This window comes from Parus major, chromosome 2 (genome assembly GCF_001522545.3).
Source record: "Parus major isolate Abel chromosome 2, Parus_major1.1, whole genome shotgun sequence".
NCBI classification, from domain to species: Eukaryota; Metazoa; Chordata; class Aves; order Passeriformes; family Paridae; genus Parus; species Parus major.
The window spans coordinates 91,477,170-91,538,117 of record NC_031769.1 but is presented as its reverse complement, the minus strand read 5'-3'; the positions used below and the strand labels follow the sequence as shown (position 1 = coordinate 91,538,117).

Below are 60,948 nucleotides of genomic sequence, written 5' to 3'. Positions count from 1 at the left end.
CATTTAGAGGTTTTCTCCCAAATTTGCCCTAAACCAGGACAAACATAAACACTATAAAATATAAAAATCAAGTATGAGAATATAAATGAACATTTTAAATACCAGAGACTCCCAACTATACAAATATAAAATCCTTTTTACTCCTTGTCATGGCCATAGGGTGGCACTGGCTATTGCTGAGCATAGATGTGTGTCCTAGGAGTAGTACAGCCCAGTATTTCAAGTTCAGCAGAGCATTTTCAGAGACCAGGAATGTGGTTCATTCAGACTGGTCCAAGGTTTGTTCACTCCTGCAAGCAAGTAAAACAGCAGCTTTTTCCTGACAGGCCTCTGATAGTACCAACTCCATCTCTCCACCCTCCTCAGCCACTTGTAGGAGAGAGACTCAGAAGAGATTTTCTTCTGCACCTTCTCTGAGTTCCTTCTCCTGTTCTGCTGCCTGCCTTGCTGCCAGCAAAGGACAATGGCAGGCAGCTGTGTAAAATGAATGTGGTCTCACACTCTGCGGTTTCCTGTTCTGGGTGGTGATCAGTTGCCCTCATGCCTCCTCTCAGAGAGCCCATCAGCAGTCAGTGACACTCCCTCACCTGTGTTTCAGCCCTGCCAGTGAAACAACCACAAGAGTGTGTTGGTGAAGGGATGTTGCCTTTCCTCACCTGCTGCTGCTACTTGCATAAGAAGAAAAAACCCAACCCTTGCATATATTTTTTTCACCTTTTCTTACCATGGAGCAAAGCCTGCAGAGCTGGACAAAAGATAATTAAATCCTGCTGAGCCAGCAGACTTGGCACAAAACCAAGAAAAACCTTGAAATATTGAAAGGCATTGTGAAAAATTGGGAAGCATTAACCTTAGATGATTTTTGTGATGATGAGAAGATGAAAGATGGAAACACGTAACTGAATTATTGTTTGTAGATATGCAGCACTTCTGAAGTTAAATCAAAGTACCATGCTCACTGTAGTTAAAGCAGTTAATATTTGCCAGATTAACTTGAGGCATTTCGATGTAATGTGAAGATAACAGTGGCACAGTATGCTTACACAGATAAAATGAGACATACTCACGTCCAATGCTTTTCACAGAAATACACCATCAGCACAGTTCCTCTTTAACCTGCAAAAACCTTATTTTACTAATACCTTCTACGGATTATGTTGTAACAGTGCAGGAAGTGATTCATTTCAGACATACAAATGTAGTTATGCTTCAAAGTGCTTTATCACTTTTCTGTTTCAACTTTACTTACAGCAAGTGGGTAAAACTTCAGCAGCATTCAGCTGTGTGAACTAGCCCCATGGGCTATGCCCACTGTGGCAGCAGAACTATTTGTCAGCAGAATTTCTTCTCACAGCCTACTCTTATCAGAAGACAGATGCGATTACTAAGCTAAAATGGTATGTGAAAACATATGGTGTTTTGGAGCTGCTTGGTTACTGTGGAGGATAAATAGCTCCTGACCCTAACCAGGATCTTTTCATGAAAAAAGAGCGGTGTCCCTATGCCTTATAAAGGCATGGGCAGGCTTATTCCAGCGCTCAAGAAGGGGCGGTAGCGGGTTCGTGCTGCTGAGTTTGTTTCCAGCAGTGGTTGCAGGCGAATGAAGAAGTTGAGCTGAAACTGCGAACATCCCGGCACTTAGCGGCAAAACTCAGTCAAGAGAGGAGGAAGCAGGTGAAATTAAAAAAAAAAAAAAAAAAAAAAGAAAAAAAAAAAAAAAAAAAAAAAAAAAANAAATCCACTTGGTCATGGGGAAATCAGGTGAGCAAATGAAATGCCTTCGTGCAGTTGGCTGTGTGTTCACGCAAAGTCCGTGCCTGGTTTTGTGCTTGGAAAGCGTTGCTAAAGCGTTCTGCGGCTTTCTTCGGAGAAAGCTGCTTTCATTTGTGCATGGCACAGCCTGGGAGGAGCTTTCTCTGACAAAGGATTGAAGAAAAAAAAGAAAAGGGATCCCCCTCCTCAGCCTGCACGGTGTAGAGTTCGTTGTATTTCGTCGACAGTTTGTATTTTGTAACCTAAAGTACTTTTGCTTTGCTGTAAAAAATGGTTATGAATCCTGTAGCTTTAAAGTTATTGTCTTGCTGTCTGACAAAACTTATTAGCCTTGCAGATAAGCAGCAGGATGCTTCGAGGGGGGTAAGCTTTATCACCCTTCCTGTCGGAAGGATTTAAATGTAAGATTTGGTTACCATTTAACTGAGAACTACCTTGCTCAGCTCCTAAGTCTCTCCCCAGCTGTGCAAATATTCTTTAAGCCTTTCCCTGCTGCTGCTGCCTGTGCTGTTGGTTCTTTCCTCGCTGCTGCTGGCTGTCTTTGTGCCCTGCTCAGTTTGGGCTGGGAGAGACTTCTCCAAAGCTGCCAAGGAGCCAGAGACCTTAAGAAGGGAGCACTCAGTGCCCGGGGTTTTCTTCACTTTTGTCCTGTTAAGGCCATGAGTGAAAAACTGTCTGAAACAGCTATGAAATGGGATGGGACTTTTTGTTCTTGTTCTTTGGACATTGTTTCTGTTACCAATGAGAGCCTGGTGGCATGTTGTCTGTCTGTCCTGTATGTGAACAACACATATGGGGACATACTCAGCAAAACCTAGTACTTGATTAACTCAAAACTATAGGCCTCTTCAGAGAAACTTAAGGAAACTCTTTGTGTAGCACTTTAAAGGGCCTCAGGATGGGTGTATTGGTGTTTTTTCTTTATTTGTAAAGGTCAGCTTGCTAGATGAGATCAGAGCTGTCTGCAAATGTGACTGGAGATGGCTTACTGGTATGACACCCAGTCCAGACAAACGGCCTGCTTTTTTTTGGTGAAGTCCAGCTGCCAGTGGGTGGGTTTGGTCTCATATCCTGGCAGCTGGACTGGGATAAATAACCCTATAACAATTTAAATGAGTGTGGTTGCTGTGAAGTATCAAGTTCAGCACTTCTTGTGTTAACATTGTAAGAAGTACAAATACCAAATCTGTGTAGTGCCTGTACATTACATTAGCAAAGCACATTGGGTAAAAACAGTAGATACTCCACTGTGCACCTCTCAATCCCCAAAAGAATAAAAATCTTATGTTTTAATACATGCAAATTGCTAAAACAGTCATAAGGCACTTACCATCATAATTTTTTTCCCTGCGCATTTATTGCTGTGCATTAGCTGATTTTTACAAACTTAGGAACAATGACAGACCAGAAACTCCCTTTACTGAGGCTTGGGTAATGTTTGCATTCTTAAGTGTTTATACAAATAGTTTGAAATCTAGGTACATGTTAAAAATGTTTCGTCACTTGTGTCAGGCTTTTCAAACCAATGTTAAACTGGGTCCAGGTTATTGTCTTTGAGCTGTGTGCAATATTTTCAGATGAATCATAAAACTGAGATCTTGTCCTTACAATTGGTTTATTGACTAAATCCCATCTGCTCTTTCTAGTTCACTGAAGTCTTCAAATTCCTGTCTGAGATCATTCAGTGTGGTTTGCCTTTGAATGGGAAGAGCAGCTGTTTTACAGAGTAGTGCTTCCTCTGTGTTTTGTGTGAAATACAAAATGTGTTCCCTCTCTAGTACTCTTGAGGTGTGATGCTGACAAATTTCTCTGTACTAGGGTACTTGAACATGTAACAGGTTGCATGACAGATCTGTCTGACCTCAAAACAGATTCCTTGCTCCTCTCCTGGGTCAGGAAGATTAAGGCAGAGATTACCTGAAGGTTTAATTTAAGGGTACTCTAATTCATGGCAAGCAGGGCCACTATTTTAATACAAATGAGCAGTTTCTTTAACTTCTTGGTTTTGATGAATCTGTCTTGATGTCTATGTATCCCCATGCAAAGAAAACCTGCTATTGGAAATCTCAGTTCTTTGATAAAAACTCTCCAATAATGTTGTATTACCAGTTTTTAGATTATATTTGAAGCAATGTTCATTCCAAGTGTCAGAGCTAGAGACCTAGCATTGCTTTGTTTCATTGTATAGAGCTGAGTGTTGAAAGCATCGGCACCTCTGACTCAGCTTTCTTCCCTGGAAGGCTGATGAAACCGAATTCATACTGAAACTTCCTTGTCAGGGCTACAAAAGTGCCTCCCGTGCTCATAACTCCTGCAAATACTTAAACCAAACGCGGAGACCCCCTGTGCTCTCCCCCAGGTCTTTTTTTTCGGACACCGTTTGGATTAGTGAGGGATGCAGACAGCCGTCCCCACAGATGCCAGAGAGCTCTAACCAAAAAGACAGGGGTTAGTATTTCTGCCGGGGAGGAGGGGATGGTGAGGCGGCAGCTCCTCGTTTCCCCGCTGCTGAGGCTGCGGCGCCGGCCGGGCTCCTGCGGGCAGCCCCACCGGGCACAGCCCTGCCGGCAGCTGCGGGCGATGCTCGGCAAAGCAGCTGGCTGCAGCTCCACTCCTCCGCTCCGGAGCACGTGGATTTCTGCTGAGCGGTGGGAGTCTCTGAAAAGGCTGGGTGGTGGTAGGAAAGGCTGCTAAAAGTCTCGTTTCTCCCACTTCCCTCCCCATCCCTGGTTTGACCGGGTGGGGGAAGGGAGCTCGCCCCACTTGGTCCCCGCAAGGGGGAATAGCCCTCTTTATTCTGGCAAGTGAGTGCAGACGGTGTCAAAGTCAAGGTCAGGCTCTGTAAATACCGCTATCATTTTACAGAGTTTGGTTTCCTTTTTAGAGGTTGGTTTTATTTTTCTGCTGTCTTTCCATTTTTTTCCCCTCCCTTCTGCAAATGTGGGTGGGACTCCAGAGAAAGGGCTGGGAGTTACCCACTGCTCTGCATGTTGAGTGATACAAAAAAATCAAAAAGGGGCTGAGAAAGGGTTTTCACAGAAGGCAAAGAGACAGGAACTAGACTCAGTGCAGTTTTCCATGCTGGTTTTAATCTCATTTAGAAGCATGTACTGTTTTTTAACTCTTAAGATGCATCTTCAGAGTACAGTGAAAGGACTATTGTGTTTTCTGCAGAACGAGCTACATCTTCAGCTGAAGTGCTGGCTTGTACATCCTGGTAAGAAATGGCTTTGGCAGGTCATGACAAAAGTACAGGCATACTAGACAAGTGACCTGCTTGTGTTCTGAGAAATTAGATATTCCCAAACTGCCAAAATGATAAGGTTTTACAGGACTGGTGGGGAAGATGGGTTGTTCTGAGCTGCTAGAAACTGAGCTTTTGCATTTGGTAACACTGGGACATTTGCAGAACTTGCCCACATAAGTTACTGTCTTTTTCTTTACACCAGAACTGAGCTGGAGGTGTGGTGGGAAAATGACGTTTCAAAACCAAAGTTAATTCAATTCACAGCCCCACATCTCCAGTTTTTGTGTGCAGAAGACATTGATTTCTGGGTTCAAGTTCAATAAATAGCAGACAAAAACCAGTCTTCCAGGAATTTGTCAGGCTTTGGCAGTATTCTGGGCCCAATTTTTACTTGTCTATTGAACCATCAGGGTTTTGGTGGGGGAGGAGAATGCGGCAGCCACCCCATGCAACAGTGGTTGCTCCTGTCAGCTGTTAGATTGTACCCTTAGCTCCTCATGTTCAAGGCAGATAAATACCAAAACAAGTGGGAAGGGCTCAGGAAGAACAAGATAGAATGTGATGGTCTGTAGCAACTGAGATACCTACCAAGGTTTCCCATGCTATTGTGTTGTATGTCAGAAAAAAAAAGAAAAAAAAAAAAAAAAAGTTGAGCATGAAGAAAGCTTTTATTACTGGAAACATGCAACCGGTACAGTTGGTAGTATCTGTCTTGCCTGGGTTTGAATTTGCTTCTGTTGCTGCTCTATGTGCAGAAACAAAAAGCAGGAGAAAATAAGAATTTTGATTTTAACTGTTTATTTATTAATAAATTTTATGTTATTGTTTAATTATTTATCTCAACACACCAGAAGGCTAAGTCAGATCTCTTTCTGTAGAGGCTGTGCTGTTCTCTGAAAGATAAGTTGGAGCCTATCTCTGTTCTGTTTTTACAGGCAGATGTATGCAAGTTCTGCCCAGTCTGTGGAGATCTGAACAGCAGCCAGAGCTGGGATGGGTGGCCCTGCAGAGGGGGATGAGGTGAGGCTGTGCAGGTTCCCAGTCTCCCTGGTGCAGAACTGGCTCCTGTGCAAGTAGGTGTGAGGAGGTGGTAGGAGTCTGGGGTGTTGTGCAGGAAGGCAGTATGGGCCTGTTTAGGTCACTGTAAATATCATTTAGTATTTCCCTGGAAATGTTCAAGGTCAGGTCAGACAAAGCTCTGAGCAACCTGGTATAGTTGAAGACCTCCCTGCTTATTGCAGGAGGATTGGACTAGATGACCTTTCAATCTAAACCACTCTATTATTCTGTGGTTCTATGAAATAAATACTTTTTTAAAAAGATTTTGAATTGTGAGAACTGGAGTTTAACCTGTTGAGCAGAGGGATGAAAAACAGGTTATGTAATTTATAGTAAATGTGAGTAAAGAAAGATTTCTGTGCATCCCTGCCTGACTTTGGCTCCTGGATAGGTGAGTTCACACACATCATTGATCAGAAGAAATGTGCATGGCCATATTTCCATGCCTCAGGGAAGTGCATAAGTAAACATACTTTGGGCATTGCCACAGCTATCTTGGATATAAAAGCAAGGTGGGAGGATGTTGGGGCTGATGAAATTAAAGCTAGTTCAGGTATGCCTACCCTAAACCATGATAGAACATGAACGGCAGAGGTGTAAAATGAAGGAGCATATCCCAGGAGACATGGGATAGTTCTTTTCTCTCTCTTTGGTTCTTGTTTGCAAAATTCCTCACTTTCCAAAGACTTTGGTTGGCACAACACAGCTAGCAGTGCTGTGTAAAATGAATTTGGCACTGGGTAAAAACAAGGTTATGTTTCTTGCTGTCCATCCACAGAGCATAAGAACATGCAGGATTCAAAATATGAATAGGTAACCAAAAAAAAAAATTATTCTGTTTCAATTCAATTACTTGTTTTCAATTACTAAAAACAACTGATTTCTGTTGTTACTCATTAATGAATACAGTCATGCCTTATTTTCTTCAATAGATGTCTGTAATTATAAACTCTAAGCAGATACAGTGTTGGGGAGAGAAGAGATGGAGAAGATTACATTACTTCTCCTGTGTAGTATGGTTTTAACACATACAGGTCACTTGTGGCTTTGTATTTGGAAGTGCACATGCCCATGGCATTCTGTGGCAGATGAATTTAAGAACAGAAGGTCTTTCTGATGGGAGAGTCTCCTTAGCCTGTTTAAAAGGGATAGCAGCACACACAATAGCTGCCTACAAAGGTTGTCTCTCTGGGTGTGTGGCATGATTACAATATTCAGGTGTCCTTCATGGCAGAACAGAAAAAGCATTTCTGATTGTCTTTCATGCAGAGCCAGGACTGGCTGCTCTGGAGATGATGAGGGGTCAGTTCCAACTGTATGTAAGATGAGCACTTCATGGAAGGGACTGCTTGCTGCTCTGATTGTTGGTCAGTTTGGACAAGACAGGGGCTGCAAGCCAAGGACTTCTCCTCACACCCTTGTCTCCAGTGAGAAAGTGAAAACTTTCTTCTCATAGTGCTCAAGACCTCAAGACTGCTGATTAGTGCTTCTTGTTTTTTAAATGCCTGTATCACAGAAGGCTCTGCTGCCTCTCAGAGCTGTGCAGCCTCCAGTTAACCAGGTGTTCCTTTTTAATCAGGGCAGTCAATTGCCTTACTGTTTATAAAGGGCCTTAAGTGAGGAAGTAATCAGCACTGTCTATTATAGCAAGAATAGGATTTGCAATCAAATAGTGTCACGACTAATGTCATCAAAAAGTTACTGCAGCAGCAGCAGGTTCATATTCTCAGGCCACATGCCCCACATTGGGTATAGACATGGGAAAGGCGTGTGTTACATCGTGTGGCACAGGTGATGCAAGGTTATTAAGTTGCCAGTTTGCAGTAGAGTGAGCCTAGATATTAAAACAAGTGGGGTCCGTGTCCATCAGACCCAGTTAATTCGGACATCTCACTCTTGTCCTGAAGCTCACTCCAGTGATAAGCAGGTATGTGAGCAAATTCAGGCAAAACTGGATGCTGAGAATCATCACAGAAACTCCTCCCTGAAGAAGGCTCTCCTGTGCTGAAGGGAAAGCTATTTTGAGCAGCAAACATAAGAACGTTCCAGGAAACTACTCCCATTTAAACTAGCCTCTAATTATAACTCCCAATTCCTTTCACTTTCATAAGCAATACCCTCTCTTCTAACTTTTAGTAAGATTACAGGCTAATTCAGATTGGAGGGGAAATCATGTACCAACGATTATGAGATCTCTCATAAATGCCTATTGTATAGGATGGAGACCTTGACCCTTTACTTAATTCTTGATTGCGTAAAAGGAGACAAGGAAACCCCACCCAGGATACAGTAACTTTCTAAACATAGTATGATTTTATCTTTCCTCCAGGATTTATACATGGTTTCATTTCTTCTGTATATTTCCAAGCAACCAGCCAGTTATGTTAGAGAAAAAGGGAGTTTAACACTGAGGGAGATCAGTTTTTATGGCTGGAAATGATTCATGAATTGGCATGTCAGATCCATTTTCCCAAATGACATGTAGCATTAAGGGCCAGTCTTGGAAGATGTTACAGTCCCAAATGGGGGGCAAGAAAGTGCAGTTAAATACGTGGAGAATGAAGTGTGGAACATTCACTCCCTGTGTTGCTGCAGACACCAGCCAGCATCAGACCACCCTGGAGCATCTGCAAACCAAAGTGCTGAGTCAAAGTGCAATAGAACATGACTGTCTCCTTAACATTTCTCATATCAGTTAGACATCCCTCACTTCTCCATAGAAGGAATGCTATTCCCAGAGTGTGAAAAATTCATCTAGGGATGGTTTCCAGAGAGTTACATTTCAAGTGTGGATAAGAGTTAATAATAAATGCAAGTTCTCTTAGAAAAGTCTAGATGCAAATGTGGTCTTTAGAATCTGGGATCTCTTTTACTCAAGAGTTTTGTTTGTTTCCAGTCAGTGAATATACTTTGAGAAGTTTGTCACAGTAGAAGTATCAGTTACCTGGGACAGTAACAAAGGACTTTGTGATGTAATTACTTTATAGTTCCCTAAAGCTTCTCATTATTTTTTTTTTCCATAAACCTATTGGGCATACTAAAATATGTGTTCTTGTTCTGTAACCCACTTCTGCTTTCAGGGTGGAGTAGAGCAATTCTGCAGAATCAAGGGAGACTGAAGGGATTTCAGTTTGAAAGCAGAACTTCAAACTCAGTGTCTAAACAGTTACTTGATTACCTTTTATGTGTTTACTATCTACTTTTCATGTGCCTTCTCCATGTATTCTGGCACTTGGCTTCTGTTGTGGTTTAGGAATGGTATTCTCCAATTTAATGTTCCCACTCTGTCCCCTCTCTCCCTATCTGTGGGTGGCTGGAGAGGAGAATTGGAGCAACAAAAAATAAAGATGTGTTGAGATAAGAACAATTTACTGGAAACAGGAAGAAAACAGAGTAACAACAACAATATTAATAGAAAAATGTGCTAGACAGGTGAGCGATTCATATGCAAATACTCACTACTGCTCAGAGCCTAAAATACCTGATCATGCCACACTACCATGGAAAAGAGCCCTTCCCGAATTCCTGGAAAATGGTGAGAGGTGGTATAGAATAATCTCCAGGTCCTAACTGTGCTCCTGGCTACTGCAAAAATTAGCCCTGGCCTGGCTGGCCAGTTTCTTTCTGCCTGTGTTCTGGGCCTGAAAGAGTAACATGGAAGTAACATGCAGTGTCCTGTTATTGTATGAGCACATTTCTAATTATTTGTTTTTGTGGCAAGATTGAAAGGTGGGGTCATTATCTCAACTTACCTCTAATGCAGACATTAGGTGAAGAGTTTGAGGCCTCTGTCGCGGTTCAGAGAGAGATTAAGATGGACATAATGGTACCCTTCTGTGTAGGATTCTGAATGAGGTTTGTTTCATAGTAACAGGGCAATTTGGGTTGGAAGAGGTTGTTGAAGGTCCTCTAATACAACCCCCAGAGCAGGTATATCTTCAACTACATCAGGTTACTCAGAGTCCCATCCAACCTGACCTTGAATGTTTCCAGGGATGGGTTATTCACCACCTCTCTGGGCAGCCTGTGCCAGTGTTTCACCACCCTCATCATAAAAAAATTCTTCTATACATCTAGCCTGAAACCACTTCCTTTTATCTTAAACCTATTACCCCTTATCCTGTCACTACAGGCCCTAATAAATTGTCTCTGTCTTTCTTATAAGACCCCTTTAAGCACAGGCCACAGTAAGGACTCCCCAAAGCTTTGTCTTTCTAGACTGAACAGTCCAACTCTCTCTTGTTGATAACATTATATATTAATTATTGGAAGGCTAAATAGAAAAACTTAGTATTAATGGGAAGTAAAACATTCTCAGTGAAGATTAATCCAAAAACAATAGGACAAAAAGTGCTGAGAAGAAACAATACCTTTAGAGATTGATACAGGCCTCATTTTTGAGTCACCTGGGTGGATACTTAGGCATAAAAATGTATGATTATTTTGCTAGTCATGTGTGTGGCTGCTGTTATGTTGTGTGTCCTGAGTGCTGAGGAAAAGGCTTCCCACAGCATTTCTGCTGTGTAGGGATTTGGTGCTTTGTGGAACAATTCACCATTCCCAACTGGTGGCTCCACATGACCAGTGGAGGAGGTGCAGTTGACAGCTGCAAAGGTGATGCAGGGCAGCTCGTGTTGTGGAACACATATTCGGGTAACTCACCTCTGTTTTGATGCCCAAACTAAGGCAGAAATGGTAGGAGAAGACAGCTCTAAGAAGAGGCTGTATGGATTCAGGCAGGAAGAGCTCTTCATACAAAAAAGACTTAGTAGATTGGCACTGTTTGGGGACAGTTAGAATGGAGAAATAGAATTCTCTGAAAAACAGATATAATGGGAAAACACAACCTAGATTCCTCTGCTTATTTTTTCCCGTCACACAAAGTTGATCAATGAAACTGGAAGTCCAGGAGCCTAACAACTGTAAGGTATGCTCTGTACCACGCCATAGCCTAGAAATTCATCGTCACATGCTGCCATTATCTTAGCCAGTGTTCCAGAAAAATAAGAAGTAGAGGTAAATAATGTGGTATTGAGGAGCAAGAAACTGTATCTAATACCTTCAGTTGTTTTACTTATTAAGCTGTGTAATGATTCATGACCAAACTCAACTCTCTGGCAGTAGAAAATATTTTTTTTCAAGCAGCTTACATGGAGGGAAAGAAGTACGTCTGCACAGCTGTTTGGGAAGCTGTTCCCATTTGGGTGGGAGCCTGAAAACTCCCATTAACTCTCACTTTTAATGCCTGGCTTCTCAGTGTATGGAACACTGGTAAAATGGAAAAACTTAACATGCATTCTTGAAACAAATCTTAAATATATCTGGGGCTTGGGCGTCCCTCTCCACACATCATCAGGCACGGGAGAAGCTGTACAGAGGGAGGTGGTTAGCACATGAGCTTGAGTCACAGAAGATAAGCATTTCTATAGCAGCCACCTTTGAGGGAAGGGGAGGATTGAGGTTCTCCAGGGACAGAATAGCAGTGCCTGCTGTAGCTAGAAGCAACTTTGTTTTGTCCATGACTTTTTACTTTTTGTAAGTCAGAAAGTTAGTACAGAGCTACATTATGTTTCTGTTTCTACATTATGTTTCTGTTAATGTATGGACTGAGCACTGACAAAATCTGTATTTCAGTTGACTTCTTATTTTTTTAATTGGAATTTCAATTTGGTGTTGTCATTGAGAGCAAATGATTTGGATTGAAATTCCATACTTACAGGTCAGATTGTTTATCTGCTATTCAGTGCTGAGTGGGTGGGATATGAAGTCTAAGTAATAGCAGCCACAAGTTTAACATGGTTTCAAACAAAAAAAAAGGTAGTCTGGAGTATGCGATGCAAATTTCAAAGCTGTGTTGTTCAGTGTCTTTAATTTGAAGTCTTAAGGTTTCCTTGCTGGAAACCTGGACCACCTACATCAGGGAAGGGGGTGAATTGGATGTAGGCTTGCTTTCCTCAGTGACTTCTGATAGATGCTGTAGAAATTGGCTACCTCTATAATAGAGCAGATGAGAGATTTAGGACTCTGGCCTGATAGAATCAGTGAGCTGTGAGCAATGGTAATCAGAGTGATGGGACAAGTTCATTAGCAAAAAGGAGTTTGTTTGCTTGAATACCAGAATGGAGCTGCCTGGATGTTTGGACTTGTGACACAGAAATTGAGGGAGAACTGAAGGAGAAGGAAGGTGTTGGGCAGATGTCACCTTGTTTAACAGGGCTGCTGTGTTATACCAACAAACTGATAACAAAAGAGTGAGCCTGAAAGCATGTTATGGAGAATAAATCAGATATATATGTCCGCAATGGCACTTTGGTCAGGAAAGAGTCAACCCAAATTCAGATGATGTTCAAAAGGTTTAAGGTACTGCATGAAACTGTAATGGCTTTCTTATGCACATTGCATACTGAGATTATTTTAGGCTTATATATTATCCCAGAGCTATTGAGGAAACTGGTGAGAGCTCCAAGAACAGCCTAAAGCATGAGACTGAGCTAGATAATCAACTCAGGAAAAAGTTCTGAGAGTGGTGTCTTGTGGGGAAAGTGCATTGTTACAAACAGCAGAAAAGAATAATGCTAATACAGCAGAGAATGATTGGTTTTAGTTGTTAGGATCAAGTAGTGAGAGTAAGTTGAGAAACCTAAGGTAATAACATGAAACACTTTCTAGTCATAGGATCTGTTTGGGTTTCTGAAGTGTCTTACAAGGAAAATTATGGCAGTCATGCTAATTAGGATATTCAGAAATGAATCTGATGAATCATTAATAAATACAAAAACCCACACCACAGCAGTTGTTTCTTTCCTTACCAGTTGCTGTTGGGAACATTTATTTGTCTTGAGCCAAATAAAGGTGCATTTTGAGGTTTCTATGAATTTGTGCTATAAAATAAATTAGAAGAATGGTGCATGTTTCAACGTACTTGTGGAGATCTAAACATTTTAGTATCTTCATCCTCTTTAGGTGGTGCCCTGACTAATACAGACAGTTCTTGCATAGAGGGACAATAATTTGCATGTTTAATGCATCTCCTTGAAGGACTTATTTGTTGCTTATTCTGAGATTGGAATGGTGATGCAGTGCACTGATACCTTAAAATGAAAGTCAATCAAATTGATTTCTGTTTTAAACTGAAAAACTGATTGACTAACCTTAAATCGCCTTGCTATTGAGGGAAGCAGTATGGAACATGTTTTTCTTCAACCTTTGGTGAGTCTGTAGCTTCCCAATGGGACTGTCTGTTAGAGTTTGTTTCTGGATGGAAGTCATTAGTGGTTCATTTCATCCTGCTGCCAGGTAATGAGGATGGTACTCTTGTGTTCTTCTGTCCAGCCTGTGCCAGTGGTACATAGTGTGCTTTTTCTGTCTTCACTAATGTCTGTATTTGACAGACCTTTCCAATTTTTTTTAATGTGATTTCAGCTTCCAAACAATTTGCTGAAGAAGTCTTGAAAGTCCACAATGACTACAGGAAGAAGCATGGAGTCCCCCCATTAAAACTCTGCAAGAAGTTAAACAGAGGAGCCCAACAGTGAGTTCAGTCCTTTCTTTTCTCTAATGAGATTTGTGGCACTTTTGTCTGTTAGGTTTGACTGTGTTTACTGCAAAGATATTTGTCTTTTGACATGCTGATAACCAGTGAAGACTTACTGAGTAGAAAGTGAGGAACTCTTTCATCCCTGCTTTTTTCCTCACATAGCAGTAGCTGGTCATATGGACACTTCTGTGGTCACAACTGTATGAATCTTTCTTGGAGCCTTTTTCAGATGTGGAATACGTCTGTCTGCACTGGTAGGTGTCCTCTGCAGAGGGCAGCTGTCTAAAACATACTTTACCACCACTTTTGTCAGATGAGGGATTATTATCTGCAGGAGAATATCTACTCCTGCTGAAATAGTGAAAAAAGAACTTTTTCACGGTAAAAAGTGGTGACTGGTCTGAAATCACTGGAATCAGGAGGAAGTAATTTCAGATTAATATGTCTATATCCCAGCCTCAAAAGTAAAAGTATTATGTGTTCTCTGTCCTGTCATGAAGGAAACATCTTGCCTCTTCTCCAGTGTTGAAGACTGCGCAAGTTCTTCTCAGTCTAACTTAGAGTGAATCCATCTTCCTGCTCTCTGACTTGAGACTTCCTTACAGGAATCTGAGTCCAATACTGCTAAGTCCTCTTTACTGTAGTTATGATAACCAGATTAATTCCTTTCTCTTTAGAGCAATCTTTTTCTAAAAGTAGGTTTAAAAATCTTCATTTTTTATTTTCATGCTGATCCTCATAGCACAAAGGAGATAACTGAAGGAGTAAATGCTGATTAAACTATTCAGAAGATGAATTGTACTGAATTTTGGGCAGTTTGTTCTCTACTCTAGAGATAAGATCTCCTGCCATTAGCTTTCTACCACAACCATGTAGATTCCTCTGTGCTGGGTGATTGGGAGACAGAGATGCTGTAGTCTTTCCAGAACCTGATTTATTGTCCCAGCATGATGGGACACAGACGTCATGCAGATAAACTGGCACCTGACTCCTAGATTTCTCCCAGGTGTTGTGCTGAACAACACACCATGTCAATGGCATATGGACATGACTTCTGGCAGCAAGAAAAGTCTTGGTGTTTTGGTCTTTTCTTTTCTTTTTTTTTTTTTTCCCCCCCCTTGAGACACATTTATAAGTGGATACATTGTTCCTAAGACGAGGAACGCCAATGACTCATTTACCAACCTTGTAATCTGTTGGGGCTTTCCTTCTGTTCTTCTAAAAGGTTTTTTTTGTTTCTGTTTTTCATGCTCTCAGTAAGGAAAATATTTCATTGACTTGTCAATAGCACTTGTTGGGTTTCAGAAGTGCAACACTTGGTTTGAACAAGTCGGCTTGTATGAATAGTTCAGATTATTCTATCAAATATGCATTGCTCCACATTTATCTCTGAGTGTACTGTTGCCCTTGCTGGGTATTTTTAGATCCTTCAGAAATTTCTCACAGCCATCTTTGGTCTCAGCTGATGCCCTGCTGTGACAAGCAACAATAGAAAACCTCTCTTTGGTTGAGGTCTGTACCTTGTAAGAATTAAAAGACATATTCAGAGACTGGTAAAACTGATTGACAGCAAGAGCAAGAAATATTTTCTCTGGATAAAAGACATGACATTTAAGAAATCTTGTATTTGTCAAGACAGATTTTGCATATTCTTAAATTAAAAGAACTTCACCTTTTCTTTGGGTATGTCCTATATATATACCTTTTTTTATATGTATTTGGTGTATCTCTGGGTACTTTTCTGTGCTTCTCTACCTGTTTTGAAAATGGTATGTTTCCTACTATTTTCAGGTCCAGTTATTGTGACAGGTGAACTATTGGATCCCTGCTTTAACATGAGATGAGTCAGCCTCAGCAGGTGTCTGTTTACCTCTGACTGTAATGAAGCATAGGGTGATGATCTCAGATGAAAATCTCATGCTTTCAACTGCCTGGGCTGGAGTGGATTAATCACCCTTTGTCTTAAATCCCTGGCAGCTTCATCCATCTGCAACGTGTACTTTGTCCTAGTCCTGCCTCTAACTTGGGATATGAGGATTCTGAGAAAAATTACAGGACTGTAGAGATAGCATATGAAGATCCTCTAGTCCAGGATCTAGCAAACTGACAAGTTTTCATTACTTATAAATTAATGGATGTAGCTTAAAACCCTTTTGTTTTGTTTTGGTGGGAGGATTAGGGCAGAAGAAAATTAGGATGTAGTGACTGAAGTACTAGCTTGGGTCAAAATGTCCAGCTGGACAAAATTCATGTCTCTGGCAGATACCAGAAGCTCATGATTATGGAAGGAGTAGGAAGACAAAAACAAATGTGATCCTTCCCCCATTATCTTCTCCTGGAAATTATGGTTTTCCTCAGCAGTAAGCTGTATCCTCATTTATTTGTTGCTGTTGTTTAATATGCTGTGAAGATTCCTCCCCACATCCATACACTGTGAATTTGCTGCTTTCTTCTCCAAACTCACATGTGCTTTGGAGTCTGCACTGTCCTGTGGCAATGACTTCTGCTGCACGGTGTGGAAGGAGTGCTTTGTCTCACTTGAGTTGTAAATCTACAACCTGATGACTCTCTGTGTTGCCTCTATAAGAAATAACAAATGGTCTTTCCAATTTCCCTGTCTCTTCACTGAAGCCTTTCCAATGTTGAATAAAGAGAGTAATTGTTTTACCCATGATGTTCTTCTTTACACTATTGTCCTAAGAAAATAAAATACATCCCATGCTCACACACATGTCAAATTCTATAGAAGCAGTGCTGCTTATCCCTATGTTGATTTACACAGTTGTTGCCTCAGAGTCTCCATGTGGTCTTCTTCTCTTCCATCTTGTTGCCTGGTACATTGCTCTTCTTTTGCATTTGACTTCCTTTCTTTCATTTGTAAATGTAGGGAGGGGGGGTTACACTTGCTTTGACTGAATCCCCACTTCTGGATTTTTTCCAGTCTCACTGAGAACATTTAATTTACTCCTGTGAGGAACCTAGAAATGCCAGGAGGTGACACGTGTAGCAATTACTGTAGGTACTTCCCTTTCCACCAGCAGCCGTGGCTAACGATGGCTGGTGGATTTCCAGGTGCTGGTTAAAATATGGTGCAAAGGGATCTGCCCTTTGATTTCTTCTAGGCCCTTCTCAGAATTTATACAGATGCTCATGAAAGACAGAGAAAATGTGTTTTTCCCTTTGCCTAACTCATAGATCTATGTAACCTTAAAGCATCTCTGGCTTCAGGGCTTTGCAACTTGACTTAAACCCATCATCTTCTATCACAATTCCTTGCTTGCATATCCTTCTCTTCCTCCTGTTCCTCCTCCTTTCTGCTGATTGCAGCTGTGGTCCCTGACCCAATGTGTGGATTCCTTTGCTAGGTATGCAGAAGAACTGGCTAACACGAGGGTCCTCAAGCACAGCTCCGAGTCTGCTAATGGGAATTGTGGAGAAAACCTAGCATGGGCATCCTATGACCAATCAGGTGAGCTCTCTTCTGTTGTCTCACAGATACCTGATAAATGCCTTATCTCAAGTACTTTGGGCTCAGAGCATCTGGTTGCAAGATTTCCTCTACTTCAGAAGTGTATGCAGCATAGCCCAGCCCTAGGAAGCTCTCTGGGGACAGGCTGGTGATTTGCAGTCACTTATGTGTCCTGAGAGCAAGAAGCATATGTGGGCACAGAGGGAGTAAGGGACTGTGGTGATGAGCCATGTCCCTTTGGAGGCAGGACATGGCAGCTAGGCCACTCCGTGTGTCCCTGCTGTGGAACTGTCTTTAGTGGTACTTGTGTGTCCATGGCAGGGGAGAAGGGAGCCAACAATTCCCTACCTCACCTTTATCCTTAGGTTGTCCCAGCCAAAGAGAGGTCTGTCCACAGCCCAGCTGTGGTGAGGGATGTGGAAAAATGTCTCTTGCACACTGCACAGCAGTTCCTGTTTGTGGGGGCAAAAGCAGGGGACTGACACCAGAGTGACAATGGCTAATGTCCTTCCAGTAATATCTTCCACTCTGTCAGCAAATGGGCTTTTAAGCCCTTTTCCATGATTACATTTTTGAAAACTATTTTACTCCATGTATTTTCTGATTGTAAATGTAATAATTAACTGGGAGCCTTTGGTTTGGGTGTCCCAGGAGCTGAATTTTGGTCAGGCTGAGAGCCCTCAGTTGGAGACAGATTCAGCAGTCTCTTTCCTCCTGCCTCCTTCCAGGGAGCAGGGCTTGTTTCAGCTTGCTGGGACAGCAGGTGGGATGTATTAAAAGTGGCCACTTGCTTTCTTTATTCCAAACTACCCCTGGAATTTCCAGCACAGCCCCAAAGAAACAGAAGATCATTTCCACAGGCTGGAGGCTGTGTTTGAAGAACTGGGAAATTTTAGTGAATTTTAGTCCCAGGGATGCTGTTTGGTTCCTCCTCAAGTGCCAACTCTAGTCCCAAGTGGGTACATTTTCATGTTGAAAAAGAAACCCATGGTGGAAAAACACAGTTTGATCTGCTCATGTTTGGCATTCTGTCCTTCGCAAGGGTGTGAGGAAAGGATTCGGAGCAGCATGGGAAAACACAGATGTATGGCAGAGTTTGCATAGTGGCTATGACTCACTGACTGAGCTTACTTCTTTCTTCTTGTTTGTGTTAATGGCCTGTGCTCCTTCCCTCGAGGTTAAAGCCACAGAATTCCCATTTACAGAGGAACATAACACACAAATCATTCTACGTAATGTCTGCCTTTTCTCTGGATCCAGTCTGTTTTCTTCAATGCACAGTTTCCATACTTAACTTTCCAATTTTGAGAAATTTTGGTGGTTTTTATCCACAGGATTAAATGCCAGGTTAAGAAAATTAAGCTACATCCTCTTTTGTTCTGTGTAACATTTCTATATTTCCAATGCAGCAGGATCACTCGAAGTACCAAAATGAGAAAGCTAGTTCTTCAAAGGAAGTTGTTTTCTCATCTAGGCTTAGTCTTTGTCTCTGTGGAGCTGGTTCATTCTTCCTTTTTCTCATATAGTTCCCTCTGGGTAGTTAATTTGTACCCTGCTCAATGAGGCTGAAATTTGGATTAAGACATCCATTCAGGGGCTTAACAAAGGCAGGCAGTGTCTTCTGGTTTCTTTCCCAGATAAAGCAAGACTCAATAAACCTCTAGAATACTCTGTATTCTCTCTCAAAAAGTGATGCTGTTGTTTATTTTGGCTCTTGCTGAGTTCTGTAATAATGCCAGAAGATGCATTTCTTGTTTCAGGGAAGATTTAAACTTTCAACTATAAAGCCTTCTAATATGACTCCTCTCCTGGTACAAGAATACCTTGAATTCTGGTCAGGATTTTAGAGTTACATGGCCTAAAGCTGTTGCTAGAAATATGTTTATCCCTGTAATCCAAGAAATGGTTGACAGCTGTTTCCTCCCTCCAGTCCTGCAGGAACTGCTCCGTGTCAGACTGTTTTTTGTCTGTGTTCAAATAAGTGAGCTGTCATCTGCCACTAATGTGAGAGGCACTAATGCTGCCTGCCTTGGCAGCTGTGCTGTCAGGCTTCTCAGGATGCCTCATCTCACTGCTCATGTGTCAGGAGGCTGAAGGCAAGCACTGGATGTCTGAATTCTGTTTGGGATGGCTGGTGTGGCTGAGACGAGCATGCCCTGTTGCTGGTGGAAACATTGCAGCTTATGAACTCTCTAGAGAGCTTGTAAGAGAAATCCATGGTCAGTCATCCCCCAAATCTGTCATGGGAGGAATCTGGGTCTCCTAAGGTTGGGACTGGTGTACAGAACAGCACAAACACTGTCTGTCCCAGCCCTGGAGGGGTGTGCTCTGACTGAAGGCCTTTCTTGATGCCTAACACCAGGTTCACACAATACTGTTAAAAAAGTAAAATAAAGTAAGGACTTCCATGAGGGATGTTGAAAGTAGAGAATTACTTCCAAAAGCCATTAGTATGACTTTAGTCTAGGTAGATATTTTATTTCAAAAGCAATGATAAATCTACCCTCTATCCCCCCAGACTGATGGAAGGAATGTTGTGAAAACTTAGTTTTTAAGTGAATCACCGAGGTGCTGCCCATTTGCAGAGAAATATGTCCTATGTGATTCTATTAAAATGTTTTTAACAACTTAGTGGGATTACTTGAGGATTTAAGTATTCTTTGGTATGAGGAGAAACAGTAAGGCTGGGCACAGAGAAATTAAGTGTTGAGGGGAGCTGAATACAGGAATATGGCTACTACAGCATTGTGTTCTTGATGGTGAGGCTGGGAATGTGTTTCCAGCCTTACACACACAAACACACATGTACAGCATGGATATGTGTATTTATGAAGAGCAGCACAAACAGATGCAGTCAGTATTAACATGAACAGCACCAGTGGCCTCTTCCTCTTTCCTTTTCTAGCTTATTGCAATATATGTTCCCATATATGTTACTGGAGTATATATAAGTAAATTAATATAGTATGTAAAATTCAAATATCTATTTCTCAGTAAATGATTCAAAAATAGACATAATATACATATATATAATAATAGAAATAGAATTTCATTGTGGATCCCAGCAGTAACTAAGCTCAGACACTCAGTCTGCCCAGAGCTGTCCCTGGATACCAATCTCACCAGTAGCTCGCACCTGGACATACCAATTCCTGAGATTGCAGTTCCACTCCAGTTGCCAGTACAGTGCATCTCACACACACAGGTCCCTGGCTGCTGACCAGAAGCCACCCTGTAATGGCCATACACTTGTGTAGCAACTCCTCCCAGGGCACTTCACCTGCTCACCAGCAGGTCCCTCTCGTGCTTTGCTGGTCCTCCAGTTGCTGGCACCATAGACACAGAGGTCCCTGCAGCCCTTGGTCTGGTACTGGTTGTTGGCACTCACACCCTCAATATCCACACAGAATGGAGCTCCTCACACAGGAGAGTAGCTAAAAATTATATTTATGAAACAACAGCACAGCTGATGAGATACAGAGCATGGCCAGACGACAGTAATGGCACCTGCTTATATGCAGTGGCACCTTGAGAGTAAGTGGGACATAATTTAGACTGTTAATCCTACATATGGGCTGAGCCCTCATCATCACTCCTCTGACCCTCTGAGGAAGCTTGGGGTACAGTCAGTGTGACCATGTTGCATGCATGTAGCTTCTGCAAATAAAATCAAATCACTGTACTGCTTCTGGCCCTAGTCTTGGGCAAAACTATGCTTGGGCATTAGTTCAAGGGTTGTTGCACCAAGTTTTCAAGTGAGGAAGGTTGTCCATCATGACTGAAATTCATTGGAGTGAGATTCAGCCTGTTCTGAAATGAACATCTAGTAAGCCTAGCCGAGCAGGTCATCAGTGAGCTATCTCTCACTTGGGAGAAGGGTGGAGTCAAACTGTGTTTCCTTAGTGAGTGTGTTGAAACTCTGAATGTGGTTTGCAGCAGTACAAAGAGGAAGGGTGAAAAAAGCCCAGCAGAATATTTATGAATCAGTTCCACAAGCAGAGCAATAGAAGAGAAGCTGTGGCTCTGACTGCAGGGCAGATCTGTGTGCTTTTTGAGAGGGGTAAACTTTATAATTTCTGCTCTGATCAGGAATGAGGGATGTGAGCAATTTCTTTTCTGTGTTTTTTTTTTTTTCCTTCTGACTGAAAAGCAACCAACTTCCTCTGTTTTGGGGGAACTTTGGGAGCAGGAGGAGCTGTTTTCAATGAAACATTGCAAAGCACTCAAAACAGACCCTAAATATGATGGCATCATAATTTATCCCATAATACACTGAAAAGGGAATATTGTGGTCAGTTTTCTGAACCAGTAAGTCTGAGGATGCAAGTTGTTGTTAAAGCAGGCAGGCTCAGTGCACTCCTGACCCTTGTGCTGTTTTCTCTCTGGGAGCCTGGGAGTCACTGGGCTCAAAACAGGGGTTTTCCTTAGTCCCCTGTGTGCTAGCTGTTGCTTTCAACACTGCTTTGGCTTGAGTCCCACCAGGGCAGTGCTTACTGCTCCACAAAGGGCAAAGAATCAGAAGAAAAGTATTTCAGAGGAAAGAGAGACTGTTTAATCACTAGGTACCTACCTGTCTTCTCATGCAGTAATAACCTCCACCTTGGACTTCCCCTCACTTCCTGTGCCATGTGACAGATGCAATTCTTTCCCTTCACTTACAGGACACTTCTTTAGCATGATTTCAAGACAGAGTTTGTCAGAAGTTGCCTAGTCCTTTGGTGACCTTCTCTTTTGCTGGAAAAAAGTCAGTCTTTATTTTCTCACAGCTTATGAGGCCATGACTCTTAATTCACGGATGATGACAGCGATGCTATCTAATGAAAACTTGATCTTGCATGTGAAAAATGGAGAATAGTGATCAGCTTCTTGGCTTTAACTGCCTGGTCTCAGTCAGTTGAAAACTTTCATCCTTGAAATCCAGGAATTAACACATGATAGACTGTGCTGCCCAGCTGTGCTCATTTTCTTTCAGGTACAGGATTGAGGCAGTCTTACCTGATAACATTGCTTTCTCCCTTGAATTAAAAAAAAATTTCAAATTATAGTATTCCTTAAATTAAAAGCAAATTAATTATGAATAGATAGTGTTTGTCAAGACTTCCATGTGCCCTTCAATACTTGCATTGTGGAGATTTTAAGTTCTGTCATGTGCAGCCTAGGCTCACTTCTCAGAGCTATAGTGAGCAAAGTGGGGGTGACTTTCTCTTTAAATACTGTTTATACTATATCACACTGATACAATAACAGAGGGAATAAAAAGCTGGCAGCAGTGAGAACACAGTCCTACATGTGCTAAAATCCTATTTATGTAGTATGGTCACTTTAACACTTGTACAAATAAAATACATGGGCTTCATAAAGTCTGATATATCAGCAGTCACATTCTGTACTTCTGTTACATCCAGCTTACCACAAACCCATCTAAATCCTTCATAGCTATAAAATCTAGAGTGGGATAGGATGATCTGCTTAGTTTGTTGTGTGTTTTTTTTAGTATGTGCCTTTTTCCCCCCCCCCCCTTGTATTGCATAAAGGTCACTATTTTCACTTTCTTTTAGTCTTCATTTTAGCTGTAGCATGAGTAAGAAATGAACAAATAAGTATGTGTTACATACTTCAACCATCATACATGTCTACTGCATTTGGTTTTTTTGGCACAAGGAGAGTAGGAAAAGAAGAAACTGATTGTTATTCCTGAAATTTTTACTTTGGGAGGCAAAAGATGTTTTGTTACCTTTTTAGGTAGATAAAATTAATTACTCTACTAAACAAGATTCCTAACAAGCAGTGTGGCATATAAGTTCATAGTACTTCCAGTTCCTAAACCTCTCTAGAGATAGCATTTCATTGAATATTTGCTTATCATCTAGGGCTGTGACAACCAGCTTGCCAGGCTAACAGCATCATCCTTTTAGCTGACTTCAGTCATAAAAAACTGAAGTTTAAAGAAGTTAACGCAGTGTCTGTCTAGAAGTGCGCAAGTTTAAGACTTTTTGCTGAAAAATAGCAAAGCATGAGTCATTGCTCTTCTGCAGCCAACAGTCCACCAGGGACCAGCATATTCTTCATGATGGCAGGCTTAACAGCTTTGGCAGCTTGCTTTGAAATCTCCTGGCCTTGTGTTGATGATGCCTTCTGGAATGCTAAGCAGAAATTTCATTATCGAGGTTGCTCAGGGAAAAACCTGACCCCTCTCATCCCCCCAGTGTTTGACACAAGCATTTCCTAACAACCAGTAATGGAAAACAAGTAACATTTGACATTTGTCTGCACAGCATCTGCAGATCCTGGTCTGAGCTACATCCCTGGCTGTAGTCATAGTCCATACACAGCTGTTGTCAGGGAAAGCCTTGGATGGGATGAGACAGTGCTGGACACACAGACTTCCACACAGAAGCAGCCCCTAAGTATGAATATTTAGGGTTTATGTAGTACCCTGTATTACAGTGCCTCAAAATGGACCTTCACAGCTAGGTAGAAACCACTAAAAATAAATGCACTCAGAAATCTGAAATATTCAATGCTGGTGAGAAAATGGGAAACTAAAAGACATCAGAAATTTAATTTTTTTTTTTTTACTTGGAGATGGAAGGGGTAAACATCCACAGGTGTGGCATTTTGCTTAGAAGACATGGCCCACATGCATTTTCAAACACATTTCAAGAGGAAGATACTGGTGAAAGCTGTATGTATAAGCCTGATGACAAGAGCATTTATGTAAGACAAGGGAGACGTGTCTTCTTTACTTTCCAAGCTGAAAGTTACAGAAGATCTTACTGGCCAGGCTGTTAAGTGAGCTACATGTCTGTGTTTATGTCATGATTCTGTAGTACATTTCTTTTGTCTTTCAGGAAAAGATGTGGCTGACAGATGGTACAGTGAAATAAAAAATTACAGCTTTCAAAACCCGGGGTTTTCTTCTAGGACAGGTAAGTTCAGACTGGGAACTGCCTCTTCAAATATGCAACTTCTATTATCATGCTAAAGACTGACAAAAGTGTAAAAAATCCTGGGAAATTAGAAACTAAGCAAAATTTGTAGTGTTTTTTTAGAACTGCATTTTTCCTCCAACTTCAAAGTTTTGAGCAGGCTATTTACTTTTAAAGCAAATTAATCGGTAAGAAATACTAAATTGGAATCATATAGGAGTCTTACTAAATGCGCTATGTTGTTGTTGACATGTGACTTCTGCTGAATTATATCACTCCACACACAGAGATCACTTAGGCTAAAATTTGGGGATTGGGAACAGGTTGTTGGCTGCATGTTGACAATCTAGTGAAGAATGAATTTGAGAACATTGTTCCTCAAATAATGCTTAAGCAGGAGAGGCATCTGACCTTGTTTCAGATGAAGAAAATCATGCTTTTCTTCCTGATTTGGGGATTTGCCTGTGCACACTGGGAACAACAATGTAGGGGTGGCTATTCAACTAGGCAGAAGGAGCCGCAAAAAGAGTGGGGTTTTTGAAGAGTTGCACATGCAAACACATGGGGGAGTATGAGATGGTTAAAGCAAATGAATAATAGTCACTCTCAAAACTGCTCTTCACGCTGCAGGGAGTCAAGGCTGTCATGTCTTTGTAAAATTTTAAGTCAGATACTTACCTAACTACTTCTTTCATGATTCTCCTGCTACATATTCTTATTTGGATATAGGATATGGAAATGGGAATAGTACTATGAAAACAGATCAGATTAGGGTTTTCAAGACAAAATACTAGAGGTAGGGCTCCTTTTCATGTCCTTAGCTTGTTCTTTGTTTGACAAAGAAGCAGCTGTGTATTGTTCTTTTTTTTTTTTTCCAAGCACCTCACGTATTAAAGGGAATGTTACAGATTTGGTATCTAATGGGAATGTTTATGTTTCTCTCTCTTTCTTCAGGTCACTTCACAGCAATGGTTTGGAAGAACACAAAAAAGATGGGAGTTGGTAAAGCATCTGCTAGTGATGGCTCAACTTTTGTGGTGGCTAGATATGATCCAGCTGGAAATGTAGTAAATCCAGGCTATTATGAAGAAAATGTTCTTCCTCCAAGAAAATAGCTTTTTTTTTTTAAGGTAGTCTTACTGCTTAATGACAAGTGAACCTGGATTTGGACCTAACAGTGTTTGAAATTAAGCCAAATTCAATGAAATCTCCTGTTTGATACTGCTGTTCATGTCTCATTGTGGAGGAAGCAATTACTTGTTGCTTGAGTCAATCTGCACATCAGGCCCCTGTTGTTTCCGAGGGGACCTCAATTTATTTGAGGATGAACTATATGCAGCATTTCTGAAGGATAAAATGGGCAAGATTTTTTTTTCTTAATTGTTTGCGTGAACTCTGTGTCAGCATGTGAGTAAGCACATGTTGGATGTTTATTTTTTTTTTAACAAATTTATAGCTTTCTGTAAACTGAAGATACCAGCTTGTAATTTTATTATGTAGTCCCAGCTGTCCAGTATATTTTGTTGCTCTGACTTTACCTCCTGCTGTTGTGGGACCTACTCTCTGCAGATGGAATACATGCAAAACTTCTGTATGAAAGGTACAGGTGTAAAACGTAGTGGAATTCAGACCTGTGTATTTTTATTAAGAGGATCTTACAGAACACTAAAAGCCTGATGTCAAAACTGTAGCCATCAATCAATCTGTAATTAATGCATGATTTAAAAAAAAAACCCAAACATTTTTTTAAATCCCATTTTAGATGCTGATATATAAAATATGTTTGAGATGAGTGTATTTTAAGTTCAAAGTGTAACCTACAGTTTAAAGTATGTACCTTGTATTATAATCAAATTGTTTACTTCCAGTGAAGAAAAATAAGATTCCACTTTTTTGATATTTATGCATAAAAAAGTTTCTTTGATGGTGCACTTTGGATTTTACTTCTCAGTAACTTATTTTTATTTCCTAAGGAATATCTTTTAAAGGTGTCATGCTATACAGGCAATAACATTCCTAAATCATCTCATCTCCTTTAATAATCTAACAGTAGAGGTATTCACATTGTCATAATTAAGAGATGTTTGCTCTTTATTCATATTATTCAATAATAGTACTATTACACATACTGGATTGATGCCTTGAAAACAGTGAAGATTTAATTTCCTTAAGAACAAGCCAAGCAACAATTCTGGGGACACTCTTTTCTTTGATTAAATGTGGATTGGGCCATTTTGGCCAGGTTCATATACTATGCTTCAGTTTGGGGGTTTGTTTTCTTTGTAAAAGTTTCTCTTGAGTTTTGCTGAGATTCTGTATGCCATAATCTGGTTCATGGACAGTGCCATTGCAGAAATACTTCTTTTTTGTTTACACAGTTGTAATAAACTGCACTCTTATGGCTTGATTGTGTGTCACTGTGATGCTGTTTGTTACATTTTTTGCTGTAATCAAGAATTTGACACGTATCATGAGCAACTGAAAAATAAATATTTTTAATATTAACTACTCAAGCCTTTGCTGTTACCTGATTATTTGTTGAATAATCCTCAGATTTTATTTCTAGGATATTAACATATGACATTATTACTTTTGTAACTTTGGGGAAAATAGAAGCATCAACTATTCTAGTCCAGGGAAGAAAGAGGAGACCTTCTAAGAGAGGCTAAATCATAGAGCAGATTACAAATCCTCACTTCATACAAAGACTGAGCAAAGAGTTGAAGTTGAAGAGGCGCGACTCTTGTTTCATTCTGCTGCTCCCTCTCTCGGCTGACGTGTTGTCAGTAAAGAAAACCCACTTGACTCCCACTCAGGTTTGTGTGTGTTTCAGGAACTGCAGCCTTGGGGCCTTCCTCCCCTCAGCCCTCAGCTGACAATAAAGATGGGAACGAAACCAGGACTTTCTAAAAAAATGAACAGGCTTGCTGCAGCTGACGTAAAGTTAAAAGCTGATGTTAAAGAAATTGGCAGTGTTGAAATACTCTGTTTTTTTCCTAATGACTTTCGTGCTACTGGCCTTATAATTCCTTGAATGATTGATGAAAAACTGTACATATTGTAGTTGAGTGAGTCAAATCAGAATCTTTCTCTGCTGCACCTGGGTTTTATTTTAAGTTCAGAGAGAACTGGGAAGGTAGGTGAAGAGAGGACAAAACAAAACAAAGCTTTGCTTGTCTTTATTTAAAATGATAATGGCAAGTGCACTTCTGGAGGTTTTCAGACAGACCCTTTTGAGGGGGCCTCAGAAGTTAAGTGGACATGGAAGAAGCACAAAGCCACTCAGATTGCCTCAGTGCTTGCTTCATGCACTCCACAGAGAGTCCATGTAAGTACGACTGTAACAATTAAAAACCCAAACTGTTAATTTACTTCCTCATGACCCAAGATCATGATGCTGATACCTGCTGCAAATGAACTCTGGCTGTGCAGCAAACCATGGGGTATGTAGGAGTCCAAATGCAAAGGGAAGGGGAACGGTGCTGATGTGACTCACTCAAGCCACATGATTTTTGGGAATTGTACACTGAACCTTGACTTGCCAGCCATCAGTATTAAAAGATTGTGTTGGTGTATCACCCCACTCTCTACCACATGTTGGAGACTTGTGGAGATTGGGAGGTAGCAAAGAAAGGTTATCTCCTGTCAGGTTAGAGCAAACAAGATGTTCCTCAGACAGTTTTAGAGGTAGAAGTAGCTTTTATCCTGGGAAGAAAGAATAGGCTAAACTGAGAAAAACACCCACTTTTAGAGGCCTGCAGATGATTTCTAAGGTCTTTTTTGCAGCAGCAGGAGGAGGAGGAGGAAGAAGAGGAGGAATATTTGTTGGTCTGAGGCTTAATTTCTAGTCTTCTGTGTTAAACAATAACAGCATTTGGGGAGGAACTGGGATTGGTCTTTAAAAGGTGCTGAAAAATGAAGTCTGCAGTAAGCATTTTCAAATGCCAGCTTCCCTCCTTTGCCTTCCCAAAAAGATGAAATCTCTTCCTGAGGAGACTTGAGGCTGTTGGCTGACTAGGAGCTCATCAAGACCTGACAATGTGTGTTTGCAATCCGGAAAGCCAATGGTGTCCTGATTCAGCCAGCGGGCTGAATCCAAAGCAGTGTGGCTGGCAGCACTCTGCTCCTCTGCTCTGCTGTGGTGAGACCTTCTCCCTGCTCCCAGGGTAGTGCATCCCTGGAGCATCTGGGCCCCCGGTGTAAAAAATATGTGGGTCTGTTGGTCTGAGTCCAGAGGAGGGCCATGGAGATGATCAGGGGGCTGGAGCACCTCTCCTACGAAGACAGGTTGAGAGAGATGGGGCTGATCAGCCCAGAAAAGAGAAGGTTCCTGGAAGGCTTTGTAGCATTCTTCCAGTGTGTAACGGGGACCTGCATGAGAGCTGGAGAGGGACTTTCTACAAGGGCCTGTAGTGATGTAGGGAATGGCTTTAAACAGACAGAAGGTAGGTTTAGATTAGATATCAGGCAGAGATTCTTCACTGTGGAGGCACTGGAACAGTTGTCCAGAGAAACTGTGGCTACCCCCATCCTTGGAAAGTGGTCAAAGCCAGGCTGGATGGGGCTGGCAAAGAGGATTGTAACTAGATGATCTTTCAGGTTCCTCCCAGCCCGAACCGTTCTGTGATTCTATGATCAGACACCCCCTTAGTCTAGTACGTAGTTTGACTCTTTTGGCCGATCACCTTTCCCGGCACGCCGGTGCCGCTGGAACAGGAGCCCTGTGCGGCGCTCCGCCGGTGTCCCGGCAATGTCCCGGCAATGTCCCGGCAATGTCCCGGCGGTGTCCCGGCGGTGTCCCGGCAGTTTTCCTGTGGTGTCCCGGCGGTTCCCGGAGCTCCGTGGCCGCCGTTCCCGGCTCGGCCCGCAGGGGGAAGCCGAGCCCCGCGCATCCCGCCCGGTCCCGGCGCTCCCGCCGACTCTCCTGCCGGCTTCCAGCCCCGTCCTTAATCCCACGGCAATAACTCAGGCCGGGGTTTGGGGCTCTGCTGCACGGATTTGGCTGAAAATGCGATTTAGGGGCCACCCAAATATACAGTGAGATAAAGTGGTGGGAACAGAGAGCGGATTTATATTCTGTCCTTTTTTGGTGAGCCCAGTGTCTGCACCTGTAGTGTCTGCACCCTGCTCAAGGGCCGCAGGTCCACCCACACCTGCATCCAAAATTCACATTAACCTGCCAGAAAACAAAGTAATAATATAGAAGTTCACAAAAAGCTTGCCTTTATTAAAGTGTCCTGTCTGACACAGCTGTCAGTGTTGTTCTGTAGTCCTGACTCAGTAGTTAAACATCCTGTCTGGCCTTAGGCACAGGGGGAAGGTGCTGCTGGATACCTGTGGGTGTACTGACGGGTGTCTGTCGATGGCTGGGAGTGGCAGAACACAGAGGGAATCACTGCCTGGAACACTGGTTCAGAGCAGCTCGGCTCCACCTGTAACGCTTTCTCCCATCTGAGGGGAAGCAACACCCATTCAGGCTGTGATAGGGGATGTAGATGGCTTCCCCACTCCTCCTGCCTCCACTTTTCTTCATTCCCCCCATTTAGTTAGGCTTTCTGCAAAAAAAGAGAATAAATCCCCTGAAGCAGAGACTTGGCTTTTTGTGGGATAGCCAAGAAAGGTTCATTTGTCTTATGACAGCGGCAAACTCCTGTGTGAAATTACCCATCCCACGAAGGGATTTCCCCCTGCCTTTCCATCACAGATACCTTCCAAACACCTTGCTCCAGACAGAGTTAAATTGTGGGAAATGAGTTGAGTCACCATCCCTAGAAATATTTAAAAGATTCAGAGTTTAGTGCTGGAATTGGCAGTGCTGGGTTCATGCTGGGTTTGATAGTCTTAAAGGTCTATTCCATCGTAAAAGATGATATGTTTCTCTATGTTTCTATGTATTGTTTCTCCAACAAGCCAGCAATTTCTCTCCCATATTTGATAATAAGTGACATATTGTGTCCCTTTTGGCTGCTTGCCCACTTCCCTTGACAAGTGCAGAGCTTGCATGTAAAGCTCAAAGAGTCTTATGCAATTATTTTGGTTTGTGTTGTCTCTCTTTTCCTTGGTTGGGAATTGCTAGTGAACACAGTGCCTTCAGGCTGTAATTTCCTGTTGCATATTTTCTGAAACCATGTGAGGGATTGTTCCTGATGAGCTTTCCAGGAGCCTGCTACAATTGAACTTGTCTAATTATCAGCCAGTTATAGCCTTCAGCTTTTTGCCACCCTTTTTCTCTTGTCGTTCAGGATTGTTTTATTTTCCCCTCCTGGGATTTGAGAGCTAAAATGGATCATGGAGTCTCTGACAGTAGGTGTCACAAGTTTCTCTGGGTTAGTACAGAAAAATGTCAGGAAGGGAGGGCTCTGAGTGGTAGGGATGCTTCATAAAGGGTTTATATGGTGCCTATATCCTAGACCAGGGCTTGCCAAAGGATAGTCCAGGAGACAGCAATGACTGTTCATGACAGTCTATCATCCTTGTGCTACTCTTCAGTAAAGACATGATCTGGTGGGCAGAGGTGGTTGTGAAATTCTTAGGGCTGAAGGTGGCAAGTGGCTCAAAGAAGATGGGAGGATTGACAGAAATGTCAGCAGGACTTCAAAGCATCCTGTGTGCATGTCTGCTTCATGCAGCAGAGCAGACAGAGGAGATGCCCCAGCTGTGCCTGAAGTGAGTCCAGAACTCTTAGGGCTGGGAGGATCATTCAGCAACACAGAGCTGGTTTTGACAGACCTGTGTGCCCATACAGCCTGCCTACCACACAGTCAGCTGAAAGGTACATCATTTCAGGGAACCTGATCGTAATTTCTGGAGGCTGCTTTATTCCTGAACAAAGCAGTATTCACTGCCAAGTATGCAGGTGTGTTTCTGTGAGCTTTCTTCTTAGCTGCCTGTTTTCCCAGCCTCCTGCATGCAGTGCTCCAGGTCCTTGTGGGGCCATGCACAGCCTGCAGAAGCCTCACTAGGAAGAGTCAGCCTGAAGGTGATGTTTCCTTCTTTTCTGAGGGCTAAGGTAGAAAAAGGCAATTAATGACTGCGTTTGTGGAGCTGGGCATCTATCCAAAGGAGGATGTTGGGATCTTTGCTCTGGTTTTATGTGGTCCAAATGGCCAGGAGTGGTCTGTAAGAGCTTTGAATTCCCCTCTTCTGAGTGTTGAGAGATTTCCTCCCCAAAACTTCAGTAGGCACCATGGCACCCTCAGGGTCTACAGCCACTTTAGATAAGGAGAGGTATTGCCATGAGTTCCCAAAAGGATCACGGTCTCCTTGAGCCAGTATTCTGAGCTTTCAAAGATCAGAGGCAGCTTGAAAGATCATCATTCTTTTCCTCAGCCCCTGGACTGCCAGCTTTGTGCTGTCACAAGGCTCTGCTTAATTTTGCTGTGCATTTATAAGTAAAAACAGGGTCTGCTTGCTGGCACAGTACCTTTCACACAGCATCTCTGTCCCTCTCCTCCTTCAAATAATGGAATTTAATGAGCAGAACTGAGTATTTGTGTCTACATATAAAACCTCCCATGCATTTATCAAGGAGGTGTCCAAGAGCTTTGGAAAAACAAGAAAAAAAAAGTATTTTCTTTCTCTGTCTTGTAAGCTTCTATAAAATTGAATTCAAGAACAACTCAGTGATTGTTTCTCCCTTGCTATAACTGGTTTCAGTGTGTCATTGTACTCAGAAAAATGTATTATATGTGTTAGCAGTTGTTTCTCTGCACCCATCACAATAGCTGAGGAGTTAAAATTGCTAATGATCTTTCCAGCAGCCCAGCTATTTTTTAGCTGCTCACTGAGGCCATTAATCAACATACCCAGGACCACTTGAGCAACATTTGCTAGCAATTAACCTATGGGTATGGGATTTTATTTTTTTTTTTTAGTATTACATTTCTATTCTAGTCTGAATATCAAATAAAAGATGCATCCTAACGCTGCTTTTGCTAATTGAAGAGGCTGGAAAATAAAAGTTCTCAAGCCTACATGGACCAGCTTGTTATGAGAAAAGAGGGCATCCATATGCTGGGAAAATGTTACATTAAATACTTTCTCAGATTGCTGAACATTACCTGAGATCTTTCTACTCTCTTTCTACTTGTTTTTCCTAATATTATATAGATGATCAAATTGACACCTGAGATGCGTTGCTTTTTAGTTACTATGTATTTTAAAACAATTACTGAAATACTCCCTTGGGGAGAAAAGGAACTGTGTATGTGTTCCCCTGACCTTTACACTGGTTTTACACTCAATGATGCCACTGAGAAGTGTTATCACCTCATTTTTCACTAGTGAGATGCAGCACCAAAATATTTCTAGTATTACTTAAGTGGTGTCAGCGAATTTACACCTGGGGAAATCTCCCCATCTAATGTATTCTACTCTGCAAAATGTATTTGACTGGAAACTCTGTGACTTTGCAGAGTTTCTTTATGTCACAGAAGAAAGGAAACAGGGAAGTCAGTGAAAAATTGAAGAAACAGTTTGCCTCCGAAATTATTGCAGGGGACTTTTTCTGGTTTGCAGGCTTTGTGAGATGGCAAATTAAAGATGCCCAAAGGAACAAGCACACACCATAAGCAGAGCTGGTGCAGTATCCTACCTGTGTTGATGTGACTGCAGAGGACCAGTATCTCCCATCCTAGCATCCACTGGCAGTTCCATATGGAGGTGGTCCAGAAGCCTTAACGTTCCCTAAAGCTGGAGTAACGTTGAGTCCTGTAAATGTGATCAGAAGCAGCTTAGCTAATGCAGCACTTGCACCAGGGGCTGGGTTGCACCAGCAGCCCCACTTCTGTTAGCCTTGGTGAGCAGTGAAAGGAGGCTTTTCCACCTGGAAAAAGTAATTTTCATGTGTACATCCTTCTGCTGGTGGTATTTCAGAAGTGCAAGAAGTAATAGGGCAGTAGTAGCTTTGGATCCTGGCAGCAGAGGAAGGGTTAGTAAAATAATTAAATTACCTGCCATGCCTGTTTGCATCACTAAGGTAAACTTTTTGATTAATAATATAGACAGGAGTGTAATAATAAACTTATTACTAAAGTATCCACATAGGAATGACTTTATTTTCTTGTCAACCCAAAGTTTCATGTTTACTGTTCATTTCCCTTCACCCCAGACCTTGCAGGGAATGTGTTCATGCTCCATCTTAGGTTAGACTGAAATCCAGCATCACCAATTTTGGCAGCATTTGTCATCCAGCCATGCAATTCTAATACACAGGACTCTAAGAGAAGCCTAAATATAGTGATTCTCTTGGCCCTTATTTATGTCGGAGACAATGCCAGTTTCTAGCCCACATCATTGTGGGGGAAGGAGGCTTCAGCATGTGACACAAAAGCAAACAAAAAAATGTCTCCCAACACATTTAACGTAACGCTCTTGCTTTCTTTTGGACTATGACTCATGTGTTTTAAATGATTAGTAGAGCCTCAACTTCAAATCCCCTCAAAATAGCCCTGTTACCTCTGATAAGAGAGGAGGATGTCACTTTGCTGAGTGTGGCAGCCCTTCTTATCTGCCCTGGAATGAAAAGGCAGGCAAAGGGTGGGCAGGCCACATGCCTGGAAAGGAGACAGTTTAGTTCCCCTGAGCTCATTGAATGTCTTCAGCTCTGGCTAGTGTGAGATTTTGGGATGAGGGACAGACCTTTCTGAGAGAGCAGTGCAAGCAGAGTTAAAGAAACAGGAGCTGACACCAGGTCTGAGTGTAATGCAACCTAATTAAAATTAAGAGTGGTTGGAAATATGTTTGGTTATATTCTGCAGGCAATGAAAGGCCATTTTCCTAAAAATGCTAACTTAATGATTTGCCCAATTTATATTCTCGCCTTTTCATTTATTAGTTACCTAAACCTTATAAAAGCAGAGCTTTCTCCATCCTCATGAGGCAGGTGTGTATACAAATGGCAGGTACTGATGAAATGTTTACTGAAAAGATTAGCTTGTCAATGAGGCAAAGGACGGATATTGATCCCCCTTCTATGTTTGTCAACCTGTAACCTGTTTAAGAAATGGCCTACAGCAATGAAATCCAATCAAGCACTCTCTGCAGCTCCAGTTTTCTTGTAATATAGGGAGGGGATTCAATCACAATAAAGGAAATGAACCACTTATCATATAAATGAGGGTAAGGCAATTAACAGGTTACAGGTTCCAAGTGAGGAGAGTTCTGACTGCAACACAGGATTAAACAATGGCCAGTCTGTACACCTGAGCTTTCCTGTGGTCTTTCTACAGGGAAGGGGTGTTATGTGGCAAAATATGTTGTGAAGTTGAGTTAACAGATTTAACAGAAGAGAGCATGCTGTGTGCCTCCCCTACCTATACCACTGCTTGATAACTTTGTAATGGAAATGTTTTCAGAAGTGGCCAAAGCAGCCTTCTAAGTAATTAATATCACTTGTCAATCCTTAGGGCCACCCAAAACCAAATTTTTAGCTCTATGACGGTTGTGAGAGTTTGCAGAACTTTTATTTTATTCAACATCAGAAGAAAATTTTTCAATATGATCCTCCTACCTTGACCTCCACCCAGTAATATGTCCCAGGATCAAGTTGTGTTCAAGACAAACATTGGAACCACCAGGCTGCAGGTACAGCCTTCAATAGCTTGTCTTTATTTAATTTGCATGAATGAGTAAGAGGGCAGCAAGATCTACAGAAAGGCTGATGTGCACCTTCTCTTCCCTCCAGCAGAGTGGATACCCATGTACAGCACCTAATTTGTAGGTTCAGATCCCTGCCCTGAATCAGAGAACAGCAGCTGATGTTGAAGCTTTGCCATTTGAGATGAGCAATCAATCTGTTTGGCCTCTTAAGGGTTTCCTTCTCCAGAAACACAATCCCAGACCCTGCTGGGAAAAGAGGAGATCAAGTAATTTTTCCATTAAAAGTTTAGATCTTGGTACTCGGAGTGGGTTGATTTGGCTGGGTATCAGGTGCCCACCAAGTTGCTCTCCCACTCCCCCTCCTCAGCATGACAAGGGTCTTGCTGAGGAAGGGGACTGAGGGGACAATAAGACAAAAAGAGGGAAAAATAGGACAAAAAAGCTTATAGGTCAAGGCAAGGACAGGAAGAGATTATTCCATCCAGAACCTTAACATGTAAATCCAATACAGTGCTCCAGCCTTCTCCAGCTAAAAAGTGTGTCACTGCAAGCATCTGATCAGTGCTTAACCTAGAGAAAGTTTTATTTCTAATCTTCTATCTCCAATGCATTTTTTTTCTTTTCTAAATAATATTCTTTCTAATGAATACTTTTATTGCTTCAAACGTGTACTGAAATCAACTTCATTAAGCAGCCTTCAGAGAGGAGATCAGTGAAAGATTATGCATGGCAGTCAGCAAAATGTGAGGATTCTGGGGCCTGGTGGACCTGGGGAAGGCAAGGAGATACAGTGCTCAATTGCCCTGTCTCAGCCAGGCCAGCTCAGCCTGTCCAGTCTGACCCAGCAGCCTCCAAGTTCAACCAACTCAGCTGAAAGTGCAGAGAAACCATGGCTGATCTAAAAGCCTCCTGAAAAAGCAGCTTGCATTGGGCTGTTGCTGTTACCCCTGGCCAGGAAGAAGAACCAGCTCTTGTGGCAGTCTGCCAGTGGTGCAGGGTTAGCTTAAATTTTCCATCAGTTTACCTTCCTCAAGTAAATTGTGCTTTAAGTATTAGGAATTGCTGTAGGTGAAGAGTTACCGTGTTCCTTAGACATATCCACCCTTCCAGTGATGACTACTGCCATGTTTAACCCCTTCCAGTTCCCATCCTCAAAAATGTCTTGCCAGGGGTGTAAAGAGTCCTTGAACATTGTCTCTTCTTTCATAGAACCATGGAATAGAACCACTGAATAGCTTGTGTAGGAAGGGACCTTAGAGATCTCGTGTTCCAATCCCCCTGCTGTGGGCGGGGCCATATTCAACTAGACCAGCTTGCTCAAAGCTCAATCCAGCCTGGACCTGAACACTTCCAGGGATGGGGCATCCACAACTTCTCTGAGCAGCCTGTTCCAGTGTTTCACCACCCTAGTACCTGATCTAAACCCGTCCTCTTTCAGTTTAAAGCCATTCCCCCATGTCTTGTCACTAGATGCTCTTTTAAAAAGTCAGTATTAAGAACAAAATAATAATTTAATTATTAGATTTAGTAAAATCAATGACTGGAGCTATTTCTCATGAGCTTGAAACCTTAGTTTTGTGACTTGGACTGACTCAGACAGCAGGAATAAGATCTAAATTAAATGTAAATTTTAAAAGTTTGAAATAAAGGGCTAAATCTTTCATATGCAATGATGTTAAATTTTTCATCCGTAAGCAGTCTCATGTGAGATAAAATGCTGAAATGAAGCTGTGACATGGCAGTTCATCTTCCGAAGAACAATAAATATACCCCAAAATTGGTGTAGATATTGGAATAGTCAGGATAGAGTCAAAGCCTTTAAGGTTCTTATGGCATTATCTTGCCATGCAGACACCTTGCTGGTACCAGTACCATCTGGTCCGGCATTCCCAGGTGGAAGTGTCTGCCACTCACTCGCAGGAGAGAGGAGAGTCCTACATCTGGTTCCCTCTCTGCTCCTGATACCACGTCCCCCAGAGATTTACTGTCTGCTTTGTTAATGATTAAGAGCTAACTGCAGAAGGGCACGTATCAAGTATGGACATTTTATATTGTGCCAGAATTGAGGAGGAAGCCTCAGGCTTGTGTCCCATGTGCCTCTCTTCAGTATTAATCTTCTCAGTACATGAAATATTTTTCACCAATACATAACCTCACTTATTACTTCCTGCCATTAAGTGCAGCAAATACTCAGACACTCTTCTGGAACATCTCCAAATGAAATCTCAGAGTCATTACATTAACCTTTTCCATTATAGAGCAGAAGGAAATTAGCTATTGGCACACACAGAAATACTTAGAAAGTGGTACGATATTTCACATAATTGTATTTTTATACTTTCCAACAATGCAAAGAGTTAAACAAAAGCATTAAAAATCCTGCATGCTTCATTAAAAACTCTCAATTTCTCTATTTTCAGCAAAATAAGCCATCAGAGTTAGATTCTATAATTGACACCATTGCTTAGGGAACAAACCTATGAATCTTATTAGAGACAAATTCATTACTTTAAGTCCACCCTTAGGATGCAGAGCTCATAAAAGAAACCTCTGGAGGGTTCAGCTTAGGGGATGAGATGATTTCGGGCTGCAAATCTACAGATTTGCTGTAATTAACCTGAACTAATTATTGTCAGGCGATGGGTCAGACATCCTGGATAAAAGCCCCTGACTGGTTTTGTGGTCTACTGGGTTTTCAGCAAGAGAGCTGCTTGTTAAACAAAGAAAAAGTACTGAAAGCACAGCCCTATATATTCTTAAAGTAAAATAAATCTTTCCACTAGGAGAGAACACCAGAGTCCATTTAAAATGCACAGTCAATTGGCACACTGAAATGTATCAATGTTTAATACTTTTGTTAGCTATCTCACTGCAGGCAACCATCAGTAGCAATGGTCAAAAACAACGCCTGGGTGGGCTGTGCTGCTCTCCCTCCACATGAAGAGAACACCTGCCTGTCTGCTTTCGCAGATATTATGAGAAGGGATCCATTAAACAATTCTTCATGCACTGCAGGTGCATGTTCTAGTCCTGTAATGGATGCTGCCCTGTCTCTACTCTGCTGCTGCCCTCAAGGGGTAAGAAAGATGCAGGAGTGCACCTACAGAAGCCTCTGTGGCTGGCATAGGGCAGAAGGAGCTGGCTGGACTCCACAAGATATGCTGATAATCCTATAATACAGATTACCCTGATTCATTTATCACAGCTTCTAAAGGAAGTGGCTATTTTTAGCAGTGGGGATGAACGGTTTCAAACTTATTGTTTCGAACACAAATTTTTGTATGCATCTAAATTTCTAAATTCTGTTGAAATCAGTGGCCATGACACAAAAATATTTGGAGGTCTCTGTCCTTTGAAGTTTTCAAGACTTGGCTGGCCAAGATGACCTGATCAGCTTCCACCCTGAGTGATCCATGACCTTCAGAAGTCCCTTCTGGCCAGCGTTTCTGTGACCCAGTGTGGTTAAGATGTGTTTACAAGGACAACTCTGTGCTCAGGTGCTGTACTTTCTCAGGAGATGCTTATTGACTGCCCCTTGCTGAGGAGTTCTTTTCCCTTCAGTCCAAAAGTCCAAAGCCATTGCTTTTTCTCTCAGAAATACACACCTTACCTTCCCTCTCACCTCTGATGGTGCTTCTTGGCAGATGGTCACATGTCTTTACTGAATGTTTCTCTGTTATTGGGCAATTTGTTTTCCACTTCCTCTGGGCATCTCTGATGCTGTGGGGCTGAGCTACTAACAAAGGGCTCTGAACAAGGGAAGGGTGTGTTTCAGTGCAGCACAGTTAGAGCTGATTTTGATGATCACCTACAGACCCTGGGATGCACCAGTGAGGGAGCACAGGGTCAAGTAGTGGGGATACTCAGTGGCTCCTGTCACGTGAGCAACATAAAATATCTTGGTGACATTTCAACTCACTAGAATGTTACTTAAATGACTTTAAATTTTGAGCCTCTGTGGAAAAAAAAAAATCTGTGTCAGTGCCTCCTGATCAATCCCAGGTCTCTCCACTGCTGAATAGCTGTGGAGTTCCTTCAGGTTCCTCATCCACTCAGGTGCTCCCAAATAAAACTTTCTGTCTCATGGGAGTATTGTGAATGTAAGGTCATCTCCTATCTTCTAACTTAATGGGATCCATCGAGCTTCAGAGGTCTTGAAATTAAAAGAAATTGTGACTAGAGCTTTTATTTTGCTTTTTTTAAAAAAAATCTTCTGTGTATTACATTGATGGGTTTGTTATTGGTTTTCATTATTTTTATTTCATTATCTTTTTTCCATCATTAGCAGTTTTCCTACTGGTATAAAGACATTTCCTAGAAAGCAGAGGATTTAAAATTACTGGTAAAAATAGCTGGAAATATGAACAGTTGAACTGGAGGAAAGTATGGGAGGGATTGATACTGAGCATTACACTGCTTTTATGTGGAGGCAACATAAGCTCCTCTGTAGATCTCAATGTTCTAGGTGAATGGATCCTTGTAATCAGTCAGAATTTATTCATTATATGAAACAGATTTTAAAATGCACAAATAGCAGCATTTAAACCCTACTAACATTCTGCAGGAGGAAGTTCTTTAAGTACATCAAATTCTCAAGCTTTGTGTTGTGTGAGAACATATTGCAAACTAAGATCATTAAAATATCCTCCCTCGAAAGATTATGAAGATGCATAGGGGGTTTTTTGGGCTTTATTTTACTTTTCTAAGTTAAATGTTTTCATTCTGCCACCAAATAAGCAAGATTTTTCTCACTCAGACCTGCAGGCAAGCAGTGAGATAGACATGTCCTCATCCTTGGAGGACAAGGGGCTCTGGCTGCAGAGTCCTCGCTGCACTGCAGGGTTGGCAGGGCCTGGTTGTCATGAAGGGCTTTGTTGAATGGGTCTGTCTGGGCTCCTAAGGATTAGTTCTTAGTATAAGATAACCTTTTGCTTCTGAGCATTTCTTGTTTAACCCTCTGACCTTGTATATATCAAGCACTAGTTTACTGTGCATTGCTTCTGTTTCCTGATTTTACTGGGCATCCCAGTAATAACAATTCATCTTCCTGCTGGGAGAGCAGGGAGAGCGATGCCAGGTAAAAAGTGTCTTTTTGCCATCCTTCCATGCAGGTTCTCAGCTGACCCAGCTGTACTTCAGCCTTACTCAAGTATCAGACTTCTGATCCTGATGTAAACAGCACCTTCTTCAATGTTAACAAGCTTGTGTCGGCTGCCCCATTTACAGATAAAACCTGTTCCTCTAGCAACAGGAGGAAATCCTCCAAACCCCTCCCTTTGCTGCCCTGGTCAGCTGTGACTGGTGCTTCAGGTGTGACTTTTTGAGAGCTGGTCTCTCCCTAATCAGCATCAACTCAGGGCAAAAGCATTGCAAGCTTGCTCTGTGCCTGTTTCTGAAGCTATTACAAATAAAAACTATTTGCCAGTGAATGGCAAATCCTGACTGTGGCAGGAAAAGCTGCAGTTATCATGCATCACCACTGTATGCCACTACAGACTAATTACTCTAGTGGATCCCAGAGATGAGGCAGCGCTACAGCAGACCCTCAAGAAACACTTAGTTAATATTAAATTGTAATCCTATTACCTTTGGATGTTCTCAGTGCTATTAATCTCACAGTTTCCAAGTCAGTAGTTTAAAAACAGATTATCTGAAAATCACAATGCCATTAACCTCTTTCTGTAGATACCGTTTTTAAGCACAGGAGCCAAGAGGAGTGAAAATAACAATAAATTTATATTTTCAGTATCTTTCTGCTCAAGAATATTCCACATATAATTTAAAATTCATCAAAACAGCACCAGCCATGAAAAAGATTATTTTCATAATCTATTTATGCTAAAGATAAAATAAACATGAATAATCAGAAATGAATTATCCACTGTCTTTCATAAGTCCTCTATTGGTACAAAATTACCCTCAGATTTATATCCTAGCACTAAAAAGCGTAAATAAAATACACTACAGAAGAATTATTGGTTTGATATCTTGAAACAGGTTTCTAGAGTTAATTTACACCCTAATAAAATTTTTGTGGAAAATTCACTAACGCTTTTCCAAAAAAGTCTTTGCAACACGGTCCACGGGCTACTGTGCCGAAGTAAAAATTAACTTCTTGCTGACAGAACATGAAGAACTTTTTAAAAACTTATGTATAAATGCTTAAGTAAGATTATAAGTGAATAAGTTAGCACTTACAAGCTTTTTGAATAATATTCTAAATTTGGTCTCTGTTTCTACTGCTTTCTCCTACAGGGTTGAAATCTTAAAAAATATTTTCATTTTTGGTCTCTTCTGTTTTCTGATAATTATCATTCATTGTTGCTGTATCTGATTATTAACAGATTTAAGCAGATGCTTGTTTCTGTCTCTATAAACTTCTGTTCTTATGCTCTCCTCAGTTTTTATTCCATCTGCAGTTTAAACTAGTCTTTGTTCTAGAAAAATCCCTCTAAGATGGGTAGGAGGGTGAGAACCAGGGCAAGGAAATTTGAAATTATAGAAACTGTCACTTTGAAAAAACAAACCATTCCTAGAATCTTTAGTATTTCTTACAGAAATTATAGGGAATATCTCCTTCATCTTGAGCACAAAAGCCAAATAACGTGGAATTGTGGTCTCACCAAGAGCTGGGGTGTTTAAATTCAAAACTTCACAACAGATGAATCTGGTGCAGGCTACATCATCACTTCACTTTCTCAGAGAAATTACAGACCCTCTTGGACTACATCCTTTCCATTTCCTGGTCAGTGAGGAAGATGGGTGGTGCAATGCTTGGAGAGCGTTTCCTTTTGTGGCTGGGATATTTGCTCACCTTTGAGAAACTCAGGCATGTCTTCCGTTTGCCTGTGCAAGGAGCCGTGCCTCCTATTTACAAAGTGCATTAATATGAGAAACTTCATTAAAGAGATCAAATGGCAGGGGAAAAAATAAGACAAGAAAATGAAATCTTCCCCTTTGAAAGTGTACTCTTAGAAAGCTAAGAGGTGCACCTTGTCACTAAAGTAACATCCATGAATTGTTTCAGTGCTGAAGATCTTTTCAGCTGATTTTACAAGAGCTCCTGCTGGAGCTTGATGATGCTACTTCTGCTGCAATGCCACAGCAGTTTCATGGAGATGGTACAAATTGATGTATTATTCCTAAGAACCCTTCCTTGTCCTCTGGGGTTTCTCTGGGCATTGTGACCCATGATTGCCAGCAGGAAACTGGATCTAATCCAAATATTAAAATCTAGACTTGAATTCCATCATCTACTGAGTTTTGTCTGCCCAATAATTAGTAACTACTTGTATGCTTGTCATTGTAGTTGTGTAGTTGTGTAACCACTCCCTTTTCTGGCTGCAGTATGATATTCAAGCTCTGAAAGGGTTTATACCAATCCCAGAAGTAAATTAATCCCTTCCACGAGAGTTAGCCTCTTAAAATAATTATTGGGAAAAATGAAAGTGTAATCATTAGTCCAATAATGGCTGTAGTGGAATGAAAAGTAAATTAAGTCATATTGGATCTCTGAAACATTAAATTAGGCAAATTAGGGATCTGATTTTTCTTTAAAAGCCTAAATCTATAGTAGTACTAAAGGAGGGCAGTGCTGGATGTGAGAGGAAAATAATTCTCAGTTGTGAAATATCCTTGGACTGTTTAGCAGCATTACCATTCACAGCCACGGAATACATTACATTTTATTGTAAACTTTGTTCCTTAGAGAAGTATAAATCTTGAAAGTGTGTCAATACTTGGCAAAGTAAGCAGTCTCTGGAGGCAAAAAATGTTTAAGACCATCTATCAAGTATAAGAAGTTGATAGCAATTAAAATCAGAGCTGTTTATGTATAAACATAAATTGCAGAGGTAGCTTAAAACTGGCCAGTAAAAATCTTGGCTGGGTGGAAATTGCAATAGCAAAAGACTGCAAAAAGCAACATAGGAATTTTAAGAACTGTTTTTGTGGCGTACATAATTTCTTTAGCAACAATATTTTCTATGAAATTTTATTGCATTGAGGAAAATGTATGTGTTTATTTATTTTCACATCCAGGTATTCTTTAAAAAACACCACAAACAACAAAACCCAAAACCCACTGAACAATGGGTAAAAAGAACATAGCTTGGATAAAATATTACTTATATTAAATAAGCACTAAACCAGGTTGTATTTCAGTGCTTGCTATTACCCCAAAAAGATATTGAGAAGGATAGGGAATGATTTAATGTTACTTACTATAATAATAATAATGATTATTTTTTAAATGATTGTGCATTAAAAGGGAATTATTAGTTCTGTCTCTTTAATGTGTAGGGTTCTCAGGAAATAGACTATTGTGGGCAGTCAGCACAATTTTATTGCTTTCCACAACTGTTACAACACAAAAAACTTCAATGGAATGAGAGCCCACAGAAAGACTATTGGGGGCTCTTCCTCTCCTGAAGAGGAAAGGGACTGACCTGTGTAACTCAGTCACTGGGTAGCCAGTTGCTGGTTTGAAAGGAATGTGTTGGTGTTGTTCCAGGTTTCTGGTCCAGTGGTTGGTCTTGGATCACTGTGTTTGGGTCAATCCCTGAGGAGATGTAAGGGGCACAGCCAGAGCTGTGCAATTAATGCAGTGCTGGAGGGGATGCTCTGGGCTGTAGCTGGACCCTGCCTCTTCTACTGAGGCTTCCATGACTTTGGGGATGGTAAATAAAGTCAGTGAGGCTGTTTCCTCCCTTAAAACATGGGCAGGTGTGAAGAAGACGCCAATTTAAAATGTGACAGTCCTGGGGAAGCTTGAAGAGCAGGGGTGCTGTGCCCACATGTGCCATGGACATGGGGAAACTTGCTGGCAGCAGGAACAGTGCCAGGCTGCTAGGTGGAAGGGAGAGACCGTGGCTACAAAAAGTGGGACCGAATTCTGTTAAACAGAGCATAATGTACAATGTTTATTTGAAATTAATGAGGCTTGCATGTCTTCAAAATGTGTTTTAATATTTAAATTGTTGGAAAAGTAAATTATTAAAATAAAGCATCCATGAATTATCACCCTTGATCTCCCAAGCTGCAGTACTAGAAAATGAGAAACAAAGAGTGCCTAGGTCAGTGAGGTAAAGGAAAGTCTGTCCCCTTTTCAAGATGATTTTTTTTATACTGTCAGATTACCTCTTTCCATTTCTTCTCAGCTGAGGAAAAGATGTCTTCAGAAGGAAGTCTTAAAATGGGACCCAAATCAGGACCTAGTATGTAATTGAGAGATTTTGGTGTTCCAGACACCAATATCCACCATTAAGGGAACAGAGCAAATCCACCCACGTAAGTGTATTAAACCTGGCATTACTTGACAGAGAAGAAACATGTCAGGACCTTCCTCTCATCTTCCTTACTTCCAGAGGAAGATCAGTCCAGGAACTGTTTCTACATCTGCTCCGGAACAGTGCAAGAGAAGAGGGTTTTAAGTGCTCACAGCTTTCTAGTGGAAAAGAGTGTCTGAGCTTCTCCCAGATTTGCAGGGCTCCTGCTCTATGCACACACTGTGAAGAAAACCAGAACAAGTGAGATGGTGAGGCAGCATTTCATTGCAGAGAGCTACTAGACCTTGGATCTCTCCTCTCCTTTGCTGGAAGAGTCCTTGGACAAGGGAGTAGTCTTATTTCTCCTTCGTTCAAGAGCAGGGTTACCATTGGTCCCTTATTAACACAAGGAGTAAAGGGAAGCCCTAGGAAATAACAGAAGTATTTTGGCATTTTTAAACTTAGACTTTGTTTTGCACTTTCTCCATCAAGAATTTGTGAGAATTTCATAGAACAAGACGTGAACAAATCAATAGAGGAGACAGCATCTGAACCACAATGCAGGCATTTAATGTCTCCTTGTGCATTAAATTACCCAATTAATGTTTCCTGTTGCCTTAGCCTGTTCTAATAAGGCTTGACTGTCGCTTATCAGCCCCTAATCTTCTAAATGATGAGCAAGAACTGCAGCTGGATTTACAAGAGCCTTTGGGGCACAATACCAAACTCCCAGAGTGCCAAAGATCCATCCTTGGAATTATGCTTATTAGGGTTTCTCATTCATTATCATTTACTTCACACAGATATCCACTAATAAGATCAGATTGACTTTATTATTTATTATTTATTAAGTACTATTAAAATAGATACACTGGATAATCAATTTCTGCGTATAAATAATTCCTAAAAAATAAGCTTTTTTGTTGCATAAAAATGTTGTTTCAGATACCAATACTCCTTTGAGTTAACTGAGTTTGTCTGCTATGTGCAATTATTTTTTCTGAAAGGCTGATATATAGTTTAGAATGTTTTGGGGTAAGAAAAAATTTTCCAGAGTAACTGAAAGTAATTTTTATGGGTTGTGTCCATGAGTTAGCTAATTAGAATAAAGATGTTGGGGAAGAATGGTAGGTAATGACTAACTTACAGGGATAAATGATTTTTAATAGACAGTGGCAGTGTCTTCAGAATGATAAATACTTTCTTGTTGTATTATAAAAAATAAATAAATCTATTTTACTAAGAGAGACTTCGTACGAACTGTGAGGCCAGCTGGGGGGAGGAATAGATTCATTTAGATAAAATGCTATTAAATTGCCTGCATAGTGTCCTGTCAGACGACTATTGATCCCATCCCATGGGAGAAATTGATTTCTGTGCAGAGAGCTCTGTGCTCTCTGCAGTGTCTTGCTCCTGTGCTATTGCTCTGGTAATCACAAGCTGCTGCCTCTTTTCCTTTCTCTCTCTTTCCGTATATTTGTTGTGCAAAGATTGATTGAGAGACACGAAGGATTCAAACTGCAATATTTGTTGTTGTTTGACCTTTACAGTTATATTCTGTTAAATATGTAAATAGTTCATTTGTAGTCCTGTACATATGAATTTGCTGAAGCAGTCAGTGAGGAAGGCTTCCAGGGGGACGCTTGTACCTTTGTTCTCCTGTAGACCTATTAGAGCTGATGCAGTGAAGGGATTTCAAATGCAGCTGAGAATTCTCCCTGCTTCTGCAAAGCTGTCTAGGCTAGTTCTCAACACAAGATCTAAAGATGAGAAGATAATTCAAACTTTTAACACCAGATTTACGTAAAGCTGAAAAGTGAAATGATAAGTGATTAAGCATCCTTGCTTTGGTTTCCCTCTTTTATGTGTAAGTACCCTTTGTCAGCTCTCATTAATGTGACTCATTTTTTAACAAGACAAAAATACCTGAGGTCAAGCAATGACAACATTAAAGTTGAAATCCACTTTTAAAACTCCACACTGAATAAGAAACAAGGTCTTTAATTGCCATGAAATGGTCACACATTGTTTCTCAGATAATACAGCTTCAGTTTGTCTGACGAGTTATGTATGTACTTGACTTCTTCTACTATTTCTTGTCATTCTTATATTGGTTCCATTCTTATGACTCATTTATCATCATCATCAGTGCTAAGCAGTTGTTTGAATGTCAGCTTGTGGGGATCAAGATCCTTGCTGTTCTCTGGGAGCATAACGTGGCATTTGAACATGGAGAAAAAGCTCTGAATGGGAAAAACCCAGGGTAGACCTCCTGGCTTCAAATCATGCCAGTGCTAAGGGCAAAGAAGGGAAAAAAGATCTGTTGGTAAATCACAGCTGTGCTTTAGTAGTGCCAGGTTGCTGCATTAGACCTAGGAAGGAAGGTGTAGAATGGATCTTCCTGGAAGGTTTTCACAATCTGATGGGAAAAAGTCCTAAGGAAACAAGTCTAACATTAAGGTTAACCCTTCTTTAACAGAGGTTTAGATTAGAGAGCTTCCCTCATTCTCCTCACACCAAGGTCTCTTTGAAATTAAATCTTCCCATGATTTTATGAATTCATGTCCTACATTTAAACATTTGCCCAAGATTTGTCCTTGTTAGGACATCAGCTCTAGCCTGTGAAATGAAGCCCTTGTTTTCCAGTTGCCTTTTAATGCTTTGGGTAGCACATCAAGTGAGGATAGAGTTCTTCTCCTCCTCATGAGTCTCTCCTTCCTGCTATCATTTCACCACTCAACATGTAATTCAACCCTGCTTCGACTGGAGGCAAACGTTGACTTCTCTTGTGCATTCTGGAAAGTGCCCAGGCAGCAGGGAGACCGTATCTGACAGCATAAGGTGCATGGAAGCAAACACATTTCCCAGCTGTGGAGAAATTCAGCTGAGATGGGAATGCCCAAGCAGGGTGACAAGAGTCATTGGAGATCACTGACTGCAGCTCCCCAAATACAGCAGCTCTTAACTTCTGGCCTGAAGGTGTGAGATTCTCCCTCTCCATCTTGGAGTGGAGAAAGAGAAGAAGCAGCTGTGCTGTGTGGCTTTGTTTGAAATACAGGGAGAGGTAGGTGATAAAGTAGGGAGGATGAGGAGACAGAAAGACAGAAGGAAGATGAAAGTGTGGGGTGGTTTGTATGTGGGAATTTGCATAGGGAATGCACAATGTTATGTATATTTGGGGAAACATCAGCACATATGAAGGAAAAGTGTCAGACGTGAGGAACAGCAAAAAGCCCCAACAGTGAGACCAGTACCAGAGAAAATGGGCTCTTTTCCTTTCCCATTCACACCTATCATAAGTTTGCAGGGGAAGTTTCAGTCTGACTGGGACAAAGCTGACACCTTGCTGCAAGCAAACAGGTACTAGAAATTATTGTGAAAGGGACCTCAAAACCTCTACAGGTATACAAAAAGCAGTCCTGGGACCTGTTTTTGTTTGCTTATGTGTCTCCTTTATTAAGTAGAATTTAATTTGATAGCCTATAAGAAGTACATCTAGAAGGAACTGCTGGCTGCCCCTTACTGAGTGTTTCTATGCTTCTCTCTCACAACAGGGTGAGAGAGAAGCATAGAATTACATTTTGCACTGTAATTACTTTTTGTAAAATAAACAAAGCAAGCTACTTGCAATTGAAGAGCCTAGTGTTGCTAAACCCAGGATTTTCCTCAGACAGCCTTGCAGTCCAAGTACGTTAACTTCCCTTGGCTTGTGTTTGTGCTTCAGAGAATATTTAACCAAGGAAAGAACCATCCTCCATCTCTATCCCCATTAATTTAATGCAAGAATCCATACTTTTAACAGAAACTTTATTTGTGAACATGGAAGGCTTTGCCTTTTATAACAGGGAGATCAAAGAGTGGGAGAAATTGTCAAAGCCGATGGTGAAGGACAAACTGCTTGCAGTGTTTATTTCTAGACTGCTGTTTTTCTTCTGTTCAGCGTCTTCCTCCTTTTCCACCCATGGCTAAGGAGAAATACAGAGAAATTGTGAGGAGAATATAAAGCAAAGTTGCAGTACAGGAAAATATATAGACTATACAAGCATTGGGTACAAACCTTCCCAGGTCAGAAATCAAAGGTCTCTGCTTTTATTTGAAAGATACGTTTTGAAATTAAGAACTCCAGTCCTGTCTCCAGTGCTCTTCCTAACCCCACAGGATTCTACTGACACAATTAGCATCCTTATTGATGCATTCAGGTATAGACTAGGCTCTCTCATAACTTGGTTTATTTTATCTGGGTGTGGGTTGCATTAACCTGGCAGAGTGATGGAGGGGATTTCTGTTCTCTGCTTTGAGATGGTAAGTGCAGGCAGATTCCTGTGGTTTTGACCCAGTGAATTTCCTTTAAAGGAAAGAAAGCTAAGCTGTTCTGAAAGGCCCCAAGAAGTAGACTAATGATTCCTCTCTGCCAGTCTGATAACTCCATTCTCATGTTTCACTGTTTTTTCTCCGCTGTATCTGCTTTGTATGTTCAGTTTTGGAGTTCTTGGTTTAATCCTAAATTTGTGACTGGAAAAGAACTATTGAACTGCCTCTGTGGTGCTGATGAAAGCATAACCTAAAAGTCCATTGGGCTTTTTGTTCTGTCATTGTGTTTCAGATTTCTGTCTCTGCTGTCTACTCATACCTTTGCAAGTTCATGGCATGGTTATTTCCACTCACTTCCCAGTTTCATCTTCCCTCCAAGTTTAAAGAAACAAACAGTAGAAATATTGCTTCAAGTACAAAGCAGCCACTTCTGTTACTTGCATCCCTTCATCTAGTAATTGTACAGTAAATGAGCTGAAATATTGCTAACTGCTCAGAAGTAATTTGTTAATTCATCTTTATCTAGAGGACTCTCACTTACAGATGGACTGGACTGTAGCAGTTGTACCACCTCTGGGAACTCCGCCTCCGTAAGCTATGGCCTCCTTGGACATCGTGTCGGAAGCCCTGGATCCACCAGAGATCCCACTGCTGGTATAACCTGAGGACTGGGTTGTGCCTCTGGCACCTAGAAAAGTTACAAAGGATATGTTACTGACAAAAAAAGAAAAGGAAGGAACCTTCCCTTTTTTGGACAATTATAAACTACTGTGTTTTAAAACAATTCAAGGCTAGCAGAGGTACCAAAAGACAAGGTGACTGCTGATTACGTGACTTGTTCTGTCAGTGTACTGCTTTTTAGCTGCCACCTTGGGGAAAGGATATTATCAGTGCTGTTGTGGAGTTCCTAGAACACAAAGAAAATCTATGGCTCTTGCAGAGGCTGTTTTTGATAAACCTGGATCTCCAAACAGGTTCAGCACAATTTGTCCCTGCTGAAAATGTACTTTTCAGTGGAGCTGCCTGAGAACAAACTTCTGTAGAAACTAGGAATTGTTGCACTTTCTGTTCCAGGTGATGAACATGTTCCTTTCACTTCACTTTCTCTCACATAAACCTGTAATAGACACCTGTAAAATTCAAGTACCACAAGCTGTGGTAACCAGTGGCCAATTTATACCTTCATCTCAGTCTAAATAAGCCCCAAGCAATATATTCCTTCGCAAACTCTTCTTCTCCCGGGAGAGGAGTAAAGCATTAGTGGCGACAAATGTTAGTGATAATGCTTAAAGCATTCCTGGAGGATGCTCAAATATTTTGGTGATGAGCTTGTTATAACATCTTCTGTAAAGTGATACTGAACAATACTCATGCCCCACTGCAGAATCAGCCGCTCCTTCGAGCATGTTTGTTCTGGGGGGAGGAAGGGTTACAGTCTGAATGAAAAGGTTAAGAAGATGTGTTTGGAGAGATTTCAGTGAGCACCTGCGGAAATGAAATCAGGCCCTTTTAGCTCTCAATCAGGCAAAGAATGTGTGGCAAGCTCTCCTGCTGCAGGGAGCCAAAGCTCACACCTGTCTTGGCAGTGTTACAGAGCTAGCATTTTCCACATGGATAAAAGCTCTTTTGGAGTATCTCCTGTCGGCATGGCTAAGGTTTCCTTGAGACATGCAGACTTCTCTTCACCAAAATAGTGGTTTTCATAAAGGTCCATAGTTAACACAGAGTTTGCAAGAATAAAACTAGGCGTAGTTAAATGCTTATTTTGCTCCTGTTTCTTATAAAAATTCTCAGCACACAGAGGGATAGAAATCTTCAGTGTTTAACTTAGAGCTGACACCTTCATGCTCTCTGTAGTGCATCTCCACTGAAGAGTTTGACACTGGTTATGAGTGTGCTGTACCATCCTTATCTGTAACAGAAGGCAGCTTGTGCAGCTGACTAACATGACTAGAGTGAGCACTGGCATCTTCTGCCTACCAAGATTTCTGCTGCTAAGGCAGTGTGGTGTCTGAGAGCAGCTCTCCTCCCTGCTTTTCACTCTATCTGTCCCACTCCTCTCCCGGCTTTCTCATATTCTATCCCTTGGCTGCTACTATCCCTTAAGCTCTTTCCTACTGAATATTCAATAAACACTGTATTCAGCAACCTAAACTCACTGATCAAATCATACAAAGCGAAAATTAAAGAAATGCCTCACAGGAGTCACATGCAGTATGTCTCTGAATGACCCTTATGTCACCTATTCCCTCGCTGTCTAGAGGGCCTCAGTCTATGAATAATATTGGCAGCAATGTAATTATTTCCTTTCAACTTATTTCCTTTCAATCAAGCTTAACACACTTTTCTGCTGTTAAAAGGTGCCCTGAATCTGGACCCTGGCCATCTCACCTGGTCACCCACCCATTTTATGGCAGGAGAAGTCACACTCGCTTCCATCCTTCGGAATTCTACCTGCTGATTATGGAAGCAGTAGACAGTGGTAGATGGATATGGCAGAGATGCCCAGCTATAATCAGCCTGCTGCTTGGCAAACCTTTGACACATGAGACATGTGGATCCGAGACCCTGAAGGCAGAAGGGGTTTTGAAGCATCTATCCAAGGTCAGAGAGCTAATTACTGAGCTGCTGGGTTAAGCAGGATTGCATGGGGCACTCTGTTCTGTGGAGTCATGCCTGTTCAGAGGATGCCTGCTGAATCAGGTCACACAGGCAGGTCTGGCAGGGAGAATACCTTGTGCACAGTTCCCACGGGATCTGGGGTTAAACAAGTGCCAAGCTGGTAAGAGTCATCTGGTCAGGGACTGTTCCAGTATGAATGCCAGTGGAACAGCAAACACCTGCAGGGTTAGCTCATGTGAAAGGCAGCTATGCCTCATTTCAGTTTTTAGATGGGGGCTGTCAAGGATGTGCATACATTCCCTCAATGAATTCCTCTCTCGGACTGCAACTGATTTCTCTACAGAGTTTGCATAAGGTTTTAGGAGTTCACTTTGTATGGATGTGAGTGAGTAAAGAGCAAAGTAGATCTGATAATTTATATGAAATGTAGCTACACAGATCATGTTCTTGCATAAGTGCATCATTGCTTGTCGCTACCCTGACTCTTCATATTATTGACGTTTCCTGGCAGAATGAAGAGATAGCACAAACATCAAATAAACTCTGTCCAAAACCTCACGAATACCACATATGTATATATTCATCCACACATAGCATGTACACACACAGAAAACACCCTCAATAATATCTCTCTCATAGCACACAGTTAAACAGAGGAATTTTCTTTGTTCGGTGCCATACAGGAACACAGGAGAGAAGAGATTATTTGGCAAGCTTATTTTCAAGCAGAAACTGTGAAATAGGTCTGTTCCTATGCACTGAACCACAAAACCACACACCGAGAATTGCTCATACCCATTTCTTGGAGAGTGGAAGTGGGGCCTCCAGAAGGCACACCTCCCCCAGAGGCTCTTGCTTCTTGGGACATCAGTGATGAAGCAAGGGATCCTCCTGTGATCCCAGAGGGAGTGAACCCAGCGTTGCGGACGTTCTGGTCAGACATGCTGCTTTCTGCTGGTGAGAATTCCAGTGAAGCTGGTGGCTCAGAGGCTCACCTCCACTCAGGGGTGGCTCAGACCATCTTTTTATACACTCTCCAGCTGATAGTGAAGAAATGAAACTGCTGCCATGATAAGGAAGAATAGAAACTGAAACTTATCCTCAGATGGGAAACGAAACTGAACTTTGTCAGTTCGTAGACCTTTTCATTGCTGTTGCCACTCTGGAATTTAGGCAAACCAAATAATAGCCTCTTGTGATACTAAAACAAATTACTAGTGCATGAGTCATTGTTTGGCAAGTGATGCAGCTGAAAGCTTTGCTTATTCACTCTTTTGCATTGCGCTCTATTGCACTGGATTGCATGTGTAGAAGGTACTGCCTTGTTTTAAGAATTTGTGCAACTCTGAGTGAAGACAAGAGACAAAAAGGCAGTAAAGAGGTGGCACGCAGAGACTTCAGGTGGGTTGGTTATCACACCCAGAGTTCAGCTGTGGTACAGCTGCCTCTGAAAACACTGGTTTACACAGACCTGGAAATCAGAATCCAGCTGACAGTGGATGATTGGAATTAATTTCTATGTGGAAGGTATCATGAGGTTCCTTGTGTTGTATGAGCAGATTGACACAGATGTTTTGTTCTTCCTCATACAAGTCCCTCTAAAGCAAAGCCTCTGTCTTTTAATGAACAGGCCTTTGCAAATGGCACACACGCCTTTATTACAGCTTTTCTTAGCCAGGAGTTTAAATAAGGCTCATTAAAAATCCATGGACCTCCCTTAGGTAAAGAATTTCTGATTAGGTCACACTACCACAGGAATGGCTCTCAAAGAGGAAATTTACAGAATAAAACTATAGTGTTTTCTCAACAGTGTGATACCTATATCTTGTACATGGTGGGTTTAGAACAAAGGATATGAAGCCTGTTCCTCTGTTATTATATGTGTTTTTTATCTGAGTGGTGGAATATCTGGCCCATGTACCCCTAACCCAGTGATCTTTTATCTCTATTCTTTCATTCAGCTTTTCAATTCATACATATTAGTTTTCTTTAATTCTAACGTCAGTTATTTTTGTTTTCTACTCTGCTTGCATTAGGTCTTCTGTAATTATGGTGTATCTTTGGCCCCATAATTTCTCAGGTTCCTCATTTATCATTTTAATTTCTTAAAACAATAAAATACTGAAAATTTTTAGGTAAAATTCCACATAAGAATAGGACAGTGAATGCTACAGGCCTTCTTCAGTCACAATAAAACCAAAAATGTCAGTTGCTTTGTACATATTGCTGAAAATCCCTCCTTCAAAAATGGTAAAATCTTTTGGTGCTTTGTTAATATAATTTATTTAATATTGAAAACAGCCCATGAGGAAATGATGGTGAAGTCTGGCAAAGCCAAGGAAAATGAAGTCTTTACAAACTGCAGAGATTCTATATGAGGTGACATTTTACTCAGTCCTAAAACACAAATTATAATGGATACACACAAAGTTGTTTAACTAAAAAGAATTAAAAGTAGATGTAATAAAAGTTTTATTGCCAAAGAAGTGTCTCAAGGCAATTCAGATTGGCAGAGACATAAGAAAACAAACAGGAAAAGAAGAAATTACTAGAAGTCTCATTAAAATAAGATGAAGAAACTCAGTGTAATAAGGACAGGGAAGCCACTGGAGGGATTTAAGGGAGGCGTTGGACTTGCCTCTACAAACTTGCCTGATGATTTGGACTCTTGGTTCAATCTCCTTATCATCTCTGGACCTGTTGTGCTCACCTGCCATGGTGGGACAGCACCTTGCTGTGCCTTGGTAACATGTGACATTAACGTCATAGTTTCCAATTTAGAAAGACATAGTGTCACTGCTGAAGTGGGATTTGGGAACAAGAACATATCTCTTGAGCCTGCAGCTTCCAGTGGTTCTCTCTCCATAAATTCTTCCAGAAAGGTGTGCTTTTCTTCTCCTTTCATGGCACAGCTTTGTGTGAGACATTTTCCTAAATGGTTCCCTACCTTTTTTTTTTTCTTTTTTTTTTTTTTCAATAGTTAGAAAGGGTAACTTCCAAGATATTAGGGCAAGTGTAGTTAATGTTCAGCTGTGTTTTCAAGGAGACTGGCACAGAAGCAGTCAGGCAGTTGTAAGTCTGTGGACTATTTGCCAAAATCCAAGCAGTGATACTTTAAGAGCTAAATGGATGCAAGTTCTAGTTAAAGTATGGAAAGAAAAAATTCAAAAAAAAAAAAAATTATCACAGAGCTTGGCATTATAACAGTAAATAGTACCTGGAAGAATATCTGGGTAAATTAGTTTCCCCATTCTAAAAACCAAAAATTGTACAGGAGGTGCATGATGTGAGCCAACCTGAAAAGCATCCAGTAGCACTTCTAAGCCTGAGAGACAAGTCATGAATACCAAGAGTATGACTGTCCTTATTTTCAGGTGTCACTACAATTTCAGTAGCCCTAGGTGCTAGAGCACTTAAACACAGAGCTAAGAGTTTAACTCTCTGTGTTTCAAGTACAAATGAAACCCAGAGGTGTCAAAAACCTAGACTACGTGCTCTTGGAAAGAAATTGGAAAGCCAGAAGCTGGATTGAAAGTACTCTGAAATTTTGAATGGTGGGCATTCTTCTCTTCTTAAATTAAAAAAGGGGGGAAAAAAAGGAAAAATATGTGAAGCTGAAAACATTGAACAAATCAAAGTGATCAGATGCCCAAGCAACTATTCTATATTTTGCTTGGAAGGACCTTAATCTCTTGTGTTTGTGGATTTAAACTCCTGTGTCTCTTTGCTGTTTTCCTTGCAGTCCCCACTAGTGTGACACTTAGAAATATTTACCTCACAGTGAAGCTGGGCAGCTGATCAGAGACATTAATCTCTGCTTTTGGTAGTCACCTTTTTTATTTCAATAACATGTTCATTGAAGTCACTTTTTCATAAACATTTTCCCATAAACCTCTGTTTCAAAAGAGATTATTCAAACAGCTTTTAAACAATTAATCTTTTCAAGGGTCTAATTGAAGGAAATAAACCTGTAGAGAATCTGACTGAACCAAAGATCTTCAGCATCCAAGATTATCTATCTGTCACCCTCTGACCTATTTCCTTTACACTACTTTTTAATTTTTGTAGCAATTATAGTGTATATGGATAATACCTATTAGCATATTTATGGTCATTGCTTCATATTTATTGTCTGCACAACTCATTAATCTTCATCTAGTGTGTGAGGCTGACAGCTCAATCTATTTTGCAATCTCTGGGCAGCAGCCATATCCAAAAAGCTTTTGTTTCCCTGTAAATAAACTGTGTTCAGGACCAGAGGACAATGGTACATCATGCAGTGATTGACACAAGCCATGGCTGCTAATCAAAAGTAGATTTTATTACCAGCTGAGTCAAGTGCATTATGGGGCCATTGTTCTAGCACTGTCAGGGCAAGAGCATACGTAGTCAGTCACCTTCTCAAGATGGGTTGATTGTTCTCCAAGATTAGACAGAGTTGCCTTATTATCCATCCCAGACAACAAGGCATCTCACCCAAACAGACGCCTTTACAGAAACTGCCTGTACATTGAATTGATTTGAATTGCTAATGCATAATCTGTCCAGCACAGATGTGCAATGAATATTTGGATGTTGTTTTGCATGTCAGTTGAGAAGACTGAATGATGAGGTGATGATCGTTCAGTGATGGGTACTGGACATTTGCCAACAATTGAGTTTGAGCACTTTCCCTGACAGTAATCAGATCAGCTTCCAAAACGTCTTTTCTTCAATTCACTGACAATTTATGTTAGAAGATAATGCAACTCTCTCACAGTTAACACAGTTGGCAGCAATTTGCATTTTTTTCATATAATTAAATTTTTCATTTCACCCAAGAAGACACACATGCAAGCCGCCTATAACTGATACAGATATTCCAAGACACTTCCAAAGTATCTCCACCAGAATAAGAGGCCGTCTAGATAGGCCAAAAATGACAAAACTCTTCACAATACAGGTAGCACTAGTTTTATTAGTTATAAAGCCACATTTTCTGTGAAAACATAGCAACCTTGCTATTAAGCCTTATTTGTTAAGGGCCCCCAAAAAACCAGTTAATGAAATCACATTTAGCATATGACTATCATAATGCTTAGGGTAGGCCAGAAAACACAATTATCTGATTTAAAAATTCTCAGTGTCAGTGAGGATTGGCAAAGTGTAAAATAAGAACAGAAAAGAACCCCAAAAGACAGATATTATGATATCAAGGGACTGATACGAGCTCACACAGGGACATCACATGACTCATGTGAATGTGAAAGAGGTTTTTATGTAGTCATAATCACAGAATCATACAGAAATTTAGGTTGGAAGGTAGCTCTGGAGATCATCCAGTCCAGCCAGGAAATTATCCTGTTATTTGCTCAGAGACACAATTGGTTGAGTTCTAAGGAGCTCCATGGATGGTGACTCCACATCTTCTCTGTGGAACTTGGTCTGTTATCTGACTACCCATACAGTGATTTTTAATTTTTTTCCCCTGTATATCTAGTTAGAATTCTGCAAATTATGTTTGTTTTTGTCCTTTATCTATGCACCTCCAAGGAGATGTTTCATCTTCTCCATATCCTTCATTATTAAAACCTTACCATTAGGGTATAAGTAGCTAAAAAGGTATTGTTAGCTTACAAAAATCGGAGGATTGTAGAGACATTTCTGTGATATCCAAGAAATTTTACCTTCTAACTTTATTTACATATGTGTCTAATGAATCTCTAATTATATAACTACTTTTTGTCAAAAATAAATACTAATGCTTCTCAATAACTTCTAGAACTCTTTTTAGAATATATATTAATTATTGCATGGTCTTTATCTGTCTTTCAAAGGTAGAGATGAGTACTCATGGGTGTGTAACATAGGGAAGAATCACTTCCTTTAACTTATCTGTCTTCTATTAGCCAAATTTGCTGTAGCTGGAAAGAGACAGTGAATAAGTCAATAAGTGTCTTCTGACTTATAAAGCTTCTGAGTCAATAAGTGATTGACTCAGAAGCTTTATAACCAAGGTCAAAAAGAAGTTTATGGGTAAGTTATATAATATTTTCATATGTCATCCTTTTTCAGGATTGGGCTGTGTGTATCTCATTTGGGTTTTCATTATCATTTTCATCTGCCAAAGGCAATATATCACCCCTGCATTACAGATGAAACAAATCACAAAGTTGCACTGGTGTGTTTTTTGGGGGCAGAAAATTATAGTTTTGGAAGTTTTAAATTTGTGTGCTATTAAAAAGAGAACGAAACACATTTGATATCTATATACACTGCATAGTCTTATCAACTAAAATTCTACAGAATTTCCAGCTAGAAAGCCAGAAAAAAACCCTCAGAATAGCCTTTGAAGTAGCCTGAAAAGACTTAGTTTAGGCCTTAAATGGAGTTAGGTGGCAAAAATCTTATTAATGTCCACGTCCAAATTCCAGCCTGTGCTCCTTAGAGGTCCCTCTGACTGGATCACACAGCACAGTGACACCTCTGCTTTTGACCTTAATATTATCTTGGAGAGTATAGTCACTCTTGACATTGTAGTTTATGCCAGGACTCTACTCCATAGTCCAAACACATGAAATGAGACCCTGCTCAAAGCAGGCTCTGCAAAAGAGGGAGTAGTCCTGCCTTGAATGCTCAAGCTCAGAGGATTCATCCAGATCAGGACTCAGCCCTTCAAGAACAGCACCGTAGGAACCAGGAGCAGAAATACCACTCAAATATAGAGTTATGTCTCTCCCATTGGTTCTCTGCCTTCAAGGAAGTCTTCATTAGTACACTGGGCTTCCCATTGATTCTTTAATTTCCTATCCTGACTTTCTGTGTGTCTTTGACAGACTGATACGGATGCTTAGGCATCATTCTCAAGGCTCTAAGGACAATGGTACTTGGAAGATGTCATGGGATAGCCAGTGCTAATGTTCTGAGCGAAATAATATTTTTATTCCAAAAATATTTAACATAAGCCATTATTCCTGAACTGCAGATCATTTCCTTAATGTCTTACTTTACAAAACATGGAAAGTTACTTCAGCTAACAAATAAATGTCAGCGGCAGGGTCTTTGATTTTTTGAGCCTGAAAATGGGGGTAAAGATGAATTGTTCCTTTATATAATATTCTGTAAAACAAAATGCATACATAAAGACTAAACTGTGTCATCTGCCAAGTTAGAGCTCCATTTGACCTTGAGGTTGTAGTCTTCCCATGCACAGTTATACTAACAAAAGCTCAGAGTACAGGGATACAGACTATTCTAGCCTCTGAGAAGGGAAAGAGTCTCAATCTGTTCGTACAGTTTTCAAGATGTATAGATTTGAGGGAAAATTTTAAGTCTTTCTGAAATCTAGGACGCAGGTTCATGAAGATAATAGACCAAGTATACAAGCCACTAATAAGTTATAACCCTCTCTTAAAGAAATATAAGATGATATGTTTTTCTGGAAGAAATTTGTTGAAAATGAAAATAAAATGTGAAGCAATAGAATTCCTGGTTGAAGTCCCATTATTAACAACACTGAGTTCTCACCTCTATTCAAATATAATAACAATTGGTGCCTTAATAAAGCCATTTCAAAAGACACAATCTGCAAACATTAGGTAAGTCTATGTAAGTATGGGCAGCTTTTCTAGTTCATGGATCCCACATGGATAAGCACAGTGTGCTCCAGGGAAAGTGCTGAGCAGCTCAGAATGGCTCAGGTCCCTTGGGGAAGCTGCTTCCTCAGCCAGGGAACCTGATCCATCAGATCCTAGGGCAGTCCTGGTGGGTTCAGTCCACACAGAAGCTGCTGGCAGAGGAAGGAGGAGGAGAAAGAGTCTGTGGTGCCTACCATCTCTAGTCCAAGCCAGAGGACATTAATTCCATGATGGCTTACGTGACTTGCCAGATCTCTTCCTGATGTCCCAGACTGCACCTTCTGCATCCATGGAGTGTGCCCCAACCATGTGAGTCTGTGGTCAGCACTGCAGGGTCCCAGGAACAGAAACAAAGTACTGTTTTCAGAAATGAAAGGGCAAGTCCTGTCAGAAGCTAAGCATGGAGAGCTTAAAATGTATGGACATCTCCTTGCCTGTAAATTGAAGGGAATATTATTTTCCTGTTTCCAGGAGATTTCTGAGGCCATATGTAGTTTGCTACTCAGGCATTATGTTAATAAGCATAGTATAAGCATTTAATACAAAGAGGTTTCAAACACAAGTGAGTACCTATGAAATCCTAAGCGCTGAAAATGCTTTTATGGTGCTTTGAAAAGCGATTATTGACAAAGTGGTCTGTCTATTACATAGGCAAGGGCTCTGAAGACTGGATGGCCTGGTTTACTTCTCAGTTCCAGCTGCAAGATGCATGAACAGGTTTCAGACCATGCTTAGAAGAACTGAGAGGCTTCCTTGGAAGAGCAATACGTGGCTGCTTCTTTCAGATTCTTCTAGGCCTTAGCAGCCTGTTTCAATTAAGAGAAACCGCTTATTTTCTGTTTATTGGAAAGTTTTTGCATCTGTAGGATGTTTGGATTTGCTGTTAGTCTTCTGGTTTGAGAATGGAGGCTTAAAATAAATGTAATACAGCACTTGAGATATTGTAAAGGGTAAAGAAGCATGAGTAAGGATGAAGTACAGTAAGAAAAGCACACAGTGGAAACCCTCTCTGGGAAGATCATGGAGTGCATCCTCTTGGCAGCCACATCTAAGCATGTGAAGTAGAAGAAAGCAATTAGCACTATTCAACATGGATTTGCCAAGGGCATGTTGTCTGTGGCCAACCTCACTGCTCCCTCTGTCAAAGTGCCTGGCATCCCAGGTACCATGGAAGCTTGTGTAACAGAAAGAAAATAAAATTTGTCAAAAAACACACAGCTGTTTGTAAAGAAGCTTGCAACTGTAAGAAAAAGAAAAAACTTCCCAATCTCTGCAGTATTTAGGGAAATATATCTGTCTGTGGATAAATGCCTTGAAGCAATAGTGCCTTTAGCAACTAGGTAACTTTCCTCATAACAGAGAACCCTGAGATCTTCTGAACATCACCTATTTATGACAACATGATGCAAGCCTTATGGAAAGGTTTATCAAACAGATCTAAGTCCTTGTGGCTAGTTCTTAAATGGGAAAGAAAGTGCTTCCCTATTTATAATGCTAAAGCTTCTGGGCAAGACACAGTGAAAGACTTAAATTAAATGTCAAATCATGAGGTACTAACAATAAATAATGAAGAGATTTCTGTTGCTTGTGGTGGCTGCAGATAAGACACTGGATAAACTATTTACTGCAGGTAAGTTGAACAGTCCTAGATGGATCATTCTGTCCTAGATGGATTGTCTATGTTTTTGTTACTTGGGTGAGTGAGCAGATTGGTGTGAGCCTGTGCTGCCCACATCTCAGGGCTTTTATGGTCCCAGGCCTTGTCTGTACTGTAAAGTAGCTGAAAGTGTGCCAGAATTGCAAGAGTCATTCTCTCTCATCTTTTCTCCTTATGCAATATAGACCCAGCTGTGCACTCACTGCCCCTACTTGTCTGCACTCTGTGATGCTGACAGGGGCTATAAGGAAGACACCCTGTAGTGTGGTTCATCTCTATCATTCAGGTAGACATTATTCTGGAAAAAAAAAACGGGCCACAGGACCTGATTGTTGTAAGAGGCCACAGTATCCTCACAGTATCCTCCAGTGCAGTACATGACTGTGAGGGGGAAAAAGCTGGAAATTTCCCCGTTTGCATTTTGACACCATGCTCTGGTTATACCTACAGCTGTCTCTTTTTTATCATTATCTTTCCTTTGTGCCAAGGTCCACGCTCGTTGGTTTGTTCTACTAGGACACTGGTGTACCATTAGAACATTGTGGTTGCTTCTTGGGCTCCAGAATCTGCACAGAACTCCCAGTCCTGATGACAGAGCATCAGGTAACGCTTTATTCCCCATAGCAGAGTGATATTTAGGAAGGTGTCTCTATGGAAAAGCCATGAAAGTTCAGGTTAAATATCAGCAGCTATTCTAAGTAAACGAGAGAATTGGACATGCTTACAGAGTGCCAATGAAGCTGCTGAGAGTAGTTAGTGCCATTGGAAAAAGCAGAATAAATGTATAGCATTTGCTGGCTCTTCCTTGGTACAGAGGAATAGGACTTGAAATCTTATTTGTTCCACAAGATTTTGACACTTGT

At 41.1% G+C, this 60,948-nt stretch overlaps 2 protein-coding genes across 3 annotated transcripts; one reads left to right on the top strand and one right to left on the bottom strand.

Annotated features, from left to right (window-relative positions):
• Positions 1–422: 422 nt before the first annotated feature.
• GLIPR2 (GLI pathogenesis related 2) lies at positions 423–26,527 on the top strand. Of its 2 annotated transcripts, none has more exons than XM_015617102.2 (5): positions 423–1,761; positions 13,502–13,610; positions 16,982–17,085; positions 23,937–24,014; positions 24,969–26,527. In XM_015617102.2, the coding sequence occupies exons 1-5, from the start codon at positions 1,749–1,751 to the stop codon at positions 25,127–25,129; spliced, it is 465 nt and encodes a 154-aa protein (XP_015472588.1). In that variant the 5' UTR covers positions 423–1,748; the 3' UTR covers positions 25,130–26,527. The 2 variants fall into 2 exon arrangements, with proteins under 2 accessions (XP_015472588.1, XP_015472586.1); XM_015617100.3 differs by lacking the exon at positions 423–1,761 and adding an exon at positions 4,613–4,990.
• A 21,142-nt stretch (positions 26,528–47,669) lies between these two features.
• On the bottom strand, positions 47,670–51,835 carry LOC107214015 (interferon alpha-inducible protein 27-like protein 2B). Its single transcript, XM_015649024.2, has 3 exons — positions 51,608–51,835; positions 48,732–48,878; positions 47,670–47,844 (listed from the first exon to the last, which is right to left on the bottom strand). Exons 1-3 carry the CDS (start codon positions 51,753–51,755, stop codon positions 47,816–47,818), a joined length of 324 nt encoding a protein of 107 aa, XP_015504510.1. The 5' UTR covers positions 51,756–51,835; the 3' UTR covers positions 47,670–47,815.
• Positions 51,836–60,948: the final 9,113 nt, after the last annotated feature.

Excerpts from the sequence above, each read along its gene's own strand:
- GLIPR2 (XM_015617100.3), top strand. The coding sequence starts at position 4,852 with ATGCTGGTTTTAATCTCATTTAGAAGCATGTACTGTTTTTTAACTCTT. Across the intron at positions 4,991-13,501 it reads GTGCTGGCTTGTACATCCTG|CTTCCAAACAATTTGCTGAA; the intron begins GTAAGAAATGGC and ends ATGTGATTTCAG. Across the intron at positions 13,611-16,981 it reads TTAAACAGAGGAGCCCAACA|GTATGCAGAAGAACTGGCTA; the intron begins GTGAGTTCAGTC and ends TTCCTTTGCTAG.
- LOC107214015 (XM_015649024.2), bottom strand. The coding sequence starts at position 51,755 with ATGTCTGACCAGAACGTCCGCAACGCTGGGTTCACTCCCTCTGGGATC. Across the intron at positions 48,879-51,607 it reads TTCCACTCTCCAAGAAATGG|GTGCCAGAGGCACAACCCAG; the intron begins GTATGAGCAATT and ends TAACTTTTCTAG. Across the intron at positions 47,845-48,731 it reads TGCTACAGTCCAGTCCATCT|CCATGGGTGGAAAAGGAGGA; the intron begins GTAAGTGAGAGT and ends ATTTCTCCTTAG.